The following is a 69,297-nucleotide window of genomic DNA, read 5'->3' as shown; positions in this document are numbered from 1 at the left end:
TTAAGTCACATCACTCGCCACTTCAAGCAATGTCACAAGTCTAGTGAACTCGTCAATAAAGAGACCTTCACGGTTTTTTTTATTATTATGGGATTCTCAGCTTCAAGTAATGTAACAGTACTCATGAGCTGGTCTAAAAAAGGATATTTTCACAAATACAAGACTAAAAAAAATATCTTAGCAACCAGAAAGAATAGGCTAATAAAGAACTATTAAACTCTTTTTTGGGATCCATATTTGGTTCATCCTTTGTGTCGAATTTAAAAAGTGAGGAACCAAATAACATTTATATGTAATTTGTAATTCAAAACTACTTTTTGAAAAGCCTAAATACTACTGATTCAAATTGTTTTTTACTATTATTAACTTAAATGTTTAATGTTTAGTGCAAATTTTGTTCTGGCCTTGGGAAGGCATACGGGTTTTGAGCCCAACTTATATTAATTTCTGCTCGTTTTGAGTTTGACTCGGTTATTTATTGTAATTTCTGTTCGTTTTGGGTTTTATTTATTTATCGATGCTGATTTGTGGTAGTTTCGAGCTTGTTAGATTATTTGATTTTATTTTTGCTCATTTTTTGTTTAATGAAGTTCTTTACGTTTCTTTGAAAAACTTATTTTGTGGAAAAAGTTTTTTTTTAGTTGATCCTCATGAAAAGGCAGTGTGGTCTTCGAAATTACCTACGTCAGAATGTTAATATTAAGCTGGAGGACATGGCAAGGAAAAGAAAAGTCCAACGGCTGGCAATATATATGGTAAGGTTGAGGAGGCCAAATACATCATTGCCCCCCCCCCACCACCAAAAAATACATAGTTACGGGGTGTAGATGCAATAGGCTTGAAAGCCTGGGCCTTGATCCAGTGATTGTGAGGCCACCTCTTTTAATAATAGTAATAATATTAATCCAACCCGTGCTGCAGTGACCAATAGATGGTAAATTCTTATGACTCGAGCCGACTGATGGATCAGGATATTCAGGAGGAAAATATTCACCGTTATCTTGGCAGTGATTCGATCAGACATTAAAGTTTTAATTCTAATGCCCGTTTATGGTCCAAAAGGAATTGAAGGCAGCCAATAACATCGCGTGCCATTGTTCAAAAAGATTTTAATTGGTTTTTGAATTGGTTGTAGAGTCTCTGGAAAGTAAAGATCCAGATTTAAAAGAAAATCTGATTAATTGAAAAGCAGACATGGCGTATTTGACAGATTAGTTCAAAAAATTAAATGACAGTAACTTACAAACACAAAGGGACAGCCTCAATAAAAAAGGATGCAGTTTCTGCATATCTTGGAAAATTGAAATTTACGAAGCAAAGTATAAGTCAAGGTTTTTAAACTTGCCACGGGTAGAATGTCTCAATGAGGATATTCAGACATATGTTCAACATTTAATTGCCTTACATGATGACTTTAGAATCAGATTTGAAGAAATTCTGACGACGAAAATATCACCGTAGGTCCATCAATAATTTGATCAAACAGAAGTGGAGAATGTAATACAAAAAAGACTTATTTGAGCTTGGGACCAGTGAGGAGCTAAAGGTGAAAATAAAAAAAAGTTATCAAATATTTTGGCTGCAGGTAGAAATACCCTCAAAAATATTGGAATGTGGGGAATCACGATAAACTTATTGATAAAAATTCCCTCGTCATATCTTGTAAAAAAGTCATAGTTTTCGGTTTTTAATTTAAAATTTTTTTCTAAAATTAGCCTTTAAAAAAAATGAATCAAATTGAATATCACAGAACGGGGAGATTTTTTGTTATTCCTAATAAAATTAAAGCCAAACATTGACTGTTTGCTGTCAATCCAACAAGTGCATCCCCCACATTAAAATTATAACTACTTTGTAATTATTATTGTAGAAGAATTATCCTACGTTTCACTATGTTATTGATGAATTTAAGCTACCTTACTGATGTTTAATTTAAAATTATAAACTGACTGTTATCATATTATAACGTAATGTTAAGATATTAATTAATAGTGTAACTCTTGTGCATTAGAATAAAAAAAAAATAAATAAAACATACTGTTTTTCTTTTTATTTTGTCATTCCTAGTGGCTAGTTCTCTGAATAAGAAAATTAAGAATTGTTTGGCTTCTTTTGCCACAAGTAGATTTTAAAAAAAAGTTGGATGGAATCCCTTTTTTACTGGCTGAGTCATCAAACACCTTTAGTCCTCAGTTTTATAGATTATAAGCAAGTGCTCGATTCAGCTAATAGAAGATCTTTAGTGAAGGTCTTATCCGTGTATACTATACCAGACAAACCAGAGGAAACTCTATAGTGCTGCATATGCTAAAGACCATGATATGATAAAGACAACTCTATAAAATCATGAAATCCCAGAAAAAGCAGTTAAAACTCAACAAATGAAAAAAAACTTGAAAAGCTTTATAAAGGATAATATATATGTCCTAGCAGACAATTCTAGAGGTGGTGGGGTTAGTTATTGGAGATAAATTTAAGTCCTGTTAAGATACTTTGAGAACTTTTTAATAAGAATATCCATTTCTTTGGGTTAAACTTATGAATGTTTCACAATATCCTGAAATTATACGGCAGCCCCCCGCCCCCTAACAATCATTTTGAGAGAGCGAGCTGATATTAGTGATGCATTTAAACGATATTAAGAGGTATTTTTTTTAGGACTTTTAACGAATTGCATCGTTTCTTAGCACACCTACGACATCCGTCATCATCATCGTAACCGTCTTCTAACGTTCAAACACACACACAAAGACACACACACTCAAACACACACACACACAAACATAGACACACACAGAGACACACACAAAAACACACACACACAGAGACAAACACAAACACACACACACACACATACGCACGCAAGCACGCACACACACACACAGAAACAAACACAGACACACACACAGAGACACAAACACACACACAAACACACACACAGACACACAAACAAAGAGACACGGACACATACACACAGACACACACACACAGACACACGCAAACAGACGCACACACAGAGAGACTCACAGACACACACACACACACACACACAGAGACATACACAGACACATACACACACACACAAAGACACACACATACACACATGCACACATACAAATACACACACACACAGAGAAACACACAAATACACACGCAAGCATGCACGCAAACACACATACACACACACACACACAAACACACATACATACACACAGACACACCCTTCAATACACGATGAAATTTTTAACTTAACACAACCGGTCTTGAAGCATTGCTGATACGTCCTCTTGAAAACTTATGTGAGAATATTGTGTTTAGATTTATTTCAACACAGTTACAATACTGCCCAAAATTTTTGCCTTAATACCCTTAGATTTATTATAGGCAACGCAATAGCGCTGCCTAAGTAAAGAACGATGTTGGCACAATGTATTTTTTTTTCTCCATACCCGGGCACTTCGTATAGAGGAGTTGTCGTAGAAACTTCAAAAAGGGCTCTCATTCGATTAGAAATTGGAGTGGCTAGCACCCTTCTTAATAGCCAAAAGTGAATGGAGGGCAACTAGCCCCCCACGCCCATCATTCCCCCTAACACATCCAATCAAAATTTTGAGATAGCCATTTTGTTCAGCGTAGTTGATTTCCAGATAGAAAACATGTTTTGATGAGGACACTCCCCCACAACCCTCGGGGCAAGGGTTTTAAGTTATGCCTTGAGGGCATATAAGAACGATGTTGGTGTAATGTATTATTTATCATTTTTTTCCTTTAGAGCGGGGCACACCCCTTCCACACCCACCATTTCCCAAAACACATCCAATCAAAATTTTGAGAATGTCATTTTGATCAGCGTAGTTGATTTCCAGATAGAAATTATGTTTTTGAGAACGACACTCCCCCAGAGTCTTCAGGGCAAGGGTTGTAAGTTATGCCAAACACATCCAATCAAAATTTTGAGATAGCCATTTTGTTCAGCGTAATTTATTTCCTGTTAGAAAAGACGTTTTTGAGGACGACACTCCCCCACAACCCTCGGGGCAAGAGATAGAAGTTATGCCCTGAGGGAATAACAATGTTGGCACAATGTATTATTTTTTCGCTTTAGAGCAGGGAAAAAACTTCGTATCAAAGAAGTTGTCTTAGAAACTTCGAGAAGGGCTCATTCAATTGGAAATTGGAGTGGTTTGCGCCCTTTTTAATAGTCAAAAGTGATTGGAAGGCAACTAACACACCTTCCAAGCCCACCATTTCCCGAAGCACATCCAATCAAAATTTTGAGTTAGCCATTTTGTTCATAGTAGTTGATTTCCACTTAGAAATTATGTTTTGAGGAGGACACTCCCCCACGGACTTCAAGGCAAGGGTTGTAAGTTATGCCCTAGGGGCATATAAGGTTTTTATAGAAGGCGTTGTCGTAGAAACTTCAAAAAAACTCATTCGATTAGAAATTCAAAGGGATAGCGCCCTTTTGAATATTCGAAAGTGATTGGAGGGCAACTAGCCCCCCGCCCCCATCATTCCCCCAAACACATCCAATCAAAATTTTTAGATAGCCACTTTGTTCAGCGTAGTTGATTTCCAGATAGAAAATATGTTTTTGAGTAGGACACTCTCCCAAAACCGTCGGGTAAAGGGTTGTAAGTTATGCCCTGGGGGCATTAAAGGTTTTTATAGAACTCGTTGTCGTAGGAAATTCAAAAAGGGCTTATTTGAATGGAAATTGAAATGGCTAGTGCCCTTTTTAATAATCGAAAGTCATTGGAAGGCAACTAACCCCCCTTCCACGCCCACCATTTCTCCAAACACATCCAATAAAAATTTTGAGATAGCCAATTTGTCCCATGACGTTAAAAGCCCAGGAAATTATATATGCCTGGGTGCATATACGGTTTATATAGAAAGTTGTTGCATAAATGATAAACAGCGCGATCGCGCTGCCTAAGTAAAGAACGATGTTGGCACAATATATTTTTTTTTCATACCAGGGCACTTCGTATCGAAGGAGTTTTCGTAGAAACTTCGAAAAGGGCTCATTCGATTGAAAAGTGGAGTGTCTAGTGCCCTTTTCATAGTCAAAAGTCATTGGGGGGCAACTAGCCCCCCCCTCCCCGCTTATGCCCATTATTCCCCCAAACACATCCAATCAAAATTTTGGGATAGCCATTTTGTTCAGCGTAGTTGATTTCCAGATAGAAAATATATTTTTGAGGAGGACACTCCCCCAAAACCCTCAGGAAAAGAGTTTTAAGTTATGCCCTGGGGGAATATAAGAACGATGTTGGCACAATGTATTATTTACTAATTCTTTCCTTTAGAGTAGGGCGCTTCGTATCGAAGAAGTTGTCGTAAAAACTTCATAAAGGGCTCATTCGATTGAAAATTTGAGGGGCTAGTGCCCTTTTTAACAGTCAAAAGTCATTGGGGGATAACTAGCCCCCCCCCTCCCCGCTTACGCCCATCATTCCCCCAAACACATCCAATCAAAATTTTGGGATAGCCATTTTGTTCAGCGTAGTTGATTTCCAGATAGAAAATATATTTTTGAGGAGTACACTCCCTCACAACCCTCAGGGCAAGGGTTTTAAGTTATGCCCTGGGGGAATATAAGAACGATGTTGGCACAATATTTTATTTACTAATTCTTTCCTTTAGAGCAGGGCACTTCGTATCGAAGAAGTTGTCGTAGAAATTTAGAAAAGGGCTCATTCAATTGGAAATTTGAGTGGCTTGTGCCTTTTTTAATAGTCGCAAGTGATTGAAAGGCGACTAAAACCCCTTCCGTGCCCACCATTTGCCGAAACACATCCAATCATAATTTTCAGATAGCCATTTTGTTCAGCGTAGTTGATTTTCAAATAGAAAGTATGTTTTTTAGGAGGACAGTCCCCCACAGCCCTTAGGGCAAGGCATGTAAGTTATGCCCTGGGAGCATATAAGGTTTTTTATAGAAAGCGTTGTCGTAGAAACTTCAAAAAAGGCTCATTCGATTTGAAATTCAAAGGGCTAGTGCCCTTTTTAATAGTCGAAAGTGATTAGAGGGCAACTAACGCACCTCCCCCGCCCACATTTTCCCCAAACACACCTAATCAAAACTTTGAGATAGCCATTTTATTCAGTGTAGTTGATTTCCAGATAGAAAATAAGTTTTTGAGGAGGACACTCTCCCACAACCCTCGGGGCAAGGGTTTTAAGTTATGCCCTGAGGGCATATATGAAAGATATTGGCACAATATATACCAGCCTGAAGTCACAGCCCATCGCCCATCGCCCTGGCCATCACCCTATGTTCAGTGTTGCCAAATTTTTAATAAAACTCCCGTCGTCGATCATCCAGTCTTTCAAATTGATCACAGTGTTGCCAAATTTTGTTTCCTATAACCTATTGAACTATTAGAAATACTTTAACACCATTACTTCAGAGCAGAGGAGATTCTAAGGGGTCAGCTATTACTTCAGGCTGGTTAATTATTACTTCAGAGCAGAGGAGATTCTAAGAGGTATTACTTCAGGCTGGCTTATAACCAGCCTGAAGTAATAGCCCATCGCCCTATGTTCAGTTCAGGCTGCTTATAAGGGATATAAAGTGTGAAAAGAATTTTTAAGTGAAGTAGAACATTTATAAGTGATTAATTAAAAACACTTTTTCACAAAATAAGTTTTTCAAAGAAAAGTAAAGAACTCCATTAAAAAAAATGAGCAGAAATAAAATCAAATAATCTACTAGGCGTGAAAACACCACAAATCAGCATCGATGAACAAACAAAACCCAAAACGAACAGAAATTACAATAAATAACCGAGTCAAACTCAAAATGAGCAGAAATTAACATAAGTTGGGCTCAAAACCCCTATGCCTTCCCAAAGCCAGAGCATAATTTGCACTTTACTGAAAAAAATATAAATGTTTCTACCTTTATAATTTTAATAAATCAAATAATATTAACATTTTGATTACTAAATATCAGTATATGTATATTAAATTGACAATGCACATTCATTTGTATTTTTTTCAGTAAAGTGCAAATTGTGTTCTGGTCTTGGAAAGGCATAGGGGTTTTGAGCTGTCAAGCCTAAAATGTCAAGAATTACAATAACTTTCGACTATTAAAAAGGGCACAAGGCCTTTCAATTTCCAATTAAATGAGCCCTTTTTGAAGTTTCTACAACATCACTTCCTATAAAAACCTTATATACATTATATTATTATACCTTACGGCCCTTGCCCTGAGGGCTGTGGGGGCGGAGGTGTTGTCATCCTTAAATACCTTGTTTCCAAAACTTTCAACTATGTTGAATAAAATGGGTATTAAAAATTTTTGATTGGATGTGTTTGAGGAAACAGTGGGCGAGAGAGGGGGTTAGTTGCCCTTAAATAACTTTCGAGACTATTAAAAAGGGCACTAGTCCTTTGAATTTCCAATCGAATGAGCCCCTCTTCAAATTTCTACGACAAAGATTTAAAAAAAAACATATATGCCCCCAGGGCATAACTTATAACCCTTACCCTGAAGACTGTGGGGGAGTGTTCTAACCCATGGTATAATTTCCTGAACTTTAAACTGGGTGGAAAAAATGGCTATCTCAAAATTTCGATTGGATGTTTTTGGGGAAATGATGGGCGTGGAAGGGGTCTTAGTTACCTTCCAATAACTTTCGAATATTAAGAAGAGCACTAGCCATTTCAATTCCAATCGATTGAGCCCTTTTTGAAGTTCCTACGACAACGCGTTCTGTAGAAACCTTATATGCCCTAAGGTCACAACTTACAACCCTTGCTTTGAGGGCTATGGCGGGGTTGTCATCCTTAAATACCTAATTTCGAGAACTTTCAACTACGTTGAGCAAAATGGCTATCTTAAAATTTTGACTGGATGTGTTTTTCTAATGGGGGGGGGTTTATTTATAGCTCTTTTCGTATATTTTATACCATAGTTGAGGGGGAAAACTCGTGCCACGGGGGATTAAAACAGCGGTTCAAGTGGGGAGCATATATTAATGGCCATGCTGAATCGAAATCAGACTACTTGGATTCAGATTCCTTAGAGAGTGGATGGAGCCACAAGGACTAATTATCTTGAGAAATACTAACATGAAGAGACAAAATTAAGAAAGTAACTTATTTATATTTGCTCATCTTAGCGGTATATATCTGTTCCAGGAATATCAAAATTATAAGTGTAGGACTCCACTGTCATATGAATTTTGACAACCTTTTAAACTGCGGCATATACAATTCAACATGGTTTTCACAATGTTCTAATAAAAATTATCAAGAATTATCAAGAGTTAGATCACTTACATTAGACTGTTCTCAAACTCTACTCGAAGACTCATCTAGACTGGCGCAAAATTGCTAAGTTCCACTAACTATACTGTCCAATTTCGCCAGAGGTTACATTCAGGCGTTGCTAAAAAGTATATTCCGTTGTTCTTATTGGACGAAAGATCTACCAATTGGGTATTTTGACTACAACGTAATTGGTGGTTGCAAGATTGACATTTCAGAATTTTTACTGTCAAACAAAGTTTTTTTATTAAATTGTTTACGTCCTACTTTGCATAATTTATAGCTATGATATTGACATTTGGAAATTTTTCCTGTCGAATAGAAGTCTGGTCTACAATTGTTTATTCGACTTTGTATCTATTTTTATTGGTGAAACTCTGTTTCTCCATTGGCTACTTGGTTTGCACCTGTGGAAATTGTTCAATACTTAAGGATATCATACTTTTGCACCTGCAATATTGACGCCGCAAATTTTATTCAAACCAAAAATTTGCATCTTAACTATAAGATATATGGCTGTAAAACTGACGTCTCGGAATTCTTTCTGTCAACGAAAGTTTTGTATTAAAATTGGTCATAGTTTATAGCTCAAAAATTTGCATTTTAACTATAAGATACAGAATTCTTTCTGTCAACGAAAGTTTTGTATTAAAATTGGTCATAGCTATTGGATGGCTCTTAATTAAGCAGATTGTACGACGCGAATTCCGTGTCCTTAAACTTAGCGTTCTATTAAACAATATTGTCTCAATTAATAACTCGACGGAGGGGTTTCTACTTCTTGGATTATGATCCCGTTACATATCATCCTTCCCATTGTTAACGATGTCCTCATGGTTGTGTTTACTACTTCTCTTTTTATTTTTTTTTATTTTGATCCCGTTTTATCATTGTTAATTTTTTGAAAATCGGCACTTATTATTTGAATCAACTTATATTTAGTAAGATGTATTTTTATCATATTCCTGATTGCTTTATTTGACTACACATATGAAAACGTTACTTAAAAGTCCATCACCTATTCACTCTTGGTGAAAGGGCCAAAGAGTCTTTACTGACTAACGCATTTGATTATATGATTAAGTATGTAAATAATACTTTCCTCCACCTAATACTGAAAATACCATCACCTGATATGCTACTAATTCTACATGGTTAAATAGTCCAGTTTTTGCCTTTGCTATAATTCCAATAATCGATATGGCACTGATTACTGAAGATACACATTCACTACTTCTAATACTACATTATACTTCCACCTGACGCTATATTGATACGATAAGCTATTGAATTTTAAAAGTAGCTTCTTACATTTAACATATAACATACAAATATGTTAATAAAAAAAACTTGTAAAAGAAATGACTTTACACACATATTACGAGGTTTTAACTTGATATTTGGGAGTAGCACTGGAATAATGTCACTTGTTTAATCTATTTTTGATTTCTTACTTAATATTCACTAGAGTTAAATGATAGATACATAGGACTTCACACTTACTTCATCATTCTACATGTCCATAATACTCACATATTTTGTGACCTTATTTAGGGCTTCGCTTGAATTAATCACTGTTTCGGCTAATTATTTATGGTTTGTTTTCGTGGTGTTTCACTTTTTGGCACTTGTTTCTTGGGATAAGCATTTAAAATGTTCATAAGTATAACTTATCGCACAAAATTGTCGGCGCGTGGTTGGTCACATCATGTACGGCGGGTTGGTGTTATAGAGTCGTTGGAATTTTTGCTAGGTAAATAATTCTTTGGGAATTTATTACACGGGCTGGGTATCTTGATAAGTTGGGTAGGCATTTCTTCCTATCACTTCTATCCTCGGGAAAATTTGATACGCGTACAGTTTCTGTTTCCCGTAAATTATTCGCGTTTGACCCTTCTTTTATTTGATTAAAGGGCTGCGTTACATCATATAAAGGTAATTACGGTTGGATCAACACTTGATCTTAGAGACTAGGTTTGACGCATTGTCTTTGATTCCTATTTCAATGATGCACAATCATTGAGGGTTTAATCGTGAGGATTATAATCATGATAACTTGGTTAGGTCTCTTCTCTGAGCACTTTATTTTGGGAAAATTTAGCACGTACAGTTTATATTTCCCACACAATTGTTTATGTTTGGCTCTTCTTTTCGTGGAGGATGGGTCGTATTTTGCGACACTTAATATTAGTTGGGTAGGGTCAAAACTTAAACTTGGAATCTTGTGTCCACATATTGTCTTTGACTCGGGGTTTAAGATACATAATCATTGAGGGATTAACCTTCAGGATTTCTCTTGGTCCTTGAGATTTTATGTTTGGGACCTTGCCGTCAAAGGATAATTTGACGGATTTTTATGCAGTTTTACGACATGCTTGGTCGGGGTGGTTCTCTAGGTAATCATTGATTCAGATATATATATATATATATATATATATATATATATATATATATATATATATATATATATATATATATATATATATATATATATATATATATATATATATATATATATATATATATATATATATATATATATATATATATATATATATATATATATATATATATATATATATATATATATATATATATATATATATATATATACATATAAATATATATATATATACATATATATATACATATATATATATATATATATATATATATATATATATATATATATATATATATATATATATATATATATATATATATATATATATATATATATATATATATATATATATAATATATATATATATATATATATATATATATATATATATATATATATATATATATATATATATATATATATATATATATATATATGGGGTTCTTGTTTTGCCGATATTTTTTGAGGTAGTGTTACCTGGTACTAGGCTTGGGTGACTTAGATGATCATCAGTGTATTGTCTTCAAGGATTTCCTTGTTGAGTACTTATCGGTGGTTGACGAATGATGAGAGTAGATGCTACTAGGTTGTATCTGTGTTGCTTGCTGGTATACCATGATTGAATTTCCACTGATTACTCCGCTTCCTAGAATACAAATATCTAGGCAGAATCATATGCTCTTGCAATAACATAGGTTAAAACACATAAGGCAATGGTATATATTTTATAGCATGTTATATAGGGACTATTATTTGAAACAATAGTCGTGATTAAATACACTAGGTATAACAAATTAATTAGAACAATGTTAAATTCAAAGATAAGACAAATAAAAGCAATTCTCACTTCTATAGCATACTATAGCAATACTGGATTGCTGTGATACGTGCTTAGTAATCCTACAAAAAAAATGATTAACTACAAGGAAAATTGACATAATGTCAATTTTTACGACAATATTTATTCATATATCTTCAGCACACATTTTAGAGTTTATCTTAGACATTCCTCAACATTCAACTAATTTTGCGTTTAAACTTCAACTATGTAATTAAACTAATTTTCAACTATCTAATTGAACAGGAGGTAGCTTACAAGGCTTAATAAGAGGTCTTGATTTACTATAAATTTTTACGCTTTACTGTTTACGCATGTTCAGGCCGCTTAAGAAATGCATATTTCGTGATAGCTGCAGGGTTTTACGCAAACATTAATTAGAGAGAAGGGACTTGACATGGTAAAAATGAAGACCTCTACTTCCATTCGCTCGATCATGTCCTCCCTTATTTTTTTGGCTTAAGGGTTATCAGGGAGTTCCGGGCTTAAGTTTTGCATCTCACTCGACTCGATTTGATCTGTCATTGCTCTTTTTCTATGTGTTCTTATGATTTTCCCATAGTTCAGGGCTAATAACATTCTTATAGTCAGAGAAATCATGAATACGAAGCCTATTGTCAGGAGCATGTTCCACCAAAAATTTGTTGAGAATAATCCGTATCTACTTTTTACATACGTCAATCTTTGGTCTTCATTTGTAAATAGGGGAATTTGGGAGTCTAAAGCTTCTTTTATTTTTGTAAGCGGTAAAGTTCCCCTGAAATTCTCTATTTTTGGCCATATTGTGGCTTCTACGTCCTCCTTATTAATATTTGGAATGGTGTGCGATAAATTGACTGGTTTGAAATTGATCACCTTGGGGCTTATTATATTCGTGCTCGTAGTTATCAATGGTGTTTGTACCGTGGCTTTTTTGGTTACTAATCGACACACTTGTTGTATGGTTATAGTTCCCACGTCTTGTAGTAGTAATTCAGTTCTATAACTTGGATCGATTATTTCTGTGTTATTATAACATGAGATGCTTCATACTGTTTCCTTTGGGACAGAAAATAGCCACAGATCATTTCTAAGATGAATAAATATCTCTCGTTTCGTACTTCCTACTAGCGCTTCGCACGAATTGGGAATTTCTTCCTGTTGGGTTTCTTTTAAAAATATATCTAACATACAGGATCCGGATTTCACGTTGTAAATAGGCAGGGTTAGCTGACATACTAGATTTTTGAATGCTACGCATTCCTTAAGGTCCTGTGGGTTAGCTAAGGCATATTTCCTTCTATCTTGATTGACTAGTAAGTATTCTGCTTCGGGTGTAATTGTCATAAATGAATTGGTTTCGCTTATTTTGGCTGGAAACGTAGAGATTTTATATAAGTCATTTATGGATTGCTGATTTATTAATGGAATTGTTACTACTGCAAATAGTTGTTCTTTTATCTCCGTGATGTGAACCTTTAGTTTGTTGTAATAGTGGAATAGGTTTGCTACTTCTGGTTCTGTTGGTAGATGTAGACCGAATGTTAGATGAGTTTTCATTTCATCTAAGATACTTTTTAGGTTCGAAAGGTCCACTAGGTCGTATGATAAGGTTCCTCCAGCAAGGGCAAATAATGCAAATTCAAACTTGCTAACATCAGTTGCTAGGTTAAGCAATGACATTGTCACTTTGTCAAGTGATACCATGGTGAGGCTCGAATCTGATTTTACGCGATCCAATTCGTTCTTCAAATAATTCATTCTATTTACTGTCTTTGAGATTTTCTTTGAGATTGCCTCAATTTTGTCCCTCTGATAATTGGCTATGCTAGCTTGTATTTTTTGGACATGTAAGGTCAAGCTCATGGCGTTATTTAGTTTTCTCACGTATTCCCTAAGGATGTCCAGGTCTTCTTCAGTTGATAGGCCAAATAAGCTGGAAGCCAATTCTCCTAATATTGGTATTAAACTAGCAGATCTGCGGTATTTGCTTTTTCGAAAGAATACCTCGAAGATTCTTGTGGTCCTTTGCTTTAACTTTTGTATTTCTGTATTGAACAATTCGAATAATGCTTGTAGTCTCTGCCTATATAATATTAAGAAGGATTAGTGAATAGATACTTTTAGGGCGTTTTTCTCATTTAGTCCAGGTAATGATTCGACGTAGTCTTTGGTTGGCTCGTCGGCCATGGCCAGCCTCGCACACGTGTATTTGCCGTCAATTGTCCAACATTTTTCAGGTACGTATTTTTGTTTTTTCTTATTCTCTGGGTTTGTCTTCTTGCTATTAGTATCGTACCCTTGAACTACTATAGTTTGCGTCTCGGTATGCCTTATTGGGATTCTCGCTCTTTCTTGTATAAACACTTTGCCGAAAGAATGGGTATGCGTAGCTCTCTTTCCGGTCGACCATGTACATTTTGTGAATATCGTTGGTTTCAGATGAGTCAGAGCAATTATCTTTGTTCGTGATTCACCATCGAGTTCGATTATTCCTGGAGCCGTATTTGTTGCGATTGTCGATATTGAAGATTGGATTTCCAGCCAATATAGGCAAAACCTTGGTTTCCAGCCAATATAATTGGTTTCCTGGTAATGTTGCTCGCATTATGATCTTACCATAGTTGCTTGAGGTATGTCCATAGGCTTGGTAATTCATTCAACTTTGCGCAATTCCCATCATAGAGTTTATTTTTCCTGGAAGTAGTCAAGGTGGAACTTGTGGTGGATTTTATCGTAGTATGTTCGCTCATGGAACCGTCAACATTACTTAATGCTCTTCTTCTTCGGCTTTCTCTGTTGTTAGTTCCTAGAACCCTATAAATTTCTGCCATTTTCTTGTCAAAGTAATCTATTATGAATTTCGATTTTAGTTTAGGAGTAATGGGGGGGGGCAGATCTCCTTTATTTTTCTTGTGGTGCATGTCTTTCGTTGATTGCAGGCTCTTGTCCGATTTTAAGAATTGCAATATAGAGTCTTTTAGTTCATTAGTATTTTTCTCTAGTCTCATTACTTGTTGAAACGAGGTTTCAAACGGTTTGGGATCCAGTTTCATAAATATTTTCCAGGCATTGTGACTTGCAAGTAACGAATTCTCGTGTTTGAAGATTATTCCATGCTTTACGATATCTTGGGCTTTGACATGGACGATGAAGATTGTCATGCAATTCGTTAGCTCATCTCTTTGTTAGTTCTAGAATTAATTCATCAATGATTATAATTTGGATAAACTTTCGTAATTTTATGATTGGTAACCAAACGAGAACTTAGATCAGTGTTACAAGGGTTATCTTACTCGATCGGGGAAATTGACAAGTTGAAATTAAGGTTTCTGGTGTCTGAAATAATTAATTACAAGTGGGCCACGTATGACTAATTGTTAAGTTGGAGGGGTAATTTTTTGAATGGGTTCATTCAAAATGAATGTCACATTTGATTTGAGGGGTGCGTAGATTGACTTTGATTATTGTGGCACAAACTTATTTGTGCCTAAGCCGGGGAATATTTTGATTCCAAAATTTTCGTCTTGTTCGAAGAAGTTCAGGGTGATTTTCTTTATGTCTTTATAATCCCTTGGGGTGATTTTAAAAGTACCGGATCCCGTTAGGGGGTTTATTGGTTTTAGGTACGTGTTATTTACACAATTGACGTATAAGGCCTTAAGGAAGCTTTCACCTTTTAGCATATGCCCCGGTCTATTAGAATGGAGAGAAATTTAACCGGCCAAATTGTAGTTATATTGTTATCGTCCTGATCATACTAAATGTTGTTTGCGATATATCCAGACAATAAGCTATATTTTGTTGTTGGGACCCTTTGTATTAAAATTTTGAACGCTAGGTTGGCACTTAGCCTAGTGTGTTCGAGTGTTCTCGTCATTTTACGCGCACTAAAATTATAATGAACTAAGCTTCCCATTAATCTTAGGATCATTCTATCTTCCAAGATTTTCCTTGGAGATTTCAGAAGATAATGTAGCGTTGGACAGTCAAGATTTTCCACTGTTCTGATAAGTACCCAATCTTTTAAGAAATCATTAATTTTATCCATGCTATGGCTTTTCTTGAGTTTCCATGAGGTTATATTTTCTAGTCTACGACTACTTAACTGTGGCTGGCTCTGGAATCTTATCATGTTTGCCTTCTTCTGTTTTTTGATTAATTATTTATATTTTGAGTTAATGTTAGCAACGTACCATATAGTAGCTTGTATTGACGTTTCACTTAACCAGTGGTAGATGGTTACTTGCGTACCGGTATCTGAAAATGTGTTATTATATAAAGTTTTTCAATTAATGTTCTTATAATAACATTTATCCATTAAAGGGAACTTCTATTGCTTGAAGTAGAAGGGAAAAAAATTTTGTATGAACGTTTCTTTCCGTTGGTGCACCTTATTATGTGTTATGAATCAACTCTATAAGCTTCGGATTTGTCATGATCTGGAATGATCGCTTACAGCTATAGGTCCTAGTTTAATAACGATTATGTTGGGTTACAGTATTTTAAGGGATAGTAAGTATTTACGTAATAGTTGTATACCCTTATTTATTAATGTTTACGTTAGGTTACCGTAGTTAAAAGATAGTAAATGATTACTTAATAGTAATATATTTTCAGTTTGAAAAATAATTATGTTAAGTTATAGTAGTTTACTGGTATAGCAATGATTACATAATAGCTGTATCCTTTTAATTTAATCCTGATTATCATGGGATATCGTCATCAACTTGGCCTTTTTTTTGTTATTTAATTTTTACTCGTATTCTTGGGTTCCTTTTCCTGTTCGAGTTGTTCTTCGTAAGGAAATACTTTGGCACGGTGCTTGACCACAAAACAATCCGACTGCGTTCCCGCGCCTTGCCAACGTATTCCCCACGTATCGGACTTCTTGTCCTTTTTTATTCCAGATTCCCGTATGGTCATTTTTGTTAAAATGATTCTTCTAATGGTAGGGGTAATGTAGGGTAATACTTGCAGATCACTTTTCAGAGAGATGAGTTGATCTTTTCATGAGAGTTCGCCGGCCAAACCATTATGACAAATTGGAGAAAAGGCACCACAGGTCACAACAGTTGATCAGCGGGCCCCCATGGTGTAGGGTCGTTTCGTTAGACTGTGGTTTATGACTCTTTATTATTCAACAATTACATCTCCTAATTGGGTAATAATTTCTTATAGAGAGCCAAGGCCTTATGGAAATGGAAACGGGATAATGACACCATTATCATTTCCACAGACCACGGCTTCCCACGACTGAGGATCCATTTGTTCAAGAGAAAATTTTTTGAGCTGTAGTTGTAGTTCCTTGTTAAACGGTTCTTGTTTTGTTAACATACTTCGTAATTATATAGTTGTTTCTCAAAGAAAGATGAGGATCAAGTGCTTGTGTTATGGGATAACCTACGCCACACCAACCCTTGGCTTCAACCTCCCATGATTGCGGGGTCCATTCGTTTCCACATATCTCACTTAATTCCAATGGCTACTTTGAATAATTCCTCCTACATCATTTTCCAAGTATTTCATGGGGTTTTTCGCCCATTATTTGTTTATTTTGTTCTTATAAAGGAGGTTTGTCGTGTATATTGAGCTTTCATTACTTATCAAGAGTAAAAAAAAATTTTCATTACCTCCCGAAGTGTGAGGGGTATCCCTAATGATTTTCAGCTAAACGTGTCTTTTTACGTAGTTTTGAGATGGTTCTCGAGCGTGAATCGTAAAAAGAGAATAGTAGTGTTTTCACGTGAGGCAAAGTTAATATTTTTGTTCATTTGACTGTTCACGTGATCACCTTAATTTTAGTGACGAAGAAATTCCTTGTCTAAACTTTGGTGACGGAAGTTATAGACGAAATTGGCATAGAGTTTTACTTTCCGTTGATTCCATCCGCACTAGTATTAATAAATGCAAACGAAAAATAAACAGAAAGAAACACGGTACGTTTCTGAAAAATTTGGATTTCCATTAATGCGGGGATTTACAATGAATTTAAAAAGGTACAGAAAATTTTTTATTTAGAGATAAATTTGGGCTTCCTTTTTTTTCATGTCTAACATGAATGCTTGGTGGCTCCTTCATATCCAACAATCTCTCAATCATTTGTAATTTTTCAAGACGATTAGAAAATTGCTAGAAAAACAGAAGTCAAAAGAATGGACGCATTGACGTGAGGCATAAAAATTTATTTACCCTCTATTATTTTTTAGCGTGGGCTATTAGGCCTACGCGAAGCGTAAAACAGACAAAAATTTTTTGATTCTGACTCATCTTCCATTATCTTGATTTCGCATGTAATTAAAGTTATTTAATTTGGGGCCTTGACTCCTTCGTTGCCGAAGGAAGCTTGTCGGAACAGCCTACTTTTATTTTGCGGCAGAAAGAAGTGCCACGCAGCAAGAAGGGGTCTATACATCTAAATACAATATTACCTAAACTCTTTTTTTTGGAACCACAACGTTTGGTAAATCTTTATATTAGCGAAATATTCAAATAGTTTAAAGACAAACTCGCTCTGTTTCCCTGGATCAGGTTCGATCCCTAGGGTACCAAATACATTGTATGCTGGTTTTATTTTCAAATTTTTTTTTCCAATATGAGCAACCTTCGGGTAAGTTTTTGAGATGTGAGGTTTCTCCCGCCTTTTCTCATGGTGCGTGGTGCGCATAAAGACGTGGTACGCATCATGTTTGGTGCACATAAAGATCTACTATAAGCACAAGAGCACGCCTGTCATTATTTCTTCCCCTTCCTTATTCTTATTTTTAAATATTATCAAAGGCCGTGTGCCTTTTCTGTATCGGATTGCCTTGATAGAGGTTCGTTTTAAAACCCTTTATTATTCTCGAGTTTTTGTTAGGACTTTTTGATCCAAGATATATTTCTCTGTTTATCTGGATTTTAAAATAGGATAATATTTGCCTATTGTTAAGCTCAAGAGATATCAACCTATTTATTTTTATGATCACCTTCTTATGTATCGCAATAGCGATGCTATAGCTTGCTAAAACTATGGGTCGTTTTTATACCATACTTTATTTAATTGCGCCATAAATGTCGAATATACCTTCTTGGACTAGTTTCCTTTCATATATATGGCCTGCATATCTTCTTTAGTATCAGTTTAATTTCGTATTTGTTAAAACGAATATATTCTGATCTATTTGTGACTAGAAGTTACGATATTTTGTGACTTTAATGATGGATCCCATACATTTCTGGATTTGCAAAAAGTCCATTTTTGTGAGATTATCCATACTTCGTGGACAGCTTACGACTGGAATGATATTGTGAATACCGTTTGAAGAACTAGGTCTTAGCTAAGATGAGTACCACACTTTGCTCTAAGCGTGGACAAAATTTTTAATTGTTGCAGGTAACTTTTGCAAATTAAAATTTGCGAAACAAAAATGATATTTCCCGTTTGTTTTTCTTTGTTAATCTCGGTTTGTAGAGTTAATTAGTTTGTTCTTAGACCGCTAGAAAGCAGATGCCTATTGGCCATCACTTGGTGCGAAGGAGTTATGCCTCTTCCCGTTTAACCAGTCAGAAACAGTGCCTTATGGGTTAGCAGTGTACTATTTTTATCTCTCAACAAGCAAAATGTACTTTTGTAGGGAAAATAGAAATGGCTAATTTCTTGTTCGCGCTATATTTTCACCGTTCATTTGCGAATGTTCAAAGAAACTTGACTAAGTTACAGTTTATCTCCAGTCGTGAGACAAAACTGGGTAGATTTGCCGAAACTCTTGTTTAGGAAAACTTCATTTACAAGGGGAAACTTCCCCTTGGTTTCTATTTATCTCCGGGTTATTTTTTTTAGGGGGGGGGGGTTTACAAGCCACTGCTATGGTTTTGATTTTTGCAGTAATTCTTTAGCGACTTTCTTTCCCTTACAAGGTATCCTTCTTTCTTTATGTAGGTTCTGAAGCAGAATAATGTTTTTATTGTTAGGCTCATGAGACATTTTTAATCTATTTGTATTTATTATTACTTTTTTTGTGTCGCCTCACTGAAGTTATGGTGGTTAATCCAGGGGTCATTACGCTATTTAATGGCACCATATAGGGTGCCATAAATATCGGCGTTTTTTTGGCTTACGAATAGCCTTTTTCACTAAAATGCCTGTTCTACATGAATAACATATGACTGGTTTCTAAACTGCAAACGACATTGCATATTGAACTGTTTTTATTCAAGGTGTTTATCACACTTGACTTAAAAGATCTGTGAATTATTATTGGGTTATGTTACACAAAAAGTACATCAAGCCGAAGGGATCAATAGATTAAGGCCATAAAACTTTTCCTTTCAGGTCTTCCTATGTTTTACGCTTTTCTGGGGCTTAATTTTATACCTTAAGAATTATACTGCCCTTGAGGTTTTTTTTGTGCCTACGGCCATGTCTCCTGGTAAGGTTTATATCGCATTTCTCTAGGTTGAAATTTACGGGCCATAATCAGTATTTTAATTGCTACAATTTTGATTTTTACGTTCAGGGTATTGAATTTTTTTTGTTTTTGTGTTGCGTCAATTTTTTTGACGATTATTCTTCTTTCGAAACAGAATAGTATACTATTTTATGTATTTTTTTGGATTGACTATTTTGGCACGGGCTATCTACAACTGATTCCTAGAATCCGAGGGTCAGTTATAGAAACATTTTATTTAAGGCGTGTGTTGCACTTTACTTGAGGTATTTGAATTAGCTTTGGATTGCACCTTAAAAATTACAATGAAAGGGCGAAATCTTTTCTTCGGTTCTGTTTTTTTTTGCTTTGTGAAAACTGCCGGTTTCACACTAGATAAGTGTTTTTTTTTTACTTGCCCACTTATGGTCTCTACATTCCTTAAGCTCTGTAGCATAATCTGTCCACGCTCTGTAACGTAAGCTAATTATAGAAAAAAATTTCAACTCAACATCTATAACGTGATTGATTTTGAAGAAAAGTGGTAAGGGATGGGTTAGATTGAATGATTTTTTTTTTATTAAGGCAAGTCTCTTTTTTTTCTTCGAAGGACCAAATTTACGAAGAAAAACTATGAAGACAAATACTTGGGAGTTATTTTCCTACTCCGATCTTACAGAACAGTTGCACTAGTTAATTTAATGAAAAGTGAAGGGACTCGTAATCTGACACCACAAGATTTATAATTGCCTCCTTCTTTTTTTTCACTGACATCGGCATTTTTATTATTGTTATTTAGTGGTCCTTTTTATTGTAGAAAGTCGATGGTTCATACTGTCTTTATTTTGGGCGAATAGATAACTTATTTATAGGGTTGTTAAAATAGTTCAGAATATACAATAATACGCAGGTCAATTAATTTAATTCAATTAATTCAATTAAAAAAATCAATTAATTTAGATTTTAATTTTTTTAGTTATTAAGTAGCCATGGGGTTCACTAGGGGCAGGTAAAACTAAGACTGCTGCTTCAATTATACCTCTGCTTCTACGGCGAATCAAAAATACAGTATTTTATTCTACTCATTTTCAAATGTGGGTATAGGCAAGATTATTTAAGGAACCAGGAAGGAAATGAGACATCTTCGACGAATTTAACATTGTTTGCCATGGCGTTACCAATAATGTAAGTTTTCTAACGTCCCATATTACTGCCAACACCATGCAAAATATGAGTCCTCTAGCTTAACGTGGATCGCGCACGTGGTATTAGATTATCGCTATACCCTTGTTTACACAATTTACTATACTAAACTTGTAGAAAAAAAATTTTTATTTAATCGAGAAAAGAATCCTTACCTTCTTTTTGAATTTAACTAACAGCCATGATTAATATTTTCTTCGTTTTATGTATCGTCTGGTAACGGATGCGTTTTGGGCGTTCCTTGTGGTGAGGAGATCTTTGATGAGCCTTTGGCAGTCATATCATTCACTTGGATGGCGGGGTATGGGGTCCTAGTAGTCACGCTGTCATAAGTTGGATGGTTTTGTTGAATAGATTTCATTTGGGGGTTCATAAGGGGATACTGTGCTTGATTTGGAATTGTGAAATACGAGGGTTGTGATGGCCCTTCATTGTAATTGTAAGCAAGAATATTTTCCAATTGTGGGTTGAGGGGTAGGTCGACTTCAATTGTAAAATAGGTTTCCACCGTTTTCTCTAAGTTTGAGCAGAATTCTCTTTGTTTTTGAAATTCTCTGTTGATTTCGGCTTTGTTTCCCTTCAGTTGAATTTCTAAGCTCTCCTGTCGTAGTTTAATTATTTCTTTCTGTGCTTTTAAGTGGTCTTATTCATGCTGTAAGTTTTGGAGCTTTACTTGTTAAGGTGCCAGTGCTTCTTGTACCGCTATTGTTGCAGATAGGACAGTACTGTTTCTATAATCTTCCACTTTTTTTTTACCGATTTCTTGCATTTTCTTATAGAATGCTTGTAATTTTGGGAGCTTATCGAGATAATTATATCCCTTAACAAGCGTGGCGTCGCTTATTGATTCCATTTCATTCTGGATTTTGGCAGTCTGCTCCTTAACTTCCATAAGCTCAGTATCGATCAATTTATCTATTTGTTTAGGCACAAGGATCTCATTTTTTTTTTTGTTCATTTTTTCTTTGGAAGCCTTAACTTCACTAAGAGGTTTGAGTATGGCTTCTATCATATTCTCGATTTTCAGTCTTTCTGCTATCAATTGTGCCGAAGCGTCTGGGAGTTTCGATCGCCTCTGAAATAGTTGGTCCATAGTCGTTCCTTCTGTAACGAGGTGGCACCAGGTATTTTTCGGGGGAGGGGCTGAACAATTCTTGTTCGGCTTCTACCTTCAGGGTCTTCTATCAAGCCGGAATTCAGTTTATCTGCAAAAGTTAGCTATTAACTTCCATCAACCTTTTACAGATAGCTTTTAATGAATTGACGTATCCAAACACATTTGTTTTAAGGATTCTCTTTTTTTTGCTTGTTTATCCTACTCAAATTTTCCTCAACATTACTTTATGATTTTTTTTAAATACTTGGTTTCTAGACGTATTTCCACTTATCTGGTTTCTTAACCACTCTGCCAGATTTTGTGGTAACTTCCAGTTCGCTTTCTGGCGTTTTATTCTTTTTAGAGCTTCCTATAGAGATTATATCGAACTTCTTGTACTGCTTCAATAAGAATTTTTGACCTTTTAATTTAGCTTCTCTCGCATGAGCCGTAGCCGAAGTTGGTTTTCGTTTTTGTGCGTTTTGGGGTTCGTCTGGAACTGATTCCTTGCCTGATTCAGTAGAACTGGTCTCTGAAGATTCATAATTGGGGCTCTCCGGGGTGTTCCTTTACGATTTTTGAGTATCACCTGCCCTTGCTTCATATATTTCGGCTCCTCTGGAAGTAGAGGGTTTATTTTCCATTTCCTCGCGCTGAATTCCTGTTTCGGGGGAGTTAAAGGATTCTTGGGAACTCTGGGAGGATTCAAATGTTTGTGGAGAGTGTCTCCATTGTTTGAATGCTATATCCACCGGCGGATGGGGTATTTTTTGTAACATGATCTGTCGCAAGAAGGATGTTTCCTTGGGCTTGGCTTTGGGTACCGTTATGTGAGGGTACTGTCCTATATTGTCATCTTCAGGGTTTTCCTAGGTCCAAGACAAGGTTCTTTGCCTTGTTTTTATAGGATAGTTGATGATGTTCATAGTTTCTCTCAATATTTTTTTATTTGTTTCCCTGGGTTGAGTTCTCTTTATTTTTACACCTGGGGTTTCCATAGCTGCATTTAAATCATCCTTTAACGATAGGGGCCTCTCTATCGGAGTTGCTGGTGATACCAAATCATCTAGAAATCTTTTGGAGGGACAAGGGGTTGAAATTCTATTGGCGAAAAATTGGGTTTTTGGGGACAGCGTATAGTCTAACTCTTCTGAGATTTCTGACGATGAACTTTTAGGACCTTTGGGGGTTTTGCTGCTATTGGTATTAAAGATTTCCCTTTGGGCACAACTAGGTTTTTCATGGCTGAATATTCTTAAAAATTTTCTCGTCGCTATCATTTTCGAAATAGTCTTGTTTGAAATTGAAAGGTTTTAACTCGGCTAGCCTTGACTTGGGGAATTCATTTTCCGCGTTTGACGAATCAGTAGATGAGGGTTTCGGTGCCCATCTGTCCGGGTACTTGGCCCTTTTTATACGGTTGACGTGTTCCTTATATGTTCTTCCGTTTTTGGGGTTTATCATTTTAAAAGTAAAATCATTGTCGTATTTTTGATTATTCTGTAAGGTCCAGAATATATATTGGAAAGTTTTTTGCCTTCCACCTTTGCCTCATTTTTTAGGTAGACACAGTCTCCTATCTTAAAATTTATGTTCCCCTTGACTTTGGGTTGGTTTCTCAACTCTTGGTTTATTTTACATTTTTCTAATTCTTGTCTAACTATCTTATAGTTTTTCCTCATTCTATTTATAAAATCTTGCTTGTAGTCCTCAGTATTATTGTAATACTGTCTGGATTCTACAACTTCCTGATAGGGTATTTTAAAATCGCGCCCGAATAAAAGATAAAAGGGACTTTCTTTAGTGGTTTCTGAATAGGCAGCATTGATTACATTGGTTAAGTAAGGTAGGAATTGGTCCCAATCACTTCCGTTGTCTTTTGTATAAATGCTCAAGATATTGGATAATATTTTGTGCCTGTTTTCTAGTTTCTCATTAGCTTGAGGGTGAAAGGGGGATGTTACCAATTTTCTATGTTAAGAAAACTCATTAAATCTTTTGTTACCTTAGAAACGAAGTTACTTCCATTATTGCTTATAACCTTGTTAGGAATGCCAAATTTTTAAAATACTTTCGCCAATGCTTTACTCGTAGCGTATGCGCCTTGAATTTTCAACGCTTTAGCAAAAGTGAACCCGGAAAAATGATCTATAACTGAAAGAATGCAAGTATGGCCTCTGTTGGAAACAGGTAAGCCTCCAGTGGTTCCATATAAATCAAATGAAACAATGTCGAAAGGAAACCTCGCTACCGGGACTCTTCCCATTGGGGGGTGGGGATAAGTTTGGGGATTCTTTCTCAAATTACATGATTCGCAATTGTTTATGAAGTTTTTGAGTTTGGTTAATGCTGAAGGAAGAAAGAAATATTGTTTTAATCTATGATAGGTTTTCGTGATTCCCAAGTGTCCGCCTGTATCCGAATGAAAATATTCAAGGGTAGGTATTATTAAGTTTTGGGGCAATACTGGGATTATTAAGGTTTGATTTCTATTTGTATCGCCTGTTACTATCCTGCAAAGGATTTCTTTGTCTAAATCATAATATAAATTGTCTATTTCCCTTCTCAGGGCTTTGAACTTATCAGGAAGGGGATCAAAATTCACAGAATAATTAATGAGAGTCAAACACATTTCATTCTTAATTTGGTTTCTCTTAATGTTTGTCAGCGATAAGGGGCAATGATTAACCTCGTTTTCTTCAATTTGAACTTTAGGTTTTTTCTTTTTGTGTTTTCGTTTATTGGAATTGATGGCATTTATTTCTTTGTTTCCATTATCTGAAGATTTTTTTCGGGGTATCTACTCAAGTAATCACAGGGGGCATTTTGTTTACCCGACAAATGCTCAAATTCTTAGTCCAGATCTTGGATTTTCATTATCCACCTAGCTAAAATTCCTGTTGGATTTGTGAATGTGATTAGGTACTGTAAGCTTTTATGGTCCGAACGCAGCTTAAATTTTCGACCCACTAAATAATGTCTAAATTTGTCCAAGTGGTAAATTATAGATAGTAGCTCCAATTGCGTTGCAGAATAACTGCTTTCGCCTCTCCATAAAGTTCTACTTGAATAGCATATGATTTTCTCTATGTACTTGGGGGTTTCTGTAGGGGGTCGGAGCAGTCTTCTATGGGGACTAACTGGGGAAGGATTCTGCCGATGCCCAGAGCTGAGGCGTCAGTGGTGACTACAAATTGTCCTTTTTTCAAAATCAGGTAGCGACAATACTGGTTCAGAAGTAAGTGCTTTCTTGAGAGTGCCTAAGGAAGTTTGAGAATCCTGCGACCAGGTAATATTTTGGGGGGTCCCTTTAGTTAGGTCCGTTAGAGGTTTTGCAGTTTGGGCGTAGTTACGTATAAACTTTCTAAAATAACTGGTCAAACCAAGAATTGCTCGGAATTGTTTTATAGTTTTTGGGGGTTTGAGGTTTTCTACGCATTTTATCTTTTCGGGATCTGGTGATATTTGACCTTAGGTCACAATCTTTCCTAAAAATTTTATTTCGGATTGAAGTAAATTTTACTTTTTCAGCTCTACATTTTAGATTGCCTTCTCTGAATTTTTTGAAAACTTTGGCTAATGTGACTGAATTATCATCCGTATTTTTTCCTACACAGATTACATCATCCACAAAATGAATAATATTGTTTATGCCTCGTAATAAATGTAACAACGGTCTACATAGTGCACTTGAACTAGTTTTAAGTCCGAAGGGCACTTTTAAATATTCATAAGAGCCACACACAGTCGTAGAAAATTCCGTTTTATAAACGTCATTATCTGCTATCTTAACTTGATGATAACCTTGTTTGAGGTCGAGAGATGTAAAAATTTTGTTTTTTGTTGAGTTGGGGTCTAGAATTTCGTCGATTCAGGGCAGGGGAAACTTGTCGCTAACTACTTGCATATTTAAGGCTCTATAGTCTACTACGAGCCTAAGGTCCTTGTTCTTTTTGGCACTAGTATAACAGGGGCTGAATAAGGGCTTATACTTGGGCGTATGATATTATTTTTTTCCAATTCGCGGATTTTATTTTTTAACCGATTTTTGTAGGTATGAGGGATACGATAGGGCTGTTTGGCCACAGGCAATCCTGCACTTTAAATAGAATGTTCATTGAAGGGTATCAGTCCAATGGCTCGTTAACATGCAGAAAATATATATCTAAAAATCCAGGGCAATTCGTAATATTGTACTTTTTATTCTACCTTTTGGATGTCATCTAGTTTAAATTTTTCTAAAAATTAGGATCTTGTTAGTGGTTACCTATCCCTTGGATTACTATCGTTAATAGTATTAATTAGGCTCCTTTTGGAGTTTTTCCACCCGTTTAGCTCGCACTCAGAAATTACTTGTTTTTCTACGAGAAATATTCCCTTTTTTAATGTGATTGTATCATTTTCATGTGTATTTTTCAGCCAAATAAAACCTTCTCCTTTCTGACATAAAATGATCTGTTCTTCACAAAACAGATTTTCTGGGATTCCTCCACACTGGGATGCAAACCAAATTTCGAAGTTGTCGTTAACGGGGGTGACTGTTTGTGAGATTTGAACTCTTTGCATTGTTTTTGGGCGAATCTTTGTCTTGCGCACTGGGAATCCGTAATATTTTTCTTCCGAATTATTTCCTATTAAGTTAAGATTGACGCTAGGTTGCGTCAAATCTTCCGCTAGTGGGGTTGACTGTGAGGGGACGGCATTGAGGTTTATTATCTCGTTCCATAATTCAGCTATTTTCTTAATTTCTGTTTGCCTATACTCTTGCATTTTCCCTATGTTTGCTTTTATTGACTCGATCCATTTGTCACTGGGATTTCTCCTACAGGACGAGAAACAGGGTACAAAAGTTCTTAATCTATTCACTGTTGCTTCCCCTTCCTCCACGCGTCAGAGAATAGGATCGGATGGATATACGAGTCTGTGATTAGCTATATCTAATAGCACTTTATTAGATTTTAAAAAATTAGCACCAATTATAGCCTCATATGGGAAATTTTTGCATATTATGAAGTTGGTAGGAAAGATTCTATTATTTTTTGTCACATCTAGGCGTATTGAGCCTATTGCTTCCAGCCTGTGCCCTGTGACGCTAGTTAAACTGGGAATATTACTTTTTTGCCTCTTGATATATACTGGTAATCTATTAAATACATTCGAGTTTATTATGTTAACCGATGCACCGGAATCTTTTATTGCTTTGAAGTAAATATTTGCAACACCAAAATCATTTAATATAGATAATATATCATTATTATCACTTAAGGAAGGTACAACTACTGGAAGGGACTTATTAAAAATACTGGCCTCCAGGGTCCCGGTTAATTTTCTTGGGGGCCTGATTTGTTTCCCTGTGCATTAATTTGGTAGGTTGGTGATTGACATTTGGGATTCGGTAGAAACTTCCCTAGCAAGAGGATTGACATTTGATTGCCTTGGTTGCCACGTTTTATTACGCGGGTTGGAATTTCTTGTACCGACGGCTCGTGGCATTTGTTCATTTTGTATCGACGAAAAATTTCTTTCCGTCGGGAAAAAATATCTTCTGTCATCATTCGTATTCCTGCCTAATCCAGTAGGATACACTGTCCGTGAATTATATTGGTACATGTTTTGTCGCGTATTTGGGTTGGGGACCCGATAATTATTTTGTCTGTTAGGGGGAGGATTTGCGTATTCCAATCCCTGTTGGTAGGGGTTGCGGAACAATGGCAGGCGTAGGGGGTTACTCCTATAACTTCCTGACCCATTGGCATTTAAGTTTGTTCTTCCGAACAAACGGTTATTAAAACTGGGGTTTGCTGGTGTATAGTTGTTTGTAGTACTGCATTCCCTGGCCATATGTCCTTGTTTATTACATGCATAGCATATGATTGGGGGGTTATTCACGTAGTTTGCCATATTCGTGGGTATGAAACGTACAACTCTTTGCCTGGTAGGCGATGAGGATTTATTATGGTTCGGTTTCGGCGAATTATCTCTTGAGCAAAATGCGGGTGAAATTTCTCGTGATCGTCCCGGCATTGATTCTCCTACGTTATTTATTCTTGACTTGTTGTGGTTTGCCACGATGGTGTCGATTTCAACCATTCTTTCTGCCTCTTAAACGGCTAATACTAACGTTTGAATATTCTTAGATATTATTATTCGGTATAGTTTGGGGCTCAATCCTTATAAGAAAGCGTTTAGTACAATTTTAACATATAAGGTACCAGATTCTCTCCCATATTTAGCCTCTATGGATACCATTACTTTGTGTAGGTATTCCCTAACACTTTGGGTTTCGTCGAAACATACAGTTCCGTGCTTTAAATTTTGTGTTGAACTGGTTTCAAACAATCTTTCTCGGAACGCTTTTAGCAATTTTTCTATGGAGTTTATTGGAAGGTTATTATCTTCCCCTATGGTGTTCTCTATTTATTTTAAAAAAGTTAACGCTTGCCTTTTTAGTCTCATTAACAACATTCCAACTAATAATTTTAAGTTCGTTTGAGTTACTTCTACAAATTGGTTTAATTGGATACTAAATCAAGCAACGTCTGAGTCTCCATTATATGAGGGAAGGGATTTTGAAATTTCCACTGTTTTGGCAGTAAGTTTATGTTTAAGCAATTGTTCATTTGGATCTAGCGACATACTGACTTTTTTTTTTAAATAATTAAAATTCGGCACTGAGGTGTTTTTTTATATAACTCAAATTTGACACTTTAAAATTTCGCTTATCTTATGAGGGGATTCTATATATATATATATTTTATTTTTTTCTTAGGGAGTATAATTTTTTTGTTACTATCTTAAGGGGACTTTGGCCTAACGAAATATTGCACTTTCTCTATAAGTAGTACTTCTCAAAATATCTTTTTTAAGTGGAAAATTTTTTCCTTGGGTTTTGCTCCTTTAAAAAGCGCCGCGCCAATTCTAATGGGGGGGTTATTTATAGCTCTTTTCGTATATTTTATACCATAGTTGAGGGGAAAACTCGTGCGACGGGGGATTAAAATAGCGGTTCAAGTGGGGAGCATATATTAATGGCCATACTGAATTGAAATCAGACTACTTGGATTCGGATTCCTTAGAGAGCGGGTGGAGCCACAAGAACTAATTATCTTGAGAAATACTAACATGAAGAGACTAAATTAAGAAAGTAATGTGTTTATTTTTGCTCACCTTAGCGGTACAAAGCTGTTTCAGGAATATCAAAATTATAAGTGTAGGACTCCACTGTCATATGCATTTGGCCAACGTTTTAAACTAGGGAATATACAATGCAAGTTGGTTTTCACAATGTTCTGATAATACTTATCAAAAATTATCGATAGTTAGATCACTTACATTAAACTGTTCTCAAACTCTGCTAGAAGACTCATTTAGACTGGCGCAAAATTGCTAAGTTCCACTAATTATACTGTCCAATTTCGCCAGAGGTTACATTCAGGCTTGCTAAAAAGTATATTCCGTTGTTCTTATTGGACTAGGAATATGCCAATTGGGTATTTTGACTACAACCTAATTGATGGTTGCAAGATTGACATTTCAGAATTTTTACTGTCAAACAAAGTTTTCGTTTTACATTGTTTATGTCCTACTTTGCATAATTTATAGCTATGATATTGACATTTGGAAATTTTTTTCTGTCGAACAGAAGTCTGGTCTACAATTGTTTATTTTACTTAGTATCTATTTTTATTGGTGAAACACTGTTTCGCCATTGGCTACTTTGTTTTCACCTGTGGAAGTTGTTCAAAACTTAAGGATATCATACTTTTGCACCTGCAATATTGACGTCGCAAATTTTATTCAAACCAAAATTTGTATTTTAACTATAAGATATATGGCTGTAAAACTGACGTCTCAGAATTCTTTCTGTCTACGAAAGTTTCGTATTAAAATTGGTCATAGTTTATAGCTCAAAAATTTGCATTTTAACTATAAGATACAGAATTCTTTCTGTCAACGAAAGTTTTGTATTACAATTGGTCATAGCTATTGGATGGCTCTTAATTAAGCAGATTGCACGACGCGAATTCCGTGTCCTTAAACTTAGCGTTCTATTAGTAAATATTGTCTCAATTAATAACTTGACTGAGGGGTTTCTACTTCTCGGATAATGATCCCGTTACATTTGGGAAAAAGGTGGGCGTGAGAGGGGCCTAGTTGCCCTCCAATCACTTTCGACTATTAAAAAGGGCACCAGCCCTTTGAATTTCCAGTCGAATGAGCCTTTTTTGAAGTTTCTACGACAACACTTTCTATAAAATCTTGTATGCCCCCAGGTCATAAATTATAACCCTTGCCCTGAGGGGTGTGGGGGAGTGTCCTCCTCAAAAACATAATTTCTATCTGGAAATGAGCAACCCTGAACGAAATGGCTATCTAAAAATTTTCATTGGATTTGTTTGGGGAAAAGGTGGGCGTGAGAGGGGGGGGGGGTAGTTGCCCTCAAATCACTTTCGACTAATGAAAAGGGCACTAGATCTTTGAATTTCCAATCGAATTAGCTTTTTTTCAAGTTTGTAGGACAAAGATTTCAATAAAAACTTATATTCCCCCAGGGCATAACTTATAACCCATGCCCTGAAGACTCTGACGGGGGTGTCCTGCTTAAAGGTATAATTTCCTGAACTATAAACTGCGTTGAACAAAAGCGCTATCTCAAAATATTGATTGGATGAGTTTGGGGAAATGGTGGGCTTGGAAAGGGTGTTAGTTGGTATCCAATCACTTTCGACTATTAAAAGGGCACTAGCCATTTCAATTTCCAATCGAATAAGCCGTTTTTGAAGTTTCTACAACAACGCGTTCTATAAAAGCCTTATATGCCCCCAGGGCATAACGTACAACCCTTGCCCTGAGGGCTGCGGGGGGGGGTCATCCTCAAAGACCTAATCTCCAGAACTTTTGACTACCGGTAACAAAATGGCTATCTTAAAATTTTGTTGGATGTGTTTGGGGAATAGGTGGGCGTGAGAGGGGGGTTAGTTGCCCTCCTATCACTTTCGACTATTAAAAAGAGCACTAGCCCTTTGAATTTCCAATCGAATGAGCCGTTTTTTACCTTTACAACTCTTGCCCTGAAGGCTGTGGGGGACTGTCCTCCTCAAAAACAATTTCTATTTGGAAATCAACTACGCTGAGGAAAATGGCTATTTCAAAATGTTGATTGGATATTTTTCGGGAAATGGTGTGCGCGGAAGGGGTTTTAGTTGCCTTCCAATCACTTTCGACTATTAAAATGGGCACAAGCCACTCCAATTTCCAATTGAATGAGTCTTTTTCGAAGTTTCTATGACAACTTCTTCGATACGAAGTGCCCTGCTCTAAAGGAAAAAGTAATAAATAATACATTTTACCAACATTGTTCTTATATGCCCTCAGGGCATAACTTAAAACCCTTGCCCCGAGGGTTTTGGGGGAGTGTCCTCCTCAAAAACGTATTTTCTATTTGGAAATCAACTATGCTGAACAAAATGGCTATCTCAAACTTTTGATTGGATGTGTTGGGGGGAATGACGGGCGTGGGGGGCTGGTTGCCCTCCAATCACTTTTGACTATTAGAAAGGGCACTAGCCACTCCAATTTCCAATCAAATGAGCCTTTTTTGAAGTTTCTACGACAATCCCTTCGATACGAAGTGCCCGGATATGGAGAAAAAAATAATACATTGTGCCAACACAGTTCTTTACTTAGGCAGCGCGATCAAGCTGCCTATGATCTAAAGCGTTTATAAGTTATCTAAAGTGTTCATAAGTGATCTAAAATGTTTACAACTGATCAGAAGCGCTTATTAATCGTTCTAAAACATTTATAAGTGCTCATAAGCGTTTACAAGTGATCGCAAGTGTTTAAAAAGATTTTGGTTGTTTAAATAATCTAGAGTGTTTATAAGTGATCTCACGCTACAGACGCGCCTTTGCATTACAAGTGTTTTAAAGTGCTTAAAGCGATCTAGAGCCTATATAAAGATTTGTTAGTGTGTATAAGTGCTCGAAGACATAGGCTAAGTGTTCTATAGTGTTTATAAGCTGTCCAAAACGTTTTTAAGTGATCAAAAGCCTTTATAAGTGATCTAAAGCGCTTACAAGCTATCGAAACAATTTATGAGTTATCTTAGGTGCTTTTAAATGTTCTAAGGCAAATAAGTGATTTAAAGTGCTTATAAGGGTTCTAAAGTGTTTATAAGTGATCTAAAGCACTTTCAATTCATCTAAAGCGCTTCTTAATGATCTAAAGCATTTATTTATAAATGACCGAAAGTGTTTTTAAGTGATGTAAAGCGTTTTTAGTGATCAAAAGTGTTTAAAGTGTGCTAAATATTTATAAATGATTTAAAGCGTTTATAGATGGTTTAAAGCGCTAATAATAATCTTAAGCGTTTTTAATTGATCTAAAAATTTATAAGTGAATACAATCTAAATCGTCTTCTAGAGCAGTTATAAGTTATCCAAAACGTTTTTAAAAGATATACAGCTTTTATTAATGATCTAAGGCATTTATAAGTGGTCAAAACTATGTACATGTTAAACGAAGAATTTATGAGCTATCTAAAGCGATTATAAATGATCTAAGGCAAACAAGTGATTTAAAGTGTTTGTAGCTGATCTAACGAGTTTAAAAGTGATATAAAGATTTAACAAGGGATCTTAAGTGTTTGAAAGTCGTCAATACTACTGTAAAATGCTTTTTAAGTGATCTTTAGCGTTTACAACGGCTCTAGTAAAGAAAAATTTATTATAGGCCTAGGGTTCCCCAAGGCTTGGTCCATTTTCTGGCATTTCAAATATGTCGAAACAGTTTATAAATCGTCTAAAGTGTTTATAAGTGACAAAACTGCTTATAAGCGAACTAAAGTAATTTAAGTGATTGAAGCGTATCTAAGTCATGAGAAGCATTAAAATCTAAGAGCATACATCTAAAGCGTTTATAAGTTATTTCAATCGTTTATAAGTGATCTAAAGCAGTGTTTATTAGCGATCTAAAGCGTTTAGTGATGGTCTAAAGCGTTTGTAAGAGATTTAAAGAATTTACAAGAGAATCTAAAGTTTAGGCCTAAGCGTTTAAGTTTCTGAAGCGTTTATAAGTGATCTAAAGTTTTTCCATAATCTATGTAAATCGTTCATACGTACGTGAAAAAAGAAGTAAGATCTGCAGTCGTTTACACGTAATCTAAAGTGCTTATACGCGATCTATAGTGTTTAGAAGTGATAATAAGTCATCTAAAGCGTTTTCAATTTATTTAGATGTTTTTAAGTGATCAAAAGTATTTATAAGTTTTTACAAGTAATCTAAAGTGTTCATTAGTGATGTAAAATGTGTAGAGTAGATTGAAAGTGCTTATAATCTTTCTAAGGCATTGTCTTCAGATCGTTTACAAGTGAACGGTAGTGTTTTAAGTGATTTTGGGCGTTTATATGTGATCTAAAGCGTAAATAAGTGATCTCATGCTTTAGATATGGCTTCGCATTTATAAGTGTTTTAAAGCGTTTGGCAATGATCTAGAGCGTTTATAAAGATTTTGAGCGTACTTAAAGCCTTTGTATGCGTTCTAGTGCGTTAATAAGTTGTCCAAAACCTTTTTAAGTGATCAAAAGCTGGGTACTCTTAAAAGCATAAGTGCTCTAAAGAGTTTATAAATGGTCTAAAGCGTTTATAGTGCTATCATAAACGCTTTAGAACAGTTATAAATTCTTTGGAGGATTTATAAAAGCTTTTGATCACTTGGAAACATTTTGGATAATCTATGATCTCTCTACAAGACTTATAAAAGATTTGAATATTTATATTTGGAGGATCTTCATAAACATTCTAGATTGATTACAAACGTTTGAAAACGCATATAAATGGTAATGTGAATTTAAAGCGTTATTTATTATAGATCCCTTATAATAGCTATAGATAAAGCATAAATTCTTTACACGCTTTTGATCACTTATAAATGCTTTAGATCAGTTGTAAACGCTTTACTACTACTACTACTACTAACAACTCATCGCAGCACCAAGCCGCCTGAGGCCAACACAGCTACGCACGCTCCTCCTCCACCCCAATCTATTCAAAGCCTCCCTTTTTACACCCGCCCACGAAGTTCCCATTTCCTTTAAATATTTCTTTATGACGTCCTCCCAACCCAGACGGGGACGACCTGCTTTCCGTTTAGCCCTAGATGGTTGGCCGAAAAGAACAATCTTCGGCAATCTGTCATCCTTCATCCGAACAACATGCCCTAACCACCTCAACCTTTCTTTCATTATAGACCTAGAAAGCGGTATTGAACCACATCACTTATAAACTCCTTAGATCATTTATAAATTCTTTTGATCGCTTAAAAACGTTTTGGATAACTTACAAACGCTCTAGAAGACTTATAAAGGCTTTGAACATTTACATGTGCAGAATCCTTATAAACGTTTATTTAAGGTTTTTAACACTTAAAAATCTTTATAAGCCCTCTAGATCACTTTAAGTGCTTTAAAACATGTATAATGCTTGGGTGCATCCAAAGCGTGAGATCAGTTATAAACACTTTGGATTACTTTTACTTACATTCACCTAAAATCATTTCAAAGACTTTTGATCACTTGTAAAGGCTTATAAACACTAAAAATGCCTTAGAACGATTATAGGCTGTTTTAATTAATTCTACGCTTCAGATCACTTATAAACGCTTTAGATCACGTATAAGCACTTTAAATCACTTATCTGCCTTAGAACACTTAAAGCTACTTAAGATAACTCATAAATTCTTTAGACAACTTTTGAACGCTTTGGATCACTTAAAAAGGCTTTTGATCGCTTAAAAACGTTTTGGACAGCTTATAAATGCTCTAGGATACTTATAAAGGCTTTGAAAACTTATACACACTAGCAAATCTTTATTAAGGCTCTAGATCACTTTAAGCGCTTTAAAACACTTATAATGAAAATGTGCATCTGTAGCGTCAGATCACTTATACACACTTTAGATTACTTACAAACAATGGAAACACTTTTGATCACTTGTAAACGCGAATGAACACTTGTAAATGTCTTAGAACGATTAATAAGCGCTTTTAATCGATTGTAAACGTTTTAGATCCGTTCTGAACACTTTAGATAACCTATAGACGCTTTAGATCACTTATAAATGCTCTACATCACTTATAAATACTTTTGATGACTCTAAAAGACATTATATCCCTTATAATCAGCCTGAACTGAACATTGGGCGATGGCCAAGACGATTGGCTATTACTTCAGGCTGGTTATAAACCAGCCTGAAGTAATACCCCTTAGAATCTCCTGTGCTCTGAAGTAATGTAAACCAGCCTGAAGTAATAACTGACCTCTTGGAATCTCCTCTGCTCTGATGTAATTGTGTTTTAAAGTATTTTTAATAGTTCTTTAGGTTATAGGAAACAAAATTTGGCAACACCATAATCAATTTGAAAGATTGGGCGATCCACGAAGGGTGTTTTCTTCAACATTTGGCAACATTGAACATAGGGCGATGACAAGGGCAATGGGGTATTACTTCAGGCCGTTCATACAGGGGCGTATATGGGTAGTTTTTCGGTTTGATTTACGGACTGTAAAGGTTGAACTGATAAGATCACTCAGTTCCTGTGTAAAACCATTTATGGCTGAATTAACATCCTAACAATCCAAAACTTTGGACCAGTCAAAGGATTTCAAACGATCCGTGAACCGGTTAATATTCACAGTATTATATATTCTATTAGACCTAGGGGTATTCGTCCTAGAGGGTTAAGTAGTTGGTAGGGAGGATAGGGAGAGATAGATTGGAAAGTGGTCTGACAGGTCAGAGAATGTTATTTTTGAGGACAGGTGGTTTCCCGGGGAAGAGGATACAAAAATTTTATTAATTACAGTAGCGGTAGACCTCATAGGATCAATTTTAGTAGGAAAAAGGATTGTGGGAAGAAGACCACTTGAGGTAAATGTTTCAAAGAAGGCATCACAATCATTATTATTGCTAACATTTAGTAAATTACGATTGAAGTCCCCAATAACTATTGCCTTCTTTTTTTGTAAATTAATAAAACTAGAAAAGTCATCAAACATATTACAAAAGCAAGGTGTCGAAAATGAGAGTGGTTTATATAACAGTGAAAAAATAAAAGAATTGTCAACACTTATGTCTACGATTATTGAATAAATGTATCTATTATTTATAGGTTGCCAGAATAAGGATTCACAGTCTAATAGCCCGGTGAATTTTAGACTTGACCGGATGTAAAGAGAAATTGGTACTTGCGCACTAAATATACTCTCCTATATACTGTAACGAAGTCAAGTTTGGTTAAAGCTAATGAAATAAAATCAAATGGGATGAATATATAATAGATTTAGAAACAAATTTGGGCTATATATTTGCACATTAGGGGGAAGGAGGGGGGGGGGGGGGTAAAACATACCATATATTAAATACGTAAAATAACCCAACCTAGGTACCTCCCCCCTAAACCCCTAAAAACAACAGTTTAAATATCGTAAACGCAATGAATACTATTCTTTGCATTCCAATTCTTAATGGCGGTATCTTAAAATAATCAGTCTGATGGGTATCTGTCCCGGTATCTGTAACGTCTCCAATTTGACATTCCATATACAGTGTGTAAAAAAGTACGTTTTATGCGCAAGTACCGACAAATGCCGCCAGAGGACTTGGTTAATTTTCTTTCAATATGAATAGCTTGAAAGCCAGGGAGGGAAAATTCATTAGTAACAGTTTCTGAAAGCCACCTCTCTGTTATTCCAATTATGTCGAAAGGGCAGTAATCGTTAATTAAAATTAAATCTTTAAAATTAGTCCGCTTATTCCGTATGCTTCTGATGTTAAAGCAAATTACATTAAGTATGGTTTGTTTACTTATGTTTGTTTACTCTGATTGTTTATTTGATTTCTGTTGGTTTTGGGCTTTATTAATGCCTCAGTAACAAATTCTTTTTGTTTGTTTCAAGCTTTATTTGCATATTGAAGTCGAGCATTACTCGTTTTAAGATTTATTTATTCATTTATTTTAATACCTGTTATATATTTTTTGCCGCAACTGTTTATTTAATTTCTGTTCGTTTTCGGCTTCATTTATTCTTTAATAGTAGTTTTTTGTTGTTTTAAGTTTGAGTTATTGTAGGTTTTTATTGCTTCTAATCTTAAGTTTAGTATGTCCTTTATTTTTTTAAATTTCTTTTACGGAAAGTTCTTTTTTTGTTAATTCAGGGAAATGAGCAAAGAAGATAAAAATTATATTTTTCATTAGACATATATGGCCTAAGCTAACACATATTAGCCCTTTGAATTTTATTTTGTCTTCTAGAACCTGATTTAGCCTATTTCTTTGCATGCGCTTTTCTAATATTTTGTAATATTTATTTCGTTTAAACGGCTGCGAACCGTTTCTGCGTAAAAATTTTCTCTATCCTCCAACATCTGCTATCCTTGATACTTTTTGCGTCATTTAATAGCTTCTGATCTAGATTGCTAATTCAGGATCCCAATTTTCACGTTTGTTACACGGGTCATCAGTAGAACGATAATTTTTGTCGATTTTTCAATTTGTGTTGGACAGCAGAAAAGGCCTTTTCTTTTGCTTAGGCCTAATTCCCCAAAAACAAACCATCAACAATGTCCAAGTCGCAAAACTTCCAATGGAAGAAAGGAATATACGAAAGGTATGAATATCTGAACAATTAGTAAAAATATTTTATCGTTTTCAATCTCGTAACATGTAAGTATCTGCAAACAGTATGATAGCTCCATGTTCTGTCTATGGTAGCTGACTCCTTAAACTTAGCCCAGGAATTGCGGTTCCAGGTTTCTGAGGGTAGAATTCGGGCATATATTTTTATTACTGAAGTGCCTTGCCACGTTCCCCAATAGCCATTTTCAATAGTTGGAATCAAAGACACTTTCTACTGCTGTGAGTTAGATTGATTATTTTTAAAGAGCCTGGGCTTTAAGGGTGACTTGTTGATCAGACAATTTCAACTTCACTAGCCTTATCTAAAATGACGTATTACATCTTAGATTAGTGAACTTGGTAAAATTCTACTTTTGCCTTTCTTGGAAAGGGGTTAGGTTAGGAAAATTGAAACTTACAGGGATGGGTCTACAAGCTAAAGTATGTCATGGGAAGGTATTTTGAAGTACCTACCTCCACTCCTCCATCTAGAGGGTCCTTTAATTTGCCTGCATGACAGGTCTATATCTAGGGTAAGACACCCAGTAGTCGGCCACCTGCCTATTCTCAGAAAGAATGTAACTAACAGGGAACCTACCTCTAGACACCTGCCTATTACACTAGACACCTGCCTTCTAAAAACTTTCTAAGCACATTAGCCTAGAGGTAGGTTCCCTGTTAGTTACATTCTGCCCGAGAATAGGCAGGTGGCCAACTACTGGGTGTCTTACCCTATTGAGATTTTGACAAAACAACAACTTAGCTTAATTTTAAGTTTATTTTCCTCTAGGTTTAGTTCTGAAAATGCAATTCCTGTTATTTGAGTAGAATTTTAAGCCTTTTTTTTAATTTAGGAAATGTATATGCATATCATTAAAACCTTATAAATTAGGATTGAGCAAAGTTGTGAAGCAGAAAACAATTTTGTCATACTTCATTTTAAGCAGAAGATCTATTTTGCAAGGTATCACTTTTATAACACAGATTTTTTAAAGGTTGTCAAAGATCTATGACAAATGACAAAAAAAGTCTATGACAATGTTGACAACATAATAGACATACAATTCTATGAAAAGTAGCACACTCTGAAAACATAATAACTGAAAAAGATACAGTAACATACCTGAAAGTAAGCCTACAAAATAACAGAATACATATTGGTTGCAAATCAGAAAGTAAATCAAAAGTAAAAATATTCTCAAAACAAGTTTTGGTAAATATCTACCAAATCATATTATTGACTTATGCATAAAGTCAATATATCACTCAATGCCTTTTTTTATGCTGATTAAAAATATAATAATATTATATCTAATAAATTAAATTCAGCCCCCCCCCCCCTATGTATGCCAAATATGTTTACATATTACTACATTAGGGGGGATGGGGGCAAATTTTGTTTCTGATGTAAATGGGAGGTAAGTTTAAACTTTACCCCCACCCCCCCTAATGTAGAAATATATACCTCCAGGGGGGGAGGCTGAAATTCATTTCTGATAGAAATGATTATATATTTGTAATCAGCATAAAAAAAAGGCATCAAGTGGTATATTCACTTTATGAGTAAGTCAATAATATGATTTGGTAGATATTTATCAAGTTTTGATAAGACCTAGTATAGAAATATGTAGAGGCTAAACTACTCTTGAAAGACTAGACTGTGATACATGCAACCATTTCTGATAGAAGTGGGTTCCAAGTCTTCCACATGACTAGATAAAAGAGTGTTGGCCTAATCTTTTCTGTGAACATGGTTGGTAAATTTTGTGTTGGTGTTGACAGGTAGGCCTACTACTGTATACTGTAAAAGTGAAGAAGTGAGTTGGAGTTGGTATTATCAATGTTCCTAACAATTTAGGACATCAGTGATGACAGAGCATCACCTACCACAACCTCTTGGGATCTATTTGCAAGATAATCCATTATCCATGTTTTAGCTCATGGACTGATATCATGTAGTTGACATTTATTTATCAGAAATTGGATGGAAATTTTGTCAACTACTTTGGAAAAGTCAATATAAATACAATCAATCAAAATACCATTATCTGCCATCAATTGAAAATAATAAATCACCTCCAGAAGTTAAGTGATACAAGATTGAAGTTTACAGAAACCATGCTGAGCCAAATGGCATAAATTATTTTCCTCAAAATGTGGCTGGATTCTGCTCACCACAATTTTCTCCAATATAAAAGATTGATGCATTTGAAATTGATCTTTAATTTTTAAAATGGGACATTGAACCATTCTTGTGCAATGGGCTAATGACTGTTCTATTCCAAGCTGAAGGACATTCACCAGACAAACAACAGAGATGAAAGAGATATGTGATTGGTCCAGCAAGCACTGATGCAAGTTTGTGCAACATCATATTTGAAAATCTTGCATTATCTGGCACCTCTCCAGGATCAAGATTTTGGAGTGTTTGATAAACCTGCTGGACTGTAAAAGTTGTGCTTTTACATAATGATTTTATAATAGTTGTGCTTTTACAATATTATTGTGAAACTTGATTTCTTACATACTTTCAAAATCTTTTTGGGCAACTTTGGACAGATGCTATAACATTTGGCCCAACCTCTTGATGATTTAAATGAAGGAATTTAGTTGCTCTTTTATATTTTGGCCATGAATCAAAGGTGTTAATTTTAATGTGATCACACCAACTATCACCTTTTTCTTTTAGCATTTGTATAATATACCAAGGAAGGATCTGTCTATTTTTGGAAAACTGTCTGCTGATAGATATTGGTGCATATCAATATTTACCTTCTTTAAGGGCCTGCTTAATACAATCAAAGGACACATCAGTGGTAGTGCTGCATTGTTGTAACTCCTCTCAGATAGAAAGAGATGAAATAACATCAGAAAATGCAATGTAATTTTCTCTACCATAATCATATCTGCAAGAACTATTCGGAATATCAGCAAAACCCCAAAAAACAATTTAGTGATATCACCAATACCAAGTAATTGCTTTTTCTTAGTGGTGGTAAAATTTCAACATTAACAACATCATTAGGTGATTCTGTAATTACAAGGTCTAAGACTGAAGGGGTTGAATTAGCATGCAAATAGGTAGGGTTTTGAATGTGCTGATGGAAGTAATGCTCTTGTAAAGTTTGTAGGAATTGATTTTCAAACAACTCATCAGAAAGTTTACCTGGAAAGATTTTGCATAGTATCTGTACTCTTTCTTATTTCTAAGATTCACAAAATAGCTGACATGACAAGTATACATGCCTACATGACCTATTTAGATTCTTTAAAAAAATATTTTCATTTAATTTTAACTCAATTTTTGTTTTTAAAAATGCATTTCTGGTCAATTCAGTAGAATTTTAAGGCATAACAAAGATTGTCCTAAATTTCAGGAACAATTTAATTTAAGCCTAGTTTAGTTATAAATGCATGACCACTCCAGTACATAAAGAGACATGTTAAAAAAACAATTCTTACTTCATAATATGCAAAATTATCCTTAGTTAACATATTATCTAGGGGCAGAACCTTTATCCTGACTATTTTCCTGGTTTTTCCAGTCTTTCAACCACATTTTTCAGTATTTATGTGTATTCTCCAAGTCTTGAAAATTGTTTATAAAACACATCCAAGAGCCATGTAGCTAATCTAACCTAACTTAACCTAAATTTATAAATATTGGTCTAATTATTTCTTTTTGGCATATCAGTGTTGGTGTTTAACTTTTGTATATAGACTGTTTGAAAACAGAAAAATGCAATCAAATTTGTTTATTTTACACAATTTTGTTAAAAAGAAATTAATACAACAGTGAAAGAAGTGTTGATAAAAGTTCTCCCCCTGGAAAGTATGTAACTAGGATTATTTTGCATATTGTGAAGTAAGAATTGTTTTCCTAACATGTCTCCTTATGGACTGAAGTTGTAATACATTTTACCTATTGAAATTTTGACAAAACAACATTTAGGCTACCTTAATTTTCAGTTTTTTTTTTCTCTGGTTTAAGTTATGAAAATACAGTTACTGTTATCTGAGTGGAATTTTATGCCATATTGATGTTTTTTTTCAAAATTTAGGAAATATATTTACAGATTTTTGAAACCTCATAAATTGGTATTGAGCAAAGTTGTTGTAGCTGAAAACAGTTTTCTTCTTCTTCATTAAAGTAGAACATCTGTTTTGCAAAGTTTCACTTTCATAACAGATTTTTAAAGGTCACCAACGGTCACTGTCCTCTAGAGGGAGTAGGAGTAGAAATAGGTGTTTAAAAATACTTTTCTGGCAGTAGTGCCAATTCACAAAAATGTAGAGGGGGGGGGGGCAAGGAATTTTTTTTCAATGAAGATGCCAAAAAAATAACATTGAGCAAACATACCTAAAACAGGGGGTGGCAACAATTTCATGGTAATTTTCAAAGTCTATGGAGGTATGTCCTGCTTCCCAGGACATACTTAAGTCTGGACCCATCACTGAAAGTTCTGTTTTCCTAACCTAACCCCTTTCCATTAGCAAAAAGTACCTAAGCTAGAATTCTACCAGAAACATGTTAAGAAAATGAATCTTACTTCATAATAATAGAAAGAATAGGCACTTCTTATTTAGTAGCCAGGCAACACACAAGAAGTGAAGTTTGGTTAATGCTAATGAAATAAAACAAAGTATGATAAAAATATAATAGTTTAAAAACAAATTTGAGCTATATATTTGCACATTAGGGGGGTGGGGGTAAAGCATTACATATATTAAATACATAACCTAATCTAACATAGGTACCTTATTTTGCTTCTTTAACCCCAAAAAACAAAAGTTAAATATTTTTCACAGAGTGAGCAGTACCTGACTAGGCAGCAGAAGCCTGTTTTTGATATAGCATCTTTGAGATTTCAATGTGGTTCTTCATGTGTATTGCCAGGCTACTAAATAAGTACCAAATAGGCTACTTATAGCTAATATATTTTGCAGTAAAAATTTATATTTATTATTCAGATAGCTAAGACAAACTTACTTCTAGAACAAGAATTTCATCCTGAATCCAAATATAGCATTTGTTTCCACTGCAAATTAAATTTTAACCTAACTTATCATTTTAAACCTTACCCAAATATATTGCCTATATTAATATTTCTCATGCTTTTAATGATTCTCAATTGTTTGTTGCTTAGCTATCTTTACTCTCTTAATGTAAATATTTACCCATTTTGCATATAGAACTGCTATATTTCACCCCTAACCTCAACCATGTGCAAATTTATTTTTGTTTATTTTGTATCTCTTGTCTCAGTCCATGTATCTGTAAATTCAATCAATTGTGACAAGACAAGAACCAGAAAAACAAAAGTTATGGGTGGCAGAATACATTAAGAATATATGATATGGGCTATATATTTGCACTTTATGCAATAGGCAGGGTTGTATAGAAAATGTGTTAGCTGCAATTATTCTTCATGTTATGAATGTCAGAGATGTGTTCTTAATATGTTTTCTTCTCAACAGTCACCATGAAAGGGCTATACCAACAATTTCAGATCTTTAAAACCTTATAAATTAGGATTAATCAGAGGTACTGTATAAGGCCCTAAATACTTAAATTGTGCCTCATTTGAGCAGAAGATCTATTTTGCAAGGTTTCAAAGTTGTAAAACAAAGATTATCAAAGCTTGATGCCCTCTGGAGAGAGAAGGAATAGAGGTATATGTTTCAAAATATCTTCCTATGAGATCATTACAGGTGATGATCTCTGGTAGGTGTCTTGCTCTGACTAAGTGATATCCAAACAGATATAATTTACCATTCAAATGGTCAAAAATGCTGTTAGTATAAATTAGAGTAAATTTTGCATTTTACAATATAGTTTAGATAGAATGAAAGTGAATATATCACTTGATGCCCTTTTTTGGTCTCTTTTAAATTTAATTATTGCTTCTGGGGGAAATTCCATTTTGAGCCCTCAAAGGGCAGAAAGAGCTCAAAACAGCCCATAATAACCAAAAGTTTAAAAATATGTTTAAAAAACTGGCTAGTGAGAAAAAAATTCCATTTGTAGTTGATTCATGAATGGTAGCTATTATTTTCCATTAGATTTAACAGTAAAATGTTATTTTGAATGTAAATTTGCAGAAATTTTAAAAAGACCTATGGTTCCCTCAAAAATTATATCACAGCAAAATTGACATCATTTTTGAGGTATTCTTAGCTCTTGAATTTTTTTTACAAATCTGTTCACAAAATTACATTATTAAGACTAAGGAAAGTAATATTTACTATTCCTGAATCAGCTACAAATGGTGATTAGTTTTCATCAGACAGTTTTTTTAGAAATATGTTTTAAAACTTTTGTTTACTACCTTAAATTCCATTGTCAAGCAAAATAAGGAAAAGAAAATCCTATAGATTTGCTTTTTAGTGATGATGGGGAGCCATTGACTCAATTTACCTAAATTACTTAAAGGATTGGATCAAAGTCAGCTGACATCAGACAATTTTCTAGTTTGATATTGCTATATTTTTCAAAGATTGGAGCATTGTTATCTAGTTTCTTATCAATTAGACAAAAGATTCTTGTGAGAACCTCTGCTATAATGCTTGTAGCTTCTTTTAGTCTTCACTGTTGCAAGTTGATAGGTCCATGTGATTGGTCTTAGTTTTGGTAGTCATTTAAGGTTAAAAGTTCTTTCAGGCTCAGTGGCAAAGACAAGCACAAATTACTCATTTAGCTTCAGTAGAGTTTTTTCTTTGCCTGGGATTCTTTTTCTCAGAAGAATTTCCAACAGCACAGATTTCCAGTATGAATTGAAAAATGATCAGAATTGAATTGAAAAATGATCAGAAATAAAAAAAAAAAATGATCAGAAATAAATAAAAAATAAGCACTTTTTTGAATGTAAGTATGGTAAGGAGAACTTTTCAGGTGGAATTGTGAGCATTTTATGTGGGGAATTTGCTGCAAAGATGGAATTGTCTACTGGTAATGCCCCAGGGGAGGTTAAGAGTATTTCATAAGTTTTCATAAAGTAATTTTTCTTGGAAGATTTCCATGGAGGGGGATGCAGGTTTCCTGGTATTATTTGAAAACAACAAGAAATTAAATTAGAAAAAAACAAGTTCTTTCAATTGAAAGTAAGAGCCACATTAAAGCTTAAAATAAATAGAAATTATTCTATATATGAGGGGGCTATCTCCTTCTCAATATCTTGCTCTTTATGCTCTTAAAAGGGCTCTTTATGCTAAAGTTTAGACATTTTTTAAAAGTGCTTAAATAGTTTAATACTCTGTAAAAGCTGAAATAAAATGAAAACTGACTAAAGGCTATTTCTACACTGTCTAGTGGTCTACATACTCTAGCATTGTTTTGAGAAAATTAAGTATTTATTATTAGGTAAATTTTAATTTGAAAATATGCTCAGCTTTGGCCATTTAGTATGGACCCTGTGTCCGTATCACTATTAGTCTTGGTGTCCATAACAACCTATGCTGGATAAGAGAAAAATATGGAACCTTATTGACATTGAAAACTATTGTAAATTGAAATCAACCATGAGCTAGCAAAAGTATCACTTATCTGTATCATAGGCAGTGCAATAGCATTGCCCAAGTAAAAAGTGAGGTGGGCACAATGTATTTTTTTTTTATTACCAGGGCACTTTGTATAGAAGGAGTTGTTGTAGGAACTTTGAAAGCGCAGGAACTTCTTTTACCATCATGTAAGGTACAAGAAGAAACCTAGAATGCTTTGGAAGTTTAGCTTATGATTTAGTTTATAATATTATCTGTTCTACAATTAAATAGTGGGACTGATAATATAATGAATAAAAAGAATTGTGAAAAAGTACTACTACCATTAACAGCTTAGTGTAGTACCAAGCCATCTGAGGCAAACAGGATTATGCTATGTTCCTCCATCCCAATCTTTTAAAAGACTCCCTCTTTACATCTTCACAAGAACTTTCAATTGTATATTGAAAATTCTAGTGTTTTAAATAGTTGAGTGATTGGAGGGTAACCAGCCTTCCCCCCCCCCCCCTCTCCCCCTATGCCTTTCATTTCCCCAAATACAAAAATTCCAAATTTCTAGATGGTCATTTTATTTACCGTAGTTAAAAAGTCTGTTAATTATATCTTTGAGAATGACAACCCTCCACAGCCCTCAGGGCAAGGGTTGAAAGTTATAGACTTTTGAGGGGCTCATTGGATTGGAAATCACAAGTTCTGGTGCCCTCTTTAGGAGTCAAAGTGATCAGAGGGTAATTAGGCTCTCCTCCCCTCACAACCTATCTTCCCCAAATGCATCCAATAGATATTTTGATATAGCCATTTGTTCAAAAATAGTCCAAAGATCATGTAACAGGGTCTTTGAGGTTTACAGAAACCCCTCAGAGTCTGAGAGAAAGGGTTATAAGCTATGCCAAAGGGGCATATAAGATTTTTATAGAAGGGGTGGTCATGTGAACACTAGAGAAGGCACATTTGATTGGAAATGTGAAGTTTTAGCTGCCTTTTAGGAGTTCAAAGTGATAAGAGGGCAACTAACCACCCTCTCCTCTCTGACACCACCTTTCCTCCAATGCATTTGATTGAAATTGGGAGATAGCCATTTTGTTTACAATTGTCAAAAGAGCATATGATAGTGCCTTCAGGGTGGACACAACCCCCTAGAGCCCAGGGCATATAAGGTTTTATGGAATGGGTGGTTGTATAAACTTTGAATTGAATGGGGCTCATTTGATTGGAAGTTCTAGTAAGAGTCAAAAGTGAATAGAGGGCAACCAGACCCCCTCCTTCCAAGCCTATCATTCCCCAAAACATATCTGATCATAATTTTAAGAGAGCTATTTTGTTCAACATTGTTGAAAGGTCCAGTACTTATATCTTTGGGAATGTCAACCTCCCCACAGTCTTCAGGTTGAGAGTTAGGCGATTTGTTCTTATCAAACAGTTTGTGGTAACAAACTGTAAGTAAGGAGCAACCTGGCTCAATGGTAACCAAAACTCTAAAAAAAAAGAATTTTGATGCCAATAGATACATCAGAAGAATTAGATTTTTTATGCTGATTTCAAATATATAAATTTCATCAAGTTCAGTCTTACCCATCAAAAGTTAAACGCCTGAGAAAATTTGCCTTATTTTCGAAAAAGAGGGGAAAACACCCCCTAAAAGTCATAGAACTTAATGAAAATCACACCATCAGATTCAGCGTATTTCAGAGAACCCTACTATAGAGGTTTCAAGCTCCTGTCTGCAAAAATGTGGAATTTTGTATTTGCCAGAAGAAAGATCACAGATGCATGTTTTTTTTTCTTTTTCTTTTTTTCAGGGGTGGTCGTATTGATCCAGTAGTCCTAGAATATCGTTAGAGGGCTCATCCGAATGGAAATTCAAAGTTCTGGTGCCCTGTTTAAGTAACCAAAAAAAATTGAGGGCAACTTGGCCCCCTCCCATGCTCATTTTTTCCCCATAGTCACCCAATCAAAATTTTGAGATAGCAATTTTGTTCAGCATAGTCGAAAATCTACTTAGTATGTCTTTGAGGATGACTTAATCCCCACAGTTCCCAGGGGAAAGGGCTGCAAGTTATAAACTTTGCCCATTGTTTACATATAGTATTGGTTATTGGGAAGTATACAGGCGTTTTCATGAGGAATTTTTTTCTAGTGGGGGTTCGGAGTAGGGGTAATGGGGGAGGATATTTCCTTGAGGGAAGGGACATTTCTATTAAGGGGGCGCCAGATTTCCCAGCATTATTTAAAAAACGATCAGAAATTAAAAAAAAACAAGTTTTTTCAACTGAAAGTAAGGAGTAATATTAAAGATTAACGAACAGATATTATAATGTATATGAGGGGGTTTGCCCCCTAGTCAAGACCTCACTCTTTATGCTAAAGTTTTTTTTAGTACTGTCAAAAGAGCTATCTATTCTAATTAAACGACCTTTGTGATTCAGGGGTTTGTGATTCAAATAAAATTTGAACTTTAGTGTAAAGAGCAGGGTATTGACTAGGGAGCAAACCTCCTAATATACGTAATAAAAACATACAAATATAGAAATTCGTTACATAAGTTAATTCGTAAGTTACGTCTGAGCAAAATCTCGAGAGTCAATTTGCCAAAAAAAAAAGGAAAATTAATATGCAAATTTCGTTTTAATTATTCATGTACTGTGAGCCAAAATCAAAGCTGCATTAATTCAAAAACGTTCAGAAATTAACCATAAAAACCAGTTTTTTTTACTGAAAGTAAGGAGCCACATTAAAACTTAAAACGAACAGAAATTATTTCGTATATGAAAGGGGCTGTCCCCTCCTCAACGCCTCGGTGTTTACGCTAAAGTTTGACTCTGTCTCACAACTTTGTTTTTTTAAACAATAAAAAACTTTAGCGTAAAGAGCGAGGCGTTGAGGAGGCGACAGCCCCTTTCATATATGGAATAATTTTGTTCATTTTAAGTTTTAATGTTGCTCCTTACTTTCAGTTAAAAAAAGTTTTTTTTAGTTAATTTACATATAGTACATGTTATTGACAAATGTATGCATGTCTTAACTTTATTTTCCATAATGTAGAAAGGCATTTAGGTAAGCCTTTCAGAGAATGTTGAGGGTAGTGTTGAATTCCATCAAAACATGTTGTTTGTATATGGATTATCAAAAGGGTATAACTCAAGAATGACTGAGTATATTAATTTAGAATTTTCAGGAAATGATAAGGGAGATGCTTAAAAATGCAACATTTGCATGCTACAACTACTATTCCAATCACCACCACTACTACCACACTACTCGATTTACAATATTGGGGGGAAAATTAAAAGATGAAATATGCATGTACATTGTCAAAGGAGTGTATCTCAATAATTTGATTTTGGTATTAAGTTGCAGCTTTCAGTGAATGCTTAAAGAGAAACATCATCTTACCAAAAGGCAACATGTCCATGGTACCTCTAATATTGCTTCAACTACTAATTCTATTGCAACTGTTTGTAAGGCAAAGAGCATTGATATGAAAATTTCAAGAACTATATGAACATTCAGCTTATCAAAACGACATATCAGCAATGGCTAATTGTATTAAATTGTAGATTCAAGGACTTGATGAGGGATGTTCAACTGCCAATAAGGCAATACTTTAATGTTTCTGCTGCTACTAGTACTGCTGCTATTGCTGTTAGCTCTATTACTAGCAATACCAATACTAGTGCTGGGACTGCTATTGCAACTATGCCTAAGGGTATAAAGGTGAAATTTTCAAGGAGAACTGAGGGGTGATCTGAATCACAACATTCTGTCTGTATGCAGGTCCTCAGAAGGACCTGTAAGAGCAATATCTTAGAGCAGTTTTTGTGTGTGAAGTTGAAACTAACAAGGCTTGTTTTGGGAGATGAACTAGCCAAAAGAAAATATTTGCATCCTAATGCAACTGCTTCTACTCATTCTACCACTACTGCTGCTAAAACTAAGGCTACCATTGCTATTGCTGCTACTAAAACTAAGGGTGTTAAAGCGAAAAATTTGGAAAAATTGAAATTGTATGCAACTACTTCAAAACTTACAATGCCCATGCAAGTTGTAAAGAGAACATATCAGAATTGCTTCAGGAATGGTTGATGGTAACTATTAAACTGAAACCTTCACCATGTGTTGAATGGGATGTTGAAGAAACCAAAAGGTGCTATATGCATACAGCTATGCAAACTAGGGGTATTAAGGTGCAGCTCTCAAGGAATATTTAGGTGGATGTTGAACTAAATCAAAACAAACAATTAGCATATAGATTTTCAAAAAGGTGACAAAGCAATATCTCAAGAACAGCTTACACTGTCAAGTTAGACCTTTTAAGGTAAGTTGTGGTGGATCTTGAACTAGCCAGAGGGCACTATGTGTATACTATTAACACTTTCACTGCAGTAACTGTAACTAATGTTGCCAAGGGTATTAAGATGAAGCTTTCAGGAAACGTTTATGGGGAGTTTCAATTAAACGAAAAAACTATTTACATACAGGTTTTCAAAAGGGCAGAAGTTGCATCATTGACAGCACTTTCCTATTACAGCTAGAAATATCTTTGAAACTTTTAAAGGAGCTAATTCAAATGGAAATTAAAACTTCTAGTGCTCTTTGTCTGGGTCAAAAGAGATTGGAGGGCAAACAGCCCTTCTCTGAAGCCCATTCATTTTCCAAACACATCCAGTCAAAAATTTTAGACAGTTGTTTTGTTCAGCATAGTGTTTTCTGGCAATAAGTAAGTCATAGTAAGTACAAATTTTGCTGAAGAGTCTTGAGAGGAGTAGTCATGAGAAGTCATGGGGATTGTCAGCCCTACTCATTTTAGTTTTTGCTTGTGTTCAGTTTGACTTGGTTATTTATTGTAATTTCTGTTTGTTTTTTGGTTCATTTATTTATTGATGACAATTTATGGTAGTTTTATGCTTGGAAGATTATTTTACTTTATTTCTCCTCAGTTTTGGTTTAATGGAGCTCAATACTTTTCTTTGAAAAGCTTGTTTTGTGGAAAAAGTTCTTTTAAATAAATAAGTTTAAGCCATAAGATTGTTTAACGTATTTCTTTACTGTTAATTATACATACTGAACTGTATTGAATTTTTAGGTATGGTTAATAAGATAATTAGTAGGTTTTATGTATTGTTAATAAGAAGGCAGTGTTTGTTTTACTCACTGATACCCTGTTATCCCCTAATTGTTTGAGTAAACCAATGATTTCAGTTTATTTTGTTTATATTAATTTGCTTAACCATACTGATAAGGACCCAAAAATCTGGACTTAAGGGCTGTTTTAGATCTCTACTCAGGTGTTTGTTACCACTGCTTAACTCATCATTTGGGCTGCTATCCTCTTTTAAGGAAATCAGTATCCAAACTAGGTAGGGTCCTTGCTATTATTGATGTTTAGCAATTTAATAGATATTACCCACTTATCTGTCTTAAATTTGTTCACTGAAATATTTTTCTAGCCATCATGGGGGCTTACAAATACATGCAAGAGCTGTACAGAAAAAAACAGTCTGATGTGATGAGGTATTTGCTTCGTCTCAAGTGCTGGCAATATCGTCAGCTAAATAGGATCACTCGTGCTCCCAGGCCCAGTAGACCAGAGAAGGCCAGAAGACTTGGCTACAAAGCTAAGCAAGGTAATTTTGCTCTTATTTTGTTTTATGTTCTTTAATTGGGCATCCTGTAAAAAAAAATGATGATGTATCTGCTAATGGCATAATGAGAATTTAGAACATTTTTTTAGTATCTGGTGATCCAACATGAACAATTTTATGTCAAGTTCATTTGCATTCTATGATTAGTTGTCCTGATCCTTGTGCTATTATTTTCCCCAGATATTGTCAACACTGTCGTCATGTCTATATATTCCTTATCAGAAAGAAAGGGGTGGAAAAATATTTTCTTAGGTATTTAGGCTTATGGTGATAATAATATTTAAACAGTTTTCATAACAACAGTTGCATAAACAACAGTTTTCAGATTTCCAAACATATTAGACACATTTGTAGGAGAAAGGTTTATGTTTAGATTAAAACTTCTAAGTTATAAATATGGATATATATATAACCTTTGTTGGTGAAGTTTATTTAGTATTTACAATGTGGTTTATTAAGTGAAACAGTTTGACAAGTACATTTGAAACAATATTACCATGTTTTAAAAAACTAGGTGGGCATATGAAATTTGTAAAAAAAAAAAAAAAAATTCACAGATGAAATTGGATGCGCGAGATCCTATTTCTTGCTAAAACTACCCAAAAATCGTTGAAAATATGCAAAGATCAAAGAAATTGTCACTGTTGGGAAGTAAGTTTTAGAATTGTCAAACAATTTTTTTGGAAAATACCAATAGAAACAGCTTAACTCTAGATGAATCTTAAGGCCACAAGTCTATTGGGTACTTTCATAAAATGCTCAAGCTGGGTTTCACTGAGATAATCATCAAAATTGTTATCTATATTGTCCTGTTAGACACCCCTACCCACTAGTAGATCCAGGTGGGGTCCCCTCCCCCAAATATTTTCTCTGGCACCCTCATTCTATTTTTTTCTGTTTTTTTTACTTTTTAAAAAAAAATAAACTTGTTAATTTAGTCAATTATTGCCTCCCCCCCAGGTTTTGCTCTAGATCTGGGTTTGCCCCTGCCCATGATTTACTTTTGTCATCATTCAAGTGATTAACTTAATTATGCATGAATATATACGCCATATCAGATGTCAGGCAAAAAAAAGTGATTTTGATAGTCTTAAAATCAAATCCGCGTGTGAAATCTGCGCTTACTGCAAGGCCGTATCCAGGGGGGGGGGGGGGTTACCCGGTTTTAGCCCCCCCCCGAAATTTTTGACCGAGTCGAAAATTAGTCTAAAAATACTTGTAAAGACAAAACCTTACCAGAAAAAAAATATGCTCCCACACTAAATCCTATTGCATTTTGTGGGTTAACGGTTCTGATCAGCTTACGCAATTAGGTAACCCCCGTAGGTAACCCCATGTTCACCTGACCTTGCATAGTAAATTAGGGTTAATAATATGCGCTCTGATCAGCTTACGCAATTAGGTAACCCCATGTTCACCTGACCTTGCATAGTAAATTAGGGTTAATAATATGCGCTCTGATCAGCTTACGCAATTAGGTAACCCCATGTTCACCTGACCTTGCATAGTAAATTAGGATTAATGGGCGCTCGAGGTATGTTATTCTCCATACAGCTCAGAACTGTTGAACTTTTCTGTTAGTTATATTTACTACTGCATTTATTATTATTAATTAATTGGCTTATAGTGCATATTTGTTAATACATACATACAGTTAATGTGAGTATTGTGTTAAAGATATAGAAAACCAAGGGAAGCTATTTCTGGTAGGAATCTAGTATAGAAGCTTTGTACTATGTCAGAAACTCATTGAACTAGATGAACGAAATTCTCAGGAATAAAATATAGTGGCACATTCCTTTTCATTGATGACATGGTATAGATCTGGTACCTACTGTTGGCATTATAAGCCACTCATTTGTTCTTTTTATCGTTATTAAATTTTAAGATTTAAATTAAAAACGACCCTGAGATGGGAGCATTTTTGAATGATATATGTTACTATGAATTTTGTCAAATTCAAGATCGTAATGTCTAAAAGAACAGAACATTGTCTCATCAACCTAGATTAACAAGATTTCTTTGCTAGTACTAAAACTTGGGATTAGACATTGTAGCGGTGGCGTTTAAGCTTGCTTTTAGCTTTGGGTAAAACAGGCTAATGTTTTTAATTTGGAATATCTAAACAGATATCTCTTTAGATTCACGATCTGTTGAGGTCATAAGCCCCTCCAGTAATTTGGAAGATACAGTTTTAGATGATGACCATTTGTACAGCTTAGGAAATTGCTTGATTTAGAAGAATTATACGTTCAAGAACGAATCCAGAGTCTAAATTACAACTGATTAGACTGTTTGAAGTATCTACCTCCACCCTTTCGTTCTCCAAAAGGCAATGACCTTTGATGAACATAGACAAACTTGTTATTGAAAATATAGAGAGAAATCCGTTTTATGGATTTAGGGGATGGTTGGAAGTGGGTTCACTGACCACATCTTGTTTCAATCAGTTAAAAATATGTGCAAATTGAGCTCGACCGATATGGATTTTTGAGGTCTGATACTAATATTAATACATCAGAAGCATACAGATATAATTAGCCTATAAATTCCCCTCTGAAAAAATCTCATCTAAAGTTTAAACCCCTCATTCGCTGCCCATATTCATCCATGTTTCTTCTGGGTCTATTACACACCAAAAACAGCCTCAATAATTCACCGTGGATTCCAAAAATTAGGCCATTTACAAGAATTGTTTAGTTTTCCCTACCTTTTCTGATCAGCAGCTTCTGAGCACACAACGAAATGGCGGTTGTTTGCAGAGGTGACCCATAGGAAAAAAGTTTAATCAAAGAAGCCGGTTTAGTCTAGATATGGTCTCTTACGAGCGAACCCATGCTAGGCACAGTGGATACAGGGGTGCAGCTTGAGTTTTAAGCTTGGATGAGGGATATAAAGAATGTATAGACAAAATCGTCAAGTATGCTGACAAATGCGGACACACAAGGTAGATTTTCTAAGGTGTTGACACGCGGAGGCGGCACCTTGGAATTCCCCCCTCTCCCCCTTAGCCCACCCATGACTGGATATCATGGTTTTAACCGATTGAATCTTCAATCTTTCGCCCTTCAAGTGAACATGCATTAAACAGAAATGTATGGTGTATTGAATTTTTTTAGTTGTTTCGGTAGAGGATGTACGTTTTTGAAGTCACCCTACATTTAGAACATTGGTGCACCGGGTGCATATTGACAACAAATATACTTTGACGTCATTTGACTCACCTGTGCTGCCCTCTCAGACTTCGCTGGTGGCTCTGTTCCCAAGGATTGGACAAGCAAAAACTACCTGAGAAAATCTGGTCTCTTTTTTTAAACAAGTTGCGCATAAAATATATATATATATATATATATATATATATATATATTATATATTGGCTGACATCCGAAAATGACACTGACCCTCATATCGGTCGGGCTCTAGTGAAAATATGAATTTAGAAATTGGAAATTTAGGAGACCAATTCGAACTATGTATGTATATGGTCAAGATGCTTTTTTTCTTCCCAGCCTGTCTTAAATTTGAATGGTGTGCTTTCCCGTGATTTTTAAGTCTTAGCATGGAATTTCTCAACATTTGAACTAGTTTTTAAGCTGGATTATGATCTTATTTTCATCAAATAGAAACAGATCCAGATATTTGTTATAAATCGAAAATTTAGAAATCCAAAAGACTAAGTCATCTTTGTGTGGTCGAGACATTTTTTCTCCCATCAAGTGGTTAATTACCTTTACCTGTCTTAAATTTAGATCGTATGCTTTTCCAGGGTTCATACGTTTTGACAAGGTCATTTCGGATATTTAAGCCAAATTTAAGTTAGATTATAATGTTTGTTGAAGAATAGGATACATTTTTATTGCAACTTTCAAACTTGACCAGTAGAGAAAGAATGGGTACATGAGATTGAAGACTGCACTCTGGGTCCATATTTGAGGTACAGACCCATTTCTGAGCGTTTTACTTACCTAATTAGCAGTCCTTGGTCGAAATATTCATTTTAGGTTGAAGTTCCACTGTCTTCAAAAAGAAGCCCTTTTATTCTACTTGTTGTTTCCTCACATAGCACAAAATTATAGTAAAAAGGCGCTTAACATTTGTGACAACTCATCTAAGGTGACATTCTCTAAGGTCATCTAAGGTGAAAGTTAAGGAAACTTTCAGGAATAAATCTACAGGTCAAGTTTAACTCTTCTATCGTTTTTTTTTATACATAAAATTTGTGTACAAGTGTTATAACCCTCTTATCTCAACTCTGGTGCTGCTTTTAAGTTTTGAATGAAAAAAAAGTATATAGTTGGCTTAGAGTCCAAGAGGAGTAGACTTTAGAGCCAGACTATTCGGGATAAGCATTCAAGCGATTTTTTCAAGGTTAAGATAGGGTAGTGTTTTGCAATAAGTATTCCAGCCAGCTTGACTAAAAGGGTTGTACTTCACATTTAAAAAAATAAAATAATAATAATTGTGGTTGCAAAGCTTGGTAAGAGTAGATCCAAGTACTTTGAGGATGTTTTCGACCCCATACCCCAAATCTCAAAGTAAAGTTTGAAAGAATCTGGAAAAATATATCCAAGTTAGACTTGCAAGCTTTGACACTTACAAATCTTGATTCTGTAGTTCAGAAAGAATGCTAAAATTGACTTCACAAAATTTTTTTTTGAAAAGACACTTCCTGATCCCTGATTTGAATTGCAGATCATTCCTGGAATTTTCGTCAATTTTAGTCAATAATTTTCGTAGCTAGGAAAATATCCCTATTAGCCTATGCAATGTGATCTGTCTGAAAAGGTATTTTTCTCTCATAGTTGATGTTTTACTCTTGATCTAAAGTGCCAGCGCAAAAACTTTTTCCAAATGATCTACCCCGAAAATGTTTTATGGGACCAATTAATATCGGCTAGTGGCAGTGCTACCAAATTAGAATAGAAAGTAATTAGGGTCTAGCAACCAATAAGAAAGTAATTGTGATCTAACAACACCAGACATAATGACATGTTGGTGAAATTGACTAAGTTCACTTTTATAATCTAGTCATTTTCTCATGAGTACATAGATCAGTGTAAGGCAAAGCTGACTATTTGTGGTATCCAGTTACCCTCTCTTGTATTTGTTCCAATTGAGCAAAAATAAAAATCTTATTTTTTACTAATCTACGCCTTTACCCAACTCTGCCTCCTCATTCTTTTTCCATGTTTGATACCACTTGTTGCAAATATATTATTTGCTTAAGAATCAATCAAGTTTTGTATTAGATGCATCACATGGTACTGCTGCATTAATTAGTATTATCAGCAGAAAGTTTCACAGATGTTTCATTGCTTTTATCCTGATTCGTTCGGGAAATTACTACCTGTTGCCTTTTGTTCTTTCAGTGATGTAAAACCTATTAGATCTTTAAAGTATTTTATTTACAGGATACGTCATCTATAGAACTCGCGTTCGACGCGGAGGACGTAAGCGTCCAGTTCCTAAGGGTTGTACTTATGGCAAGCCTAAAACGCATGGTGTCAACTCTTTGAAGCCGGCTCGAAACCTTCAAGCTGTTGCCGAGGTTAGACTTTTTTTATTCAGTTTTTAAACATCAGTATGTTTTAAGAGCTGAATCGAATTGATCAATTTTTGAAGAGTGAATTTGAGCATGTGTGAAGTTGAAGAAGTTAAGAATCATTCACCTGTGACCTTCATATATACTTTTTTTTTACCTGCTGCAATATTCAAAGTAGAGTAACAAAAAACGAAATAAAACTTTAAAAAGAAAAAAGAATGAAATCAAACCAATAAGGCCGCTATGGACAGGCAGATACTTGTGTATTGGCTGTGATAGTGTGCAATTAAGTCTTAAGTCCTTCATAAGTGTTTGATACAGGAAGATGCAATTTTATGGCTCAGTTCTATTCTTTCAAATTATTCTTCTTCTTCTTCTTTTTCACAGCAGGCGGGCTTTTCAGTTGATACTATTTAGCCCTTTTCCGTTTGCTTCGCTCTGTGGGCTACAGAGCTACTGGCTTGATTGTCTCTTATTTATTAGATATTCTCAGATATCTTTCAGTAGATCTTTCGACTCAAGAAGTTCAAATATAAGATGATAGATATTGGTTTCTGTGCTCTGTGTGCAGGTATAGTTGGCTAGGCTCTTGGCTGATAGTGAGATTTTGCGGTGTTTGAAGCACTTTAACAGTTTACAATGCAAGGTATGCTGTGTAGACGTCAGCGTATTATATTCAAATAGGCAGGGGTCAATTATTTCATTTTTCATATTACAATACCTGCAAAGAGGGGACAGGGGAACTGAACCACTTGAATTAGGAAACTGATACGAGAATGCAAGAAAATTTACTTCATTTGTTCCAGAACGAATTCTATGATAAATTTTAGAAAAATACTTATTGGGAAAGGGGGAAAGAGTAGGATTTTTCTTATTAAACATAATATCTGATAGCCTCCATCGGTAAATATCTCTAATGGGGATTATTCTTATAATTATCTTCTTCTTCTATTTCACAGCAGGCGGGCTTTTCAGTTGATATTATTTAGCCCTTTTCCTTTTGCTTCACTCTGTGGGCTACTGGCTTGGTTGTCTCTTATTTATTAGATATTCTCAGATATCTTTCAGTAGATTATTCTTACTCACTGATAATACTCCTTCTTCTTTTTTAAGTTTTTCCTTAAGCAAATTGATTTTGACGCTTCCAACTGGATAATTATTTTGTTTAGTTTTCTCTGATATGTAGTGCTTAAAACAAAGTGAACAACCTGAGTCTTTTTTGCTTTCAAACGATTGTGACCATTGATGTGGCTAACCTAGGATCAATAAAGTGTAAACTAAATGTCAATATTGTTGATGTAGTTAATCCTTCACGTGGGGAAGGGGTCCTTTTTAGGGGTCAGGTCCCACTGCATGCATAAATATAATGACACTGAATAGTAAAACCTTAATATATGTGAAAAAGGCTTCTCAGCTTTTAAGGAAAGAGACTTCTGTTTTCTGAAATTTTGTGTGTGTTGATTGAGTTTTGGTGTATAGATTCTTTCATGGTTGCAATTTACTGTACTGTTGGTCAGCTAGTCTTTTATTGACAAATTTCAATAGTTGCGCCGTCATAATGATGATACATCCATGCACCACTCTTAGCAATTATGCTGAGATATTTATACCAAATCACTGCTGAATGTTTCTGTAAAATTCTCGTCATTTTTTTGTTAATCTTAAAAATTCCTAATGAATTTCTTTTTTAGGAACGTGTTGGTCGTCGGTGCGGTGGTCTACGGGTCCTCAACTCATATTGGGTTGGGCAAGATGCAACCTACAAATTTTATGAGGTCATTCTTGTTGATCCAATGCATAAGGTAAAATATTTATTATTTGTTAATTTGGAAAGCCTAGTGACATTAGATTATTTCATTTTAAAAATAACTCCTGAAAACCTGTGACATTTTGGAAACTTAAATCAACGTGGATCTTTTAACTTATTGGCAAAACTAAATGACCATTAAATTACTTTATTTGTATCGGTGGTCTCAGGACTTTTTTTTTAGCCAGGCACCATCTAGGACCATAGCCGGGGGTAAAATATAATGCTAAGGTCGTACTTCATACCACCAGAGAAGAATAACAATTGATGATTTTTACACAGTTGTGTTTGGTAACCCTTGCCTTTCTAGACGTATTTCAAAACTCCAAATTGTTGGTCTGAACTGGCTGAAACTGACTAAACTGTAATTAATGGGAAAGGGGTATTTTTTTGCAGGTTTGTAGACCCCGTGCCATTTGGATGTTCATTTCCAAACTCTACAGTCTTTCAGAGACTACCCAGTGATCCTATCTTATTTAGAGAAATTATTAGAGCACACGCAAATTAATAGCCAATAGCTTAAACAGCATAAAGGATATAGAAGAAGTAGACAGGTATGTCGGAATGGCGTAAATTATGATAGTTTTTTGGCGAATTCCTAACTTTTCGTCATCGCCAAGTTTATTTTTGCAAGCGCCTCTGTTTGACAGTCTGAGTTTAGTCTTACTGTTTAAAAAAGAATGATTTGAATTGTTTTGGTGCATAAATTAAAGACCAAGTCATGTCTGGTTAGGCTCATGCAATAAACGATTTTTGCATTTATTTTTCAGTTTGTTATTTAAATATAGTGAATAATTAGTCTGAATTTAATGAACAGTATGAGTTATAAATGATGATACCTGTTTTACCAACTGATTTCATTGATGCTTATTTCTTCCTTGGATGTCTGACAAAATGTTTTAGCAGTCAGTGAATTTTTATTGAATAATCGATACTAAAAGGAAATTCCTGTTTTAGGCCATTCGTCGCAATCCTGAGGCCCAGTGGATTTGCAAAGCTGTCCATAAGCATAGGGAGCTTCGGGGTCTCACATCTGCTGGTCGCAGATCTCGCGGTCTTGGAAAAGGCCACGGATACGCCCGCACTATTGGTGGTTCTAAGAAGGCTGCCTGGAAGAGGAGAAACACACTCTCACTTCGCAGGAAGAGATAAATGGTGTTGTAAAATTTATTTGTGTTTCAAATAAAAAACAATACTGTAATTATTTCTAACATTTTACTGGATATTTGATTAACCTACTAAGTTTAGAATTATTCATACTAGAAGAGTGAAAGAGGTATTTTAAACAAATTCCGGTTTAAAACACCAAAAACAATGACCTTTTCGTGTAATCTTTGGATCTTTACAGATCCAGAGATCTGTAAATATAGGGTTAGATTCTAGAGTAGATTTTACTCTTGTTTCGCGAAGTTATGGTCTCCCATCATACGTGATGCTGAATATTTTTCTTGTGTTGATGAACTAATGATGCCTTAAAAAATTCAGTGTATCCGTCTCCGACGTAAAAATGAAAATTACAAGGATGATTAAGCGTTCTTCAATCAAAAATCGCATGCGACTTTGCAAGTTTTTATTTGCGGACTAGCCGGCATATTTTCCACTTGCTGAAGGCCTCTATATACACTTAATTTTTTAACTTTACTGGGAACATGTAATTGCAATGGAATAATCGGTTTCATGATGGTTTACTGGTTTTCCACCTCCGGAGCAAGGCTTCCCGCTTGTATCTATCCAATGGGGAAGGGTAAAAAAAGATTTTTGCCGGAAAAGTTGATTGTTTCTCAATACTGGAAACATGTTTTCATATCTTTTTTGTTTCATAAGTGTATTTTTATTTCAAAACTTCATAGAAGTATTGAAAATGCTTAAAGTGAAAGGAGTACTTTCAGGCTCCAGACTTCGGAACTTTTTATTTAGTTTTTTTTTTTCATAGCAGTATCATTGAAATTGGTGAAATATCTTGTACGTTAGAATGCTGGTAAAATAGTTGTGAAAACCGCTAATTCCAATTTTCTTCTACATTGAGATGGTCAGTTTCTCGTCATTCTTGTAATCTCTCGAAATATTCTTGGAGTTTCTTGGAAGTATGAAACGCAGCAATCATCATTTTTCAAACAGTTCGTGGTAATGAAATATAAGTAAGGAGTGACTCGGCTAAATAGTAACCAAAACTAAAAAACAAAATTTTGATAACAACTGATGCACCAAAAGAATTGAATTTTATGCTGATTCCAAATACATAGAGTTAAATAAGTTTAATGTTACCCATCATTAAACTTGCGCTAAAGTTTGATTTTTTATCACTATTCTTTTAGAAAGACCATTGTAACACAATACCTGTTGAATTCGAATAAGAATTATTTTTAAAGAAATTCAAGACTTTATCGTAAAGAGTGAGAGTTGAGGACAGAGCTGTTCCCAGGGGGGGGGGCACTGGATCTGCTGCCCCGGGCTTCAAGGCTGGGTACCTGAAAGATAATTTTGTTTTATTCTGAAGCTTCAGTAAACAATGATTTTCAACTATTCAAGTGGTGCTACACCGTGAAGCAGTTGTATTTGTATGGTAATTAGCCTATATTCAGATTTCCCAGACAAGGGCTATGTTTTAATTTTCAAATATTTTCCCAAGCTATCGCCGTTAAGACCTCATCAGAACTACGGTTAATCGTGGTCAGCTACCGTTGTTTAGGGTCTGGACCGACGCACAGGGATGTTATTATTTTTTTTAAAGGCAACCAAAGAAGGTATAGCACATTTTTAAAAACACTTCTAATAATTGTGATTTTAGCTCATCTAATCAATAAAATACTACACGGACTTAAACGCACTGCACCAGCTCTTACGAGAGTGGTCAGTGGAGTTCCAAAAGAAGGTTTACCTAAGCTTTCAAAAAGCGCATATTTAGGCTTATATTTTGTAAACTTTTTATAAGGATTGATTCAAATCAACATGGAGGTGAATTTTAGTCTCCCCTCACTTAGAGGGTTTGACCCATAAATTCGGCTCATCAGGATATCCTATCCAACCAAACTTAGTGACATTACATAGGCGTTACTTGTGCAACGTGCAATGTTTACAAATATGAACTGTTTGGTTTTGTTTCCTCGCCAATGATTTAGATTTTAGTTATCCACTCATCAAATCTTTTAGAATGACAGGTCCAAACAGGAATTTTTGCTTGCTGTCCCATTGGCCAATGGTACTTGTCCCTTAAATTCCAAGTCAATTGGTGAATAAAACCTGTTTACTTTTCTACTGAAGAGATGGTGATGTCGGAAAGACCACGGACAAAGTTTATATCTTCAATCGTAGAGGTTGAAGATTCGTCAATGATTCTGCTTCAAACAAGCAACAACATGCCTAATTTTCTGTCAAAAATTTCGTGGGAAAAAGGGGTGATGGAGAATTCTACGGCCCAACTTTTGTGTATAATCATGATCGTCGAAATCATTGGCTGAATCTGGTTCAAGATTGTCTACGTTTTTAGCTGGTGTTGGGGGAAGTGTGAGGAGGATTTTGAAGAAGCTATGGTCCCTCTTTTGTACCCTGATCATGTAGATTGACGATTATTGCATTATTCTAGCTCAAATAATGTATAACTTCCATACCTTTCTCCAGAAAGTTGAGGTAGGGAGAAGCGATGGCAGGTGGATGCACAGGTCAACTTTTATCTTTGAAAAATCTAGATTGAAATAACAAGCATGTCCCCAACTCTAACAAAATGTAACATACGTAAGTTTATGATAATAAGTTGACGGCGGGAAGGGCGGAGGATACTGGAAGGCCTCTACCCTAATTAGGGGCCAACGCTGAAAACAATAAAGATTCCAAGTCCTTGTACAATTTCACTATTAGAAAGGTGCCTCCTGCCTATCTTTTTACTAACCCTGATCATGGGGTGGGAGGATGGGAGTGGTATACGTTATTTTTCCAGTCATATAGATGGAAAATGTTTGCATAATTTGGTTCAAACAAGTTGCAACAAGCCTACCTTTCTGATAAAAAGTTGGCATTAGGAATATTTCCCGCAGCCAAGCCGAATTTTAATTCGGTGGACGCAGTCATACACAGCGGCGGCGCCTTGAATTTTTTTAACTACGCGTCGCTGAAATGGTGGTGCCAAACCACCGATCTATTGGCATTTGTTCTATTTTTTTCATATTTTAATTATCTTTTTTTATTTGGAAAACTAAATTTACATGGTATTAAAAGTTCCTCACCAGCTCCTAGGACAGAAATCGGGAGATTTCCAAAGAGAGGCTACGCCAATTTAGTTCTCACTAGATATGGTTGAATATGATATTCTGGTGACTATAATTTACAGACCCCACATCCTCTAAATAAGGGGAGGGTATAGGTTAAAATCCAGATTGATTTGAAGTAACTCTAATGAAACCTTGCAAAATATGGGCCTGAAAATGCTTTTTTAAAATAAAATGACATCATTTTTATACAATCCTTAAAAGGGCTTATCCCAGATTTGCCTCTCAATCACTCGGACTGTCTGTCTTGGTTTTTTCTACAATTAGCCATGTCTTGATGCCTCCAAAATACTTTATTTTAATTCAATCTAGTCAAAACTTTCCTTTGGAAATCTGCTTACCTGTCTCATAGGAGCTGGTGCGGAATTGTTAATGCCATGTATTATAGTTTTTGGCATTAAAAATACAAAACACAAATAAAATGTTACAAATAGAACAAACAGGGGGCTGAATTAAAAGGCACAATATATATGTCTTTGGAGATAACATGACCCCCCCCCCCCCCACATCCCCGGGGGAAATGTCTAAGTTATGAAAGTTACTCATTGTTTATGTAGGCTATAGTATTTGTTATTAGGAAGTATGCATACAGTTTTTCGGTTGGGGGAGGGTGAATTTTCTTCTGATAGTATTTTCTAGGGGTAGAATTTCCCATGGAGAAGAAAGTTTCTGGGATGTGAACTTATCAGGGGAAATTTTACTCTGAGGGAATTTGCTAAAATCCCTATATAAAATCCTTTTTATTTGTCTTAACTTTCTCTTTGCCGACTCAATCTTACATTTGGATTTGTTAATGGTAATTGTCCGGAGTAAATTTTAACCGGGATTGAATTGTCTAGAGGATGTTTCCGTGGAGGGGGAGTCGGATTTCTCGGCATTATTTAATAAACGATTAAAAATTAGAAGAAAAAGTTTTTTAACTGACAGCAACGAGCAACATTAAAACGAATAAAAATTATTACGTACATGAGGGTGTTTGTCCCCTCCTTAATACCTCGCTCTTTGCGCTAAACTTTGACTTTCTGTCCAAATTTTAGAAGGACCCCTGAAACACAAGGATCGTTTAATTAGTTCAACAAGAAGCTTCGTTAAAAGTACTAAAATACTTTAGCGTGAAGAGCGAGATTTCGATTCAAAATAGAAACGACCAGAAATTATAATTAAAGAATAAATGAAACTCAAAACGAACAGAACTTAAAATAAATGATCATATTAAACATAAGGATAACAGATACTTATTTAGATTAATAAATAAATCTTTTCACGAGTAAAAATTAAATTGAACATTATAGTTAAAACGAATAAAAGTCACTTCAAGCAGGAGTTGTTACTGTCCCCGTTCCTCTCCTCTAACCGAAAATGTTCTTAAGCCTATTACGTCATTTGCGCTTTACTGAAAAACAAATTTTACTGCAGACATTTCTATTACATTTATAATTTGAAAAATAAAAAAAATCTTTAATTTCAGGTTTTCCATGAATTTAATATTATTATGTATTAAATATTCAGTTTATTTTCATTTGTTCTTTCCAGTCCTCTTGATTATTATAGCGATTTTTTTGTTGTTGATATTTTTAAAAACAATGTTCACTGTTGAAACTAAAAATAGTTTTGCTATAAGTATTTTCTGTTCGTTTTTGATTGCCAAAGTTTGTTATTGGTTACTATAATGAATATTCCTCCAGTTTTCACGTCTTCGGCTTAAGAATTAAAATGTTTGATTCTAATTTATTAGTTCTCATTAGCATCTTTTGATATATTCAATATCCCCCTCAACGTTCTTTGAAAGTTGTCATTAGTCGTTCCTGAGATTTTGTGGATACGCCCTTTTGACAACCAAGATGCACATATTGTCTTTTAATCGAGTGCAAAATCCACCTCATAGTAGGTTTTTATTTTGTTCAAAATACCCCTTAAGATTCCCTGAAAGCAGTCACAAGTAGATGTAGTAGCATTGGCAAGCAGTCGCAGTCCCACCACAAGATGTCAAAGTAGGAAGTGATCACAGTTGCAGTAGTATTTACTGCCGTAGTAGTAGTAGTAGTCCTGAAAGCTTCGAGTTATACCCTCAGCGCTTCCTAAGATAATGCATATTTCTAGCCTGAATACACAGTGTCTTTTGATTTAGTTCAAGATCCCCCTTAACGTTCCCTGAAGTTTCACCTTAACACTCTAAGCTTTTCCGGACAGACCCATGATCAAACTTTTCTGTTTTTGTAATGATAATTCCTGTATATCAACAATGGCCACTTTAGCCAGATCGTTTCGTTCAAGTTTTATCAACTAATTCTCTGTCAAATTTAGTTAAAACAGAATAAAGAGAATAGTTTTTTGCTTTCATTGGCTGTCAGTAAAGATTTCACTAAATCATCCCTTTTGCTATTAATAATTAGCTTCTGTATGATTTATCCGCTTCCATTCATTCACTATATCATAAAAAAATCACTAGACTTCGAAAAAAACAATGATTTTTGAAAAATATTCTTAAAAATCGACAACTAAAAACATCACTAGGCCAAAAAAAAAATCACTAGAAATAGTGATGAATCACTAGAGGTGGCGACCCAACAGTTAGACCATAAACCGCCCAAAAATTGAATTCATCCGACAAAAATAATTAAAACGAAATTCCTTGAACCATATCACCATGGCTACTTTATAAAACTCCAAGGTACTCTTATGAATAAATTCTATTTTACGTCTGGATTTCCTGGTCTTGTAGCCTGAATGGTTTTTTGTAATTCAGTTTTCATTATTTTTTTTTTTTTATTAACCCAAAATTGAAAACTAAAAAAACTTAACTAGAGAGAAAAACTCAACCACTCTCCTTAAAAGCTTTTACAAGTTTGTAGTTGTCATGTATAGTAGTAAGCTTGTTTACATAGTGTGGAGCCTACATTAAATGCTTACCTGTAACTATTAGTCCTACACCCTTAAAAAATCTTTTTGCTGCCCCACATGTTGCTGGCAACCACAGAAGTTTCTTGCCAGAGCTACAATCTGAGTTAAATACATGGGCGTAAGGGGGGGGGGGGGCTGCTGCCCCCCCAAAAACTTCAAATTTAAACAAGATATTGCAGAAAAAGTGGTTGAAAAAAGGTATATGGCTAAAAAAGCAGTTGATAAAAGGTAGACGGTTGAAAAAGCTGGAAATAAACAGCTGGAATGACAGAATAAAAGTCAAACAAGAAGCAATTATCCCTAATGTCTTGAAAAGATTTAGCTCTAATCCATGAAGATTAATGCTGAAGCTTATTGATGATTTTTGGGGATTACTTATTAATAAAGATTTCATAGGTATGATAGAACTTGCTGGCAATGTAAGGTTTTGTGAACTCACAATATAACTTCAGCTCCCCCCCCCCCGCCCTTCATCATAGAATCAGCTGCACCAGCCCCCCCACCCTAGACAAGAAGCTACGTACAAACATGTACTTGAATATCTATTCCAGAACTAAATGGTTGGATTGATTGCATCAATCAGGAAAGGATCTTTTGAGTTTTTGACATACGCTTCCAAAAATTAAATTAGAATTAATTTTAAAAAAAGTCTTCTTGCCGAAGTAAAACGAGAAGAGAAAAAATAAGAAATATCAACATATTTGATGGATGGCGGAAAGGGAGTTTTCTTAACTAATCCAAAAAAAAATAAATAACAAGAGGTCCAGTCCAAATTTACATAATGTCGACCACTAAATTCATTAGCTATAGCTAGACTTTCATAAGGATTTTGTTAATAAAAATGAAATACCAATAATCAATAGGGATCAATCTATGCCGGTTTCCCGCCTTAACGCTTCATAATTAGGTAGAACCGCTTTATCTAGATTGGTGCGTTATCAGCCCAGTCTCTGTCAAATTTGATTAATCTGGTTTCGATTATCTATGGCTTCTGAGACAGAACAAAGAGAATAGTTTTGACTTTCATTGGCTGTCAGTAAAGTTTTCACTGAAGCGTCCCTTTTGTTATCAATAAATAGCTTCTTGAATGATTTGTTCACTTGCATTTATGATCTATAACCCAGTAGTGAGACCTTAAACGCCTGAGAATTGAATTCACCTGGCAAATTAAATAGTTAAAACATAATTCCTTGTACCATTTCACCATAGCTACTTTATAAAACCTCAAGGAAGTCCGATGACTAAATTGTATTCAAAGTTTGGATTTCCTCCTCTTTTAGCCTGAATTATTTTTCATAATTCAGTTGTTGTTATTTTGTTAATATTTTTTTGGTTATTTTCATTGAGCCAGAAGTGAAAATTCTGGTTCAACAAAAAGTAAAAAAGCTTGTTGCAACACTTGTTAGAGGCAACGAAGCAACTTACTTTCCAAAGTTTCAATGTATGCAGGTGATTTAAATATCTGTTCCGGAACAAAATGGTTGGAATGACTGCATCGACCAGGTTAGGATTTAGGATCTTTTGATCTCTTGACATGGGCTTTCAAAGCTCGAATGAAACCATTTTTTTTTTGTTAAGCGAAGTTTTTCAAATGGAATTAAAGAGAGAAGCTGAAACCTAAAACAAGTAAAAACTCTTACTTCTCCGATTGTATAAACAAAACTTCCTCAAATAATCTGACTCATGATATTTTCTAATATCTCTTAAATTGTAAAAGCTGTCACTTGACTGAAAACGCCGAAAGACTTCGCCCTCCCAAAAAAGGGATATATGCTTAGAAGCAGATAAATTATGTTACTATTTCAGTGACCATGATATAGATAACTTTTAGTATATAATTATCATTCTCAAAAAAGTTCAAGCAAGCTCATTTTTCAGCTAAGCGCTAATTTTTAGGATTCTACCAATATTGGAAAATATCACAAGTCAGTTTATATAAGCTATTGTTGTAGATATATTTTTATAATTAATGAGGCAAAAATTTGTATTTATTTAAGTTTCATTTTCGCTTTTGAATTCCATAACAAGAACTTTTATTTCATTAATTTTTCGTCTTTTGAAAGCAAAAATGTCGTATCCGCACTTTTAAAAATTTCGAGAAAAATGCAATCGAAAAATTGGTCTTGGTGGAGCTTAATGTATGGTAGATAGGAAAACGAATGAAACGCCAGTTTAAAGCTACTAGTGAGCTACTGTTGGTAGAATTTTGGTCCTGTTGGATGAAATCTACTAGGTCAAACGAACAATGGATACGAAATTTGGTATAAGTGCATGATCAGTCCTGATTATAATGAGACATATTTTCCAGGGGGAGTATCTTTATCCTCAGTATTTTCACTGTTATACAATTTTTTTTAACAGAATTTTGAAAAATAAACAAATATGACTACATTTATCTGTTTTCAAATAGTCTGGTTATGTTAGATTAGCTAGATGGCTCTTGGGCGTTTGTTTTATAAACGATATTCAAGACTTGGAGAATAGACCTAAAAATGAAAAATGTGATTGAAAAACAAGGAAAATAGTGAGGATAAAGGTGATCCCCCTGTAAAATATGTTAACTAGGATAATTTTTCATATTATGAAGTAAGAATTGTTTTCTTAGCATGTCTCCTTATGACCAGGATTGGTCATACACTTATACCCGAAATTTTTCCCGTCCTTTCTGCTGCTAAGGCAGTTACGACAAAAGTGCAGGACAGTGCTTGGGTTTCTTTACTGCTTTTTACGACAATTTTCCGTCAGGGTTTTCTCAGGAATAGCAAACAAAAAAAAACAAAGTAACTGAAAATGTCTTTACTGAATGCCTTTCTTTCTTTCTGCTTTTTCGATGAGGGGAGAGGGGATGCAGGTTTTCCTTCCGGGCATGCTTTCTGTATTGCAGTAAATGGGCGGTTGTTGTCTTGACCCAGGCTTGCAAAAACGTCCTGTAGTATTCCACATTTAAAGGAGACATACACCTGCAGGCTGAATACACTTCTGTAATTTTTTTTCAATAGGAATAGCAAGTTTGAAATCTAACAGCCTTAGGGCCACAATAAACTCAACCACTTTTGTGGAAGAATTGTCTTTCTTTGCCTTTAAATTACCCTCCACTGCTATGTTAATTTCAAAGACTGATTTGTCAGAAAAAAAACAACAGTGCATAGCCAACTCTTTTCGAGCAGTCTTGTGTAAATTGAAGATATTTAACTTTGGAAAATGAAACATAAGCATATTTATAGATCTTGGGAGGCCTGCTGAAAATCCAGCACTTCTTTCATTTGAAGAATGATGTACGGGTGCTTTCTGCTAACTTTTTTTCGCTACTTCACCAAGCCCAGTTGTGAATGTACTTTGAAATGCTTCAGACTTGATGAATACAACTATGAACTGTATCTACTTCCTGTATGCTCTAGTGACTTGGCTCACAGTATTTCATTGTTACTTATAACAGTCTAGGGTACTTACGAAGTTCATCATGCATTTGCCAAGCTCATGATCAAATATCGCTTCTATGGCACACATGAATTTGACAAAGTGCTAATTTAAGAAATCTCAGAACAGGTGCATAGAATTCCTTCAACCATCAGGAGAACACCACTTGCTATTTCGTTTGCTCTACGACGTGCAACTGCTGCTGGCTACGCTACGGAGAACACTTTTTCTTTGCGTTCCTGGGAAGCTCAATGATATGAGAATGCACCCATTGAGTTATAAGGTCTAATTTCTCTTTTGTAGAAACACGATGAAGCATTACCACGAAGAAGTGTAAA

At 35.1% G+C, this 69,297-nt stretch overlaps 1 protein-coding gene across 1 annotated transcript; it reads left to right on the top strand.

Moving 5' to 3' along the window:
- The first annotated feature begins 37,873 nt into the window (after positions 1-37,873).
- Positions 37,874-59,580, top strand: RpL15 (ribosomal protein L15). Its single transcript, XM_089094499.1, has 5 exons — positions 37,874-37,939; positions 50,836-51,012; positions 56,442-56,578; positions 58,264-58,374; positions 59,337-59,580. Exons 2-5 carry the CDS (start codon positions 50,841-50,843, stop codon positions 59,529-59,531), a joined length of 615 nt encoding a protein of 204 aa, XP_088950625.1. The 5' UTR covers positions 37,874-37,939; positions 50,836-50,840; the 3' UTR covers positions 59,532-59,580.
- Positions 59,581-69,297: the final 9,717 nt, after the last annotated feature.

The sequence above is a fragment of the Artemia sp. Qi Xiang Cuo genome, chromosome 9 (genome assembly GCF_049724085.1).
Source record: "Artemia sp. Qi Xiang Cuo chromosome 9, ASM4972408v1, whole genome shotgun sequence".
Classification (NCBI taxonomy): Eukaryota; Metazoa; Arthropoda; class Branchiopoda; order Anostraca; family Artemiidae; genus Artemia; species Artemia sp. Qi Xiang Cuo.
Note: the sequence above shows the minus strand (reverse complement) of the source record. Positions and strands in the feature narration are given on the sequence as shown.

Bases quoted from the DNA above. Each gene is read 5' to 3' on its own strand.
- RpL15 (XM_089094499.1), top strand. From the start codon at position 50,841: ATGGGGGCTTACAAATACATGCAAGAGCTGTACAGAAAAAAACAGTCT. The intron at 56,579-58,263 runs GTTAGACTTTTT...TTTCTTTTTTAG, and splicing joins ACCTTCAAGCTGTTGCCGAG to GAACGTGTTGGTCGTCGGTG. The intron at 58,375-59,336 runs GTAAAATATTTA...TTCCTGTTTTAG, and splicing joins TTGTTGATCCAATGCATAAG to GCCATTCGTCGCAATCCTGA.